Below are 67,107 nucleotides of genomic sequence, written 5' to 3'. Positions count from 1 at the left end.
AATCTGCTTTTGAGAAACTCATGTTGGCTTCCAGTAATAGCTTTGCTTCTATGCTTTTGCAAATCCATTGCTTGATTATCTTTTCCAGGATTTTCCCAGGTATTGATGCCAGGCAGATTGGTATGTAGTTTCCTGGATTCATCCCCCCCCCTGCCTTTTTTAAAGATTGGAACCATGTTAGTTTTTTTCCAGTCCTCTGGTAATTCTCCAATGCTCCATGATCTTTGTAAGATATGGGTCAGGGATTTCAAGATCATGTCTGTTGTCTCCTTTATAACTTCAGAAGTATGTGGATAATTTTTTGAGGATGAAACAGGTAGCTTAGTACAGTACATCTGGCTGAAAGAAATATTAATAATTTAACAAATACAAGGAGTCCTCACTTAACAACAATAATTGGGACCAAAATGTCCCTCACTAAGTGAGATGATTATAAAGAATGATGTCATGTGACTGCATAGCTTAGCAACAAAAATTCTGGCATGTCCAGATACATTGTTAAGTGAATATGGGTTGTAAATCACATGGACACAATTTGTGTCCTCCTACTGACTTCCCCATTGACTTTGCTTGTCTGAAGCTGGCAAGAAAGGTTGGAAATACAGTAATGATCACTTTATCATGGGATGTTGCAATGTTGTTATTGAGAGCCAGGTGCTGAGCCCCCAGTTGCAATCATGTGACTGCGGGGATGCTGTGATTGACATAAAAATGAGCACTAGTCATAACTATAATTCGTTCAGCACTATTGGAAGCTTGAAGGGTCTCTGCATGAGTCATTGTTAAGCAAAGACCATGTGTATTTTTACCAAATTTTTATTTACAAATATACAAATACAGACTAAGCAGGACATATGCTGTAACCAGAAAGATCCAGTATTCCACATCAGTTCCTGGATAAACATTCACACCTTCAAGATGCTTTCCGCTTATATTTGACTTTCCATTTCCCTCTTCTTTAGTGCCAAACTGCACTACTTTCCAAACTGCATACATACTCATTTGAACTTTTGGCTTGTGAGAAGGAGCCAAGGAGAGCTTTTCATTCACTGAAAGTGGCTCTCTTCCAATGAAATTAAAAAAAACACAACACACATTTTTTTTCCTGACTTCAGTCTGTGCGAGATTTTGACCTTTATAAAAGCAAAGGTTCTTTGGAGCCTGAAGTTTAGATATTTAAAAAATCTCAACTCCCTATTCCCTTTTGTTGAAACTTGTGAGGCTGAGAAATAAAGAGAGGAACACTTCTGTTATCCATTAACTGATTGAAGCATTATAAATGTCAATAGCCTGGTATTTACTGAAGCAACTGCTACATCTTTAGGACTTCAGGGCACAGGGGACTCTGACTTCTCATTCATGTGGGTGCTTTTATCCAGCAATATTGGCAGACCTGAAGCTTTGCTGCTCTGGACAATTTCAGGTAATAGCTCTTAAGGGCTATGTTACTAGTATTAAAGGAAATGCGGTGAATGCTCCAACACTGGAAGTTTTTAAGAAGAGACTGGACAGCCATTTGTCCGAAATGGTGTAGAGTTTCCTACCTGAACAGGGGGTTGGACTCAATAACCTCCAAGGTCCCTTCCAACTTCTTCTTCTTCTCCTCCTCCTCCTCCTCCTCCTCCTCCTCCTCCTCCTCCTCCTCCTCCTCCTCATCCTCCTCCTCCTCCTCCTCTTCTTCTTCTTCTTCTTCTTCTTCTTCTTCTTCTTCTTCTTCTTCTTCTTCTTGTTATTATTATTGATCATCGCACAGTCAGCCAGATGTTCAGACTGGATTTGGCATTTTGTCTACCTATCGAGTCCTTACCCAGGACCTGGGATAGGCAGATGTGGATGTTTGATGGTATTACAGATATCGTCGCAGGATGGAAGCAGTTCCTAATAAGGCCGCCTTTTGCAATTGACTAATAGCGAATTTGTCAATGCCAATGGTGTTCAAGTGGTGCTCCAGTTGTTTTGGGATTGCACCCAAGGAGCCTATGACTATTGGTACTACCCTTGCTTGCTTTTGCCACAGTCTTTCTATTTCTATTTGTAGGTCTTTGTATTTTGTTATCTTCTCCAGTTCTTTCTCTTCTATTCTGCTATCTCCAGGCACTGCCACGTCCACTATCCAGACTTTTTTGTCTTTCTTATCGACAATTGTTAAGTCTGGGGTGTTATGTTGCAGGTGCTTGTCTGTTTGAATTCTGAAGTCCCAGAGCAGTTTAATTTTATCATTTTCTATGACTTTCTCTATTTTATGATCCCACCAGTTTTTGCTTACAGGCAAATGATATTTTTTGCAGATCTTCCAATGCACCATTGTTGCTACTTTGTCATGCCGCTGCTTGTAATCAGTTTGTGCAATCTTCTTGCAGCTTACCAGTGGTCCACTGTTTCTTCAGCTTCTTTGCATAGGCGGCACTTACTGTCTGTTGCTGTCTTCTCAATTTTGACTTTGTATGCATTTGTCCTTAAGGCTTGGTCTTGTGCAGCCAGAATTAGTCCCTCGGTCTCTTTCTTCAATTTTCCTGCTCTTAGCCATTGCCAGGTTTTATTATTATCTGCTTTCCCAGCTATTTTTTTCATGTATTGGCCATGTAGTGCTTTGTCTTCCCATGCCTCTATTCTGTTCTTCATTTGGTCTTTCTTGTAGGCCAGTTTGGTCTCTCCAGTAGTTAGTAAGCCTTCCTGATATACTAATTTCAGTGCATCTTCATCATTGTTCTTCAGATATTCTTCCAAAGCCATTTTTTCTTCTTCAACCATCTGATGTACTTGTAGCATTCCACGCCCACCTATTTGCCTTGGTAGATAAAGTCTATCAATGTCACTGCGTGGATGAAGGGCATGATTCATTGTCATTATTTTTCTGGTCTGCCTATCCATTGCTTTTAGTTCTGCTTGAGTCCAGTCCACTATTCCAGCTGTGTACCTAATGACTGGGATTGCCCAGGTGTTGATTGCCTTTATGGTATTTCCTCCATTGAGTTTGGATTTTAAGATCTTCTTCACTCTCTTGATGTATTCACCTCTAATCTTTTTCTTGACTTCAGTGTGCTTGATGTTGTCAGCTTGAAGGATACCCAAGTATTTGTAGTAATCTTCCTCATCCAGACTCTTAATGTTATTTTCGTGGGGCATCTTGATTCCTTCAGTTTTCACTATTTTTCCTTGTTTGATAGCAAGTGTGGCACATTTGTCCAAGCCAAACTCCATTACAATATCTGGGCTATATATACGGACAGTGTTGAGCAGCGATTCTATTTCAGATGATGTTTCTCCATACAGCTTCAGATCATCCATGTAGAGGAGATGGGATAGTCTGGCAGATGTTTTTGATGTTTGATAGCCATGTCCTGAGTTATTCAGTATTGTTGTTGTTGTTGTTATTATGTGACCCCCAAGCAGGTCAAGACAAAAAAAATAAACAATTTAATTTTAATTACACTGCAATTTGATTAAAATCAAATGTAATTTAAATGACTACTTTCCAGTCTTAACTTTAATAATTGTATTTTAGTATTGTTTTTGCTAACAACTTTTGGAAGTCTACTGAGACTTTCAATACTGGCCTCTCCTAAGGCTGGAAGTATCTTTGGGCCTCAGTTTATATATGCCTACTTTATGGTTTGAAATACTTTACAAAACCCAACCAATTCCAAAAACCAGTGTTAAACTGATTATTTGTTAACACAATTGGGAATTCAGTAAGAAGCAGAGAAAAGGAAAGACTGTCTCATGATGGCCTTAGTCATTGTCATTTCACAGTGCAAATTGGAGACCTTCTTAGTAAAAAATTCTATCCCATCTCCCTTTTGGCAGCATTATTATGTATAAGGGCAGGTTTCCCATAGTCTGCCCAGAGAAAGGGGATGTGTCATGTTCGTGTTTCACTTTGAGAATGGGCAACTAAATTTCATTTTTGATGTGTGCCATCGTGCCCACAGTATAAAAATGACAATAAAGATTATCTTATCTTATCTTATCTTATCTTATCTTATCTTATCTTATCTTATCTTACCTTATCTTACCTTATTATTATTATTATTATTATTATTATTATTATTATTATTTACTTTCTTGTTTCTCCATTTGAAATCTTTTTCCAAGAGTGGTTCTAAATGTTTTTATTGTGTACTGTATTATACAAAGAGGGGAAAAGTTCTCCTGTATGATTGGCTATTAGATTTATCAATATTTTATTGGTAAAGCCAATCACTTAGAAAATATTAAACATCTGAACCTATGGATTTATAGCATTCTTCAAAGCTATTGTTTGCTGAAACATAGTTTCTTGTGTGTACCACAACTGTGTTCAATAATATTCTATAGTGAATCAGTAAACCATGCAAACATGGTGTTTTTTTAAAAACTCAACTACAATTTATCTTTATAACTTGGTTGGTCTAGTCTTTAAAGGAAATGCTGCCAGAAACAATTCAGACAGAATTCAATATATGGTATGTTTTTTATTGTATTTCTTGAATGTCACTAGAGGGCACTCTGGTGTTTTTTTTCTTCTTTATTCATTCTTAAGTAATTAAAAAATGTTGGAATTGCTCCTTAGAGCACTGCTGGAGGTCACAAGGGTTCTTTCAAATTTGCTTTTCTATGGAGCATAAAAAAGATGGCAAAGGCAATACAAGATTAAAATACAGAAGCAGGTGAGTAGGAAACATCAAAGTGTGGTTGAGTGGAAAAGCAAATATAAAACAGCATAATTCTTATCTCTTCAGATGTAAAGTGAGTTACAATTTTGTTCTTCATTAAAAAGTTATTCAAGAAAGGGGAAAACATTTTGTCCCTGCAGAAATGCTCAACATAGATAGTATTTCTCTCTGGCTTTCCAACTAGGATTTTAAATAATCTTAGCATACTATCAGATTTTAAAGAACTTTGCATGCATCATCTACTTTAGTTTCCTACAATAATCCTGCAAGGTATGAAATTGTCCCTGTGTGCTAAATTATATTGTACTTTTGATTAATAGGTTGTATGAATTCAGACTGAAAATCAAATTGTGGTCAAAGAGCTTAGTTAACCATAGCTTAGTAAATGTAAACTTAGCTTACTTTGGTTTGACATGGTGTACAAACCTGAACTACTGGCTAAGTTATGATTAAACAAAAATTAACCATGAAAATAAGGAAATCTGCTTTGGTGTGTGTGTGTATGTGTCAGTAGTGGGATTCAGCTGATTTGCACCACTTCGGCAGAACGGGTAGCTAATTTTTTGTTGCTCAAGCCTAGAATGGACTTCTGGAAGCGGCATCCACACAGAAAACCAGTTGTTCACATATTTGAATCCCACCATTGGGGTGTGTGTGTGTGTGTGTGTGTGTATACTTACCTACCAATACCTATTAATTTGTGTGCTGGCCCTTTAGCCTTCCTTCTCCCACATGTGGAAACTCCAATGATGGCCAGCTCAGGCTTTTTTATTAATAGCATTTCCAAATAAATAGAAAGTCAACAGAATGGTTAAACTAATTGTATAATAGTCAACAGCAGGTTAATTCTTATCAGATCATGCAACAGTCAGCATTATGATACTACATATTAGAAATGAGTGATTATTTGTGAGTCTGTGTCTGTCACAAAAATAGAAGCCATGATGGATATCTTTATACTTAAAGTACATTTGTGTCAATATTAAGCTTTAATTTCTTTATGTTTTACTAAATCAATCACATATGGTTGGGTCTACATATCTCTCTAAGCCTCCTTTTGTCAAGGAGGACTCTCAGCCATATTACTCTGGATCTATTTCCTTCCTTCTTCCTTGTGTACCTGGGACTACTAACTAAAAAAGATCTGAGTTTGGATGTGTTTTCTTCAACGCTGTAAAATGATACATACATTATAATAATAATAGTAGTAAAGTTGGAAGGGACCTTGAAGGTAATCTAGTCCAACCCCCCGCTCAGGCAGGAAACCCTACACCATTTCGGACAAGTGGCTGTCCAGTCTCTTCTTAAAAACTTCCAGCGTTGGAGCATTCATCACTTCTGGAGGCAGGTTGTTCCACTGCTTAATTGTTCTAACTGTCAGGAAGTTTCTCCTTAGTTCTAGGTTGCTTCTCTCCTTGATTAGTTTCCACCCGTTGCTTCTTGTCCTGCCTTCAGGTGCTTTGGAAAATAGCTTAATTCCCTCTTCTTTATGGCAGCCCCTGAGATATTGGAATACTGCTATCATGTCCCCCCTTGTCCTTCTCTTCGTTAAACTAGACATACCCAATTCTAGCAACCGTTCCTTATATGTTTTAGCCTCCAGTCCCCTAATCATCTTTGTTGCTCTTGTCTGTACTCTTTCTAGAGTACATTGATGACACACAGATTTTCTTTTCTTTCTTTTTTATTGAAGTTTTATTAATAATACAAAATTAAAAACATATTGGACATAGATATGACGTCACTGGTTCCATACATCTTCCATCACTTTACAGTAACATTAGTACTCATATAGACATATAGTTCTTCTTTTAAATATACATTTGTCTATAATCTATATTTTATTCTAACACTATATATTTGTCTTGGTTGCCCTCTTGTTATCTATCCAATCATAAAATTGTTCCCAGATTTTATAGAACTTAGTTTCACTTTTATCTTGAGTTCCAATGTGAGTCTATCCATTTCTGAGGATTTTCAATAATATTTCCTCTTCGGTTGGAATATCTTTCTCTTTCCATTTCTGAGCGAAGGCTATTCGTGCCGCCATTACTATATGCAGTAATAAATAATTTATATCTTTCTTGTATTTTCTTTCTATAATTCCTAGTAGGAAAAATTCCAGTTTGGCCTCTATATCTATTAGCAGGATTTCTTCCAGCCATTTCTTTAATAAATTCCAAAATTTTTGTGCCTGTGGATGACACACAGATTTTCAAGGCAAGAAAAATAGTTGTGCATGATTTGTTTTTAAAGTGCCTAAAACTGAGTAAGTAGTATATATAAACTAAAAACAACAAAAGAAAAACAGTCCATGCCTGTAGAATTTAGATCTAAAAAAGAGTACATTTAAAAAAAAAACAGGGAAGAAGGAAAAAGAAAAAAGAAACAGAAAAAAAAGAATTTCCTAGAAAGAACCCCCCCAAAAAATCGAAAAAGAAAATGAGTCCTTTTAGGGAATCCCAATTGGAAGCTAAAATAATGATTTTAGCTTTCTTTTGTGATTTTGCAATAGTTAGGATTTTTGCTTTTACAATATTTTTTCAACATTTTAGTATGGTCAATATGGTTTTGATTTCATGACCCTAGTTGTTTTAGTTGTGGCTTAGGTGTGCAAACTTGGATAAAGTATATCTAAATAAATCATAATTTAATACAGTTTTCACAGAAAATTATAGGACTTGAAAAATTATAGGGCTTGAAAAATAAAAGGAAAATTTCTAAACAAATTATACAAGTTGAAATAAACTAAACTGAAACTCATTGTAAATGCTGGTATAAATGTTAAAATACTAAAAAAAATACTAAAAAAACCGTTAAAATACTTGAAAGCATATGATTATTGCTACATTATTGGGTATATAAAAAGTAAAAACCTAAATTATTGACTAAGAAGCTAAAATGCTGAATAAATAATCTACTAAGATAGTATATTATTAGAATATTTGACGTATCTAATGTATTCAATACATTAGAATGTATTAAAATGTTATTGAGCTGTCAATGATTTTTTAGGATCATAAGCCAATGTCAAATATTTACTTTTCATACAGCATAAAATCCAGAATGGTATTTTTTTATATTAGAATCTATGCTACTACTGTAACACTTTATTCCACAAGCAACATCTCAGTACTTGCCATAACATTTTTGCATCTTTTCCTGCAAATAATGTATATTAAAATTCATGCAAACATAAGATATTTTTTAGTGTTAGGACAGTTATTAATATTCTGTAGATACCCCATAGAGGAGCCATGGGGTAGTGTTTCTAGCTCATCATCTCCATGTTGATGTACTCTATATGTCATTCTTAATCATTGTTGAATTATTTTTAATAGAAAAGCAGAGTATAAATGTCAGCTTCTTATTTGTTTTTACATTTATGCTTTTATGTTAGGGGATTGTAACCTACCTTGTGAACTTTGAGACCCAGAGGAAATATAATACAGTAACCTAATGGAATCGTGCTGGCACCTGAAAGCCCCATTGTGCTGGACGCTCAACAGGAATAGACCCAATGCGCCTTCCCCAAAAGCCTGCAGATGTTGAGGAGGGACAACAGATGGAAGGAACAAAGGGATGGAGGGACTGTGAGGTAGCAGCAAGGCAATGCTTATTAGTCTGAGTAAGCTGCTTTCCTACATGCCAGCTGTCCAACTACAATCACTAATTGATCCTGGTGTTTAGTGAATTGGTTCTTCAATGTCATCAAGAAATCTAATGGTTAACTTCACAGGGACTTTAAAAACATCTTTGGATTTCATTCCTGTAGAAGACATCCCAATATATTTTATGGAATGTTGCTTGATTGTGAGATGGGTGGCATATAAATTTAATAAATATATTTTTTTAAAAAATAAAGTTGTTATGTATTGCATGATAGTGTGAGTCTTCTTTCTTCATTTCATATCCTACCATTTCTGTTCTATGAATAAGCTTTGTTAGATACACATCTAAAAACACTTCTAATAATTGTCTAATCAACTTGTTCTTGAACAACGTTATAAATATCCATTCCCACCATGCCAGAAGGTAGAGGGTTTTTTTCTTCTTTCATTGAAGTATAAATGAAATACCACCAAGGAAATCATGTTGGAAATCACCTCTTCTTTCTTGCAATTTTATTTGGTCCATGTCAAAATTCATATCCTTCATCAATTGGTGCTGAGATCTATGCTATTCCTCTTCCTTTGTTATCATATCCACTAGTGATGGGGTCATTGGGCATTCTGTTCCTAAAACTACTACCAATAATGGTTATCTGATTTATTAAAATATAAACACGATATCATATTACAATCCTTTTATTGTAAATGAACAGGAATCCGATCAATTTCTCAAGCAGCCTGCCTCTAGCAGAAGATTCTGCCTCTAGGGAATCCCAAAATTCTCTGATGGTTCCATAACTTCTGGGAGAAGCCTCTTTTCTAAACATTTTTAAAAATATTTTTCTTCTTCTTGATAGCCTGGTGTCAGTAGGAAAAAGTTGCTATTTTACAAACACAAATGGTGGCTGCAAGAGAAGCCTTTGTTGCTGTCTTCCCTCTTTTCTTCTAGAGATTTATGGCAATTTTTCCTTTGGGTTTTTAGTTCTTCTTAACCCCAAATAAGAACTATACAGCCAGAAAATCTGCCGGAAAGATTACAGGATTTTCATAGGAGGATATATAACATTGCAGTAATTCAGGTATTTTGGCCAATTCATAGTTTGAGTATTAGAGGAATCCTGTAGGTTTGGTGACTTTCATTGCATAAATGATTTTTTTTTTGTCTTTTTTTTGGGGGGGGGGGGTCATCTGACTTGGTTACTGAATTCCTTCTGTCAACGAGAACAGATGTTCTGGCTATGTGTAGGACCAGAAAAGATTGCTGATTTCTCTTTTTGAGTCAAAATGTATCTTATCCCATTTAATTTTCACAGCAAGCCATATTTTGTAACCATGCAGGAGAGAATCCAGAACTAATGAGAAATGATGGGAAGGAATGGGGTACAGTGAAATTAAATGAAAAGATAAGCACCCAAAAACTGAAGTTGCATGCTGGCTGAGGGATTCTGGGAATTGAAGTTCACACACCTTAAAGTTGCCAAGTTTGCAAAACACTGTTTTAGGGTATTGTTCTGTTCTGTGCATTGGCAAGGCATTGAGACGAGGCAGGAGTAATAACAGTTGTTACTTTATTAAGCTTCAACAGAACCTCAACAGAACCACAACAAAATGGCGCGGATCTCTTTTATACCCTTTTGCAGGGACAGCACCAGCCAATAAATGCAACGTATTTTTCCCGCTTTGCATGTGCGCAATAGGCTGGAGACAGCCTGTCTGGCCCAGGGAGACACGTGGTTTGCCCGGGTCTCTCTGCAGCTTCCTGCACAGGCCCAGGACATAACAGGTATGATGAACTGAGAAAATGTATTCCATCGGAGTAAATGCTCTGATTAGATAAAGTCTTTCATAATGTTACATCTTTCAGAGAGAATCTTTGAGGAATAATGATTTGAATGGGACAATAGACAATACAGTACAGCACAGTATTGTGTATTAATATTTCCTCATTTACTCACTTTAAACAAAGGGTATGCTCAAAACATACCTAACTTCACATCCCAGATTGACTTCCCTATAATTCAGTCTTATCCTATACTAATACTGTAGTACCCACAGACAGTTAATTTCTCTTAAACAAGTACTCCTAGGAATCATGTTTGATCAGATCATCTAAGGCTTGAATCTCTCTCCTTAGAAAACATTCTTACCACCCAAAGAAAACCTCTTAAATAGTGAGATTCCATTGTGTTCAGGATGTTGACAGAGAGGACAGAACCTACTGTGGATTTCTAGGAAATAACTCTGAAATATAAAAAAAGATCAGCTCCTAAGACATTTAGCTGGCTAAGATGTGTTTAGTAAAATACTAAATACTTAAAATACTGATTGCAACAGTCATGCTCTGGGGTCTGCCAGGAATCAATAGCACTTAGACTTATACAGTATACTACTTCACAGTGCTTTATAGCACTCTCTGAATTGTTTAGAAATGTCAGCATATTTCTCCCAACAATCTGGGTTCTCATTTTACTGACTTCAGAAGGACGGAAGGCTGAGTCAGCTTTGAGCCAGTCAGGATTGAACTCTTGGCTGAGGGCAGAGTTAACCTGCAATACTGCAATCTAACCGCTGCACTACTCTGACTCGGCCTTCCATCTTCCCGGGTTTGGTAAAATGTGGACCCAGATTGTTGGGGGCAATATGCTGACTTTGTAAACCACTCAGAGAGTGCTGTAAAGCACTATGAAGCGGTATATAAGCACTATTGCTATTGGTCACTCTGATCATTGAATTTAATTGGACCATAATGTGGAAGTGCACTCCATTTGGTCCTTCTACAGTACTTGGCAATGTTCAGTACCAAATCAAATAATTTTTATTTTTGTGATCAAAGATCAGCAACGACACTTTTAGAGCATAAAACTCCAATTATGGAATGAATTAAATAATTTCATAGAAAACATATGTGCATAGTAAAGGATACTAAAGTGAATGCACAGTTGACTTAGATTGCAATGTTCAAGAGGAGAGACTTAGATTCCCTATGGCTAAAGCTCCAATGTGATATGAATTCTAGACTATACTAACTGTTGAAGGATTGTTGTTTCTCAGAGACCCTGGGACAAAACCATTGAAGTGGAGGTGAGCATGGATTCCAGAGAAGACCTACTGAAGGAAGAACGGGGACTAAAGAGACAGTTCCACGGATCATAAATGGCTTTCATGAAAATTTGGAGAAAGGAGAGTTCATATCCATCCAAAGAGAATATTAACTCCTTTTTAAAAAAATCTTAGTAGGAATCTAGTAATACAATGCACACATTAATACATTTGAATACACACAAACCCATAAGAATAGTAGTTGTTTTAAAAATGCTGGACCAAATGCTAATCAAATTGACAAATTGATCAAATAAATTGATTTTATATAGGTTATATTATTTTATTAGATGTAAACTGCCCAGAGTTGTTTTAAGATGGATGGCTATAGAAATATTTTAAATAAATAAAATAAGTTCTGCTACTCATCAGAAGAAATGTGTGCGAGTGAGTGAAAGGAATTAGTTGCTAAAGAGCTAATTAGTTTCTTTTTAGCTGTTGTAATTAAATGATGCTTTATATACCTGCAAATAAAACTAGTTACCACCATTATAGTGCTAATAAAAGAAAAAAAATCACAAGTTGTGTGTGAGAATTGGAGCAGATCCTATTATCCCACAAAGCCCTGGTGACACTGGCTGTATGGAATGTCATTGCACAAGACAGTATAAATTAACAATTAAATATTTGTTTATATAAGGCTAAATGTACAACACTTGATTATAAGGTTTATCAGTGTATTTATCTTAGGTGTTCTCTCTCACAAGACATTGTTCATAGATATGTTAAACCATTTATTTAATCATAGGTTATTCACTAACCAATAATAGGCTTGATAAGCACAACTTGCTAAGTTGTCAAGTAGGATGGATAGCTTCTATCCTTTGGATTTAACTAGTCAAGAAATATACCAGAGATTAGCACTTGCTAAGATAGCAATAAAAGTCTTGGAAAAAATATATGTCTATACCTATAAAGATCAATATCATGCTGCCAGTGATCTTCCCTGTGACACTCTATGGAAGTGAAAATTGGACTTTGAAGAAGTAGGCTAAAAGGAGTGTTGGAATTAGTTTGGAAAAGAACTCTATGGATAAATAAAACAAACTAAGGGAACAAATCAATCCAGAGTTATCCTTAAGACATAAATGTTCAGGTTTCAATTAACATATTTTGAACATATTATGTAAAGATTCCGCTCCCTCAAGAAGTCAGTATGGTAATGTTGGGAAAGATGGAAGGAAAAAGAAGAAGAGAACAGCTTCAGAAGGTGGACAGACTTAATTACGGTGGTGATGGATGTACTCTTGGAAGACCTCAAGGGCCAATCTGGGGATACATCATCCTAGAGAAGGTCTGTGTGTATGTGGTCAACACTGACTTGATGGCACTTACTGTACTAAATAATTCACAATGGTTGGTACATACAATACTTTAAGCAAAAAAACCAAACAAACTACATCATGTCTTTTTATTATGTATGAACACATCCACTAACAATTTAGCAGCCTTCTGTTAAGTTTCAATAAAATTTTCTTAATGATAAAAATATTTACTCTGAAGACAGATGATGGATCGTTGAGGTTTCATTAGGCAAAAGGGAATTTTGCTCAGAGCTGGAACAGCTGGCAGAATTTAATTATTCAATTGTACATTTGTCAAGGAAAACAACACCTTCATGCAAATACCTTATTACCTTGTCTAGCAGAAAAAAATAGAAAAAAAAATCCGATATGAACAAGGCAATAAATTATAACAGATGATCCTTTTCAAGAAATGGAGATCTCTCAGTTCAAGAATCTAATGGGAAAGGTTAATTATGGAAGCTAGTTCCTGTCTTATTATGGCTCCGCTAGACACAAATCAATGATTCAAAAGCAGTTATTTGTTTTAAAAAGAAAGGAATGGATTTTCCTAATTTGAGGAAAGCTCTGTCTTAGAAAGTATGCTTACAGCTGCCAAGTGATATAGAAAGTTTTAAATAAACAGGTAAACAAAAACCTGAATAAGAAATATTTAGAGCTGTTAACTAGAAGCCTAAATGGAAGAAATAGGAGATAAAGAGGTAAAATATGGTGAAACTGAGCATTACTGTTCATCATTCTCTGATTTTTCAGAAATGAGAGACACAAAAAGACAGCTCATCAGTTATCTCTTTATTCGTAGCAGAAAAACTCAGTAAAATACCATCGTAGGTGTGTTTTTAATCCATAAACTGAATAATAAGATTACCACTAAACATAATATAATCTACTTCTGGCTATCAGTTTACATCTCTGCAGAACAAGTTTAGAAGGAAAACATTTGTTACATCAATTTTAGTAGAGGTAGCAGTCAGTGATGGCATTTTTCCTATTTTTTAAAATAATATAATTTATATTATGTTTCATTATAAAATAAAATATAAAAAACAAAAGTTAGAAATATAGAAAAAAGGGAAAAGTGCAAAGAGAAAAAAGATAATGACTTTCAATTTTCTTCAGTGTATATATATTTTAAAAATACATCACAAAACTTTTGCTTTACATTTCACAAGATTTCAAGATATTTCTATAATTACATCATTCTAATCATTATAACCTAAAATTGAAGGCATCATTTTTTTCACTTTTGGGCAATAACTCTAGAAGTGGATTCCAAATAGAAACAAAGTTAATTAAATTCTTTTCTTTAATTAAAACAGTAAATTTTGTCACCTTTCATCCATTCTTCTATTATGGGAATTAATGTATTTTTCCATCTTTGTGTAAAAGGAACATTTCTTTAAGGACATGCGAATCCTTAATTTAACTTAATTATATTTAATATTTTATTGTTTCAATATAATCTGTTGTGTATTTTCAGTGATATTGATGGAGATGCACTAAATATTACTGTTACTTAATTAAAATGTGTAGAGGTGTGTGCCTGCACATAGACGCATACATGCACAATTATTTTCAACAATTGCAGGGCTTCTGCCATCCTTCTTCTACAATTGTTATGTTAAAGCTGATGTTTTGACACAAGTATGCTAGAATCAGAGACAACATGGTGGTGCAGGGCAATGTCACCATCATCACGTGTTAAGCAACAACTGTAGAGAAGCAATTCTGAGTACACAAATCCTGATTGTGGGATTCTTTTCTAGAATGGTAGTACTAAACCATGGAAGCTGTTGCCCCAGTTCAAGATGTATTAGTTCAGCCAGGTTTTTGGTTAAAATTATCTGATTGATCTTCTGTTTTATTATTGATATTCTAATGTTAAATCTTGCTATGATTTTGTAGCTAGTTTTCTTAATGCTAAGCTATGCTTTTTTAAGTGTTGTAAAGTCATTGGTTTCCCCTCCCCCCCTTCCTTTTAATCATGTCCAATATTCAGAGACTGTCTGGGAAAGTTTCTGCAGTTTTCAAGTAAGGTTTTTCAGAAATGGTTTGCCACTGCCTCCTTCTTAGGGCTGAGAGAAGGTGACTAACCCAAGGTCACCCAGTTGGCTTTGGACTGGAACTCATGGTTTTCTGGTTTCTAACCTGATGGCTTAACCATTATATGTACCATCTACGTGAAGGCAAAGAGTCCCAAAATTCCTTGGCTGATTGGATCTGCAGTAATCCCTGTAGAGATGGGGGCCAGTAGAGGTCGTGAGCAGCAAACTGCCCTCCAAAGCCTGCATGCCTCTTCTCTCTAGATGATTTCATCCATTCACATCACCATGGCAATGTAGGGAAATACCCCAGGCTGGTACATGATATCACCTGGTTCACATGATATCAGCCTGATTACATCAACAGGATGTGGTAGAAACTGCTCCCTGGCTGGGGCCTCATAAGGATTGGCAAGGGGTTTCACCAATAGAACTGCTGTTGCTATGCTGATGCCATCTTACTTTATGCTATTTGAATACCTGTATATAAGGCAATAAACACTGCGAAAGCAGTCAGCTATATTTGCACCCTGCAATGACTGAGCACTGATTCCTACAGATCCCCTTCTGACAGAACAAGTGGAGTGGGCCAATCACATTTGGTCAAGACAATTACTTAGATATCCTGGATCCATACCATAAAGGTAATCACCAACTTCTTGAATTGGACTCAGAATCAGATCAGCTGCCTTTGCAGCTTGCTTAGCAGTGGTGTTTCATGTGCCACTCTCTGGGTCTCCAAAATTGCCTGCACTGCTGCATTTTGGATGACTTGTAGCTTCCAAATAGTCTTCAAGGATAACCCCATGTAGATTATATTGCAATAATCCAAACAAAAGATGACCAGGACATGAATGTCTGAATACAGGGCCTCATGATCCAGAAAAGGGCACAGTTGGTGCACGACATGAATTTGTACAAAGACTTTCCTAGCCACTACTGCTACCTGCCTTTGAGCAGGAGCTGTGACTCTAAGAGACAACCCCCCCCCCAATATGCTATGCACTGGATCTGTCTGGGATAGTGCCACTCCATCCAGAACTAAAAATAATAAAACTCTGGATTCTGAGAGTCTACATACAGTCTTACCAGGGTTTGGTTGAAGCTGTGGTCCCCCATCCAGGCCCCCAGAGCCTCCAGGCATTGTGAAAGGGCGGCCACAGCATCCCTTGGATCACCAGGGATGGGAATGTAAAGCTGGGTATCATGAGCATATTGATGATATTTCATCCCATGGGGATGGATGATCTCAGCCAAGGGTTTCATGTAGATGTTAAAAAGGAATGAAGAGAGGAGTGTTGAGCCATTGATACCCCAGAAGAATGCCCGTGGGCTGGACCTCTCACAACCTTTCAACACTGATTGGAACTAGTCGTGGAGAAAGGAAATGAACCAAAACAACACTGCTCTGCCCAGTCCCAAATCCAACAGCCAGTCCAAAAGGATTTCATGGTCAATGGTATTGAAAGCCACAGAGGTAAAGGAGGGTGAGGATGGATGCAGTGGCCCCATCACACTCTTGCCAGAGATTATTGACAAGTGTGACCAATGCTTCGGTTTCTACAGTTTTCTGTTTTCTGTAGTAGAGAGTTCTTTTTTTAATCACACCTATTTAATTATAATTGGTTTTGTACCACAAAGGTTATGATATCTATATATCTATTCATAAGGAGAATATATAAAAGTGCTATTACAACTTGAGCTCTCTTGGTGAAGTAGTGTTTCCACAGGACTTGCAGAGTTCATTCAGTCCCCTTTGGGCACTGCAGCTCATCCCTCCTTAAATACCACCATCAGAGTTACAGAAGGAGATACTCGTGGGCGTGAGTGCTTTTCGTTTCTTTTTCGCTCTATTGCTAATCCCCAAATCTTATTCCTCTTTCTCAGAGAGGAGAAATTGGGAAACAACTAACATTCCATGCTCAAAACTAATCATGGGAGGAGCAATCCAGATAGAAACCACCATGTACATGGAGCCCAATCTTCCCTGGTTTGGCAAGTTATTACAGCAATACATTTCCATTGATTTCTGAATGAAAGAAGATCCTATTGTAGCCTAGCCAAATTGGATTTTCAACTGATGGGCTTGATAAGGTTTAAGAAGAAAGGGTTCCCTGATGGAGTTTGCAAGGTTACCTAGGCTAGTTCTTTCCTCTGATCATTTCTTGTAGTAAAACCTCTGATAGCAACTCACAATCAAGAAAGCAAGATTCTCAAATGTTCAGGGAAGATAAATGCACTGCAATAACAAGGATTAGGTTGCACATATTTGGAAACTCGGTATATGGTATATATACCTTGAATCTCATTTACTTGTTATTAATTGTATTTTTCTTGTTTTCATCAATTATCCAGCAAGCCAAACCAAGCAACCTCCGAGTGACTATGTTAAAGAAGAGCCTCCTTGTTTTCTTGATTATCATTCTAATAGAGTCTTGGTTTGATGGGGAAGATGTTAATTGCTTATTGTGTACCACAAATTAGTTCACTTCTTCTTCTCGTAGAAAAGGGCTCCCCATCCCTGGTCCGTGGTCCCCTACTGTTCTGTGGCCCGTTGGGAATGCAAGCAGCGGGCAAGCACTCAAAGTTCCATTTGTGCATGCACGGGATTAGGTTGTGCACGTGAAACCCTTCGTCCCTTCTGCCACCGCCACCTGTCACTGCTGCCGGTTGGCAGAGCTGGAAAGGTTGGGTACCACTGTTGTAAAATATTTGGAAATTATTTTCATTCCCCAGTTCAGAGAGGTTTTTTTTATCACATTTGCTGTTCCCACACTCAGCATAAATAATCCTGGTAAGATGAACAAATTAATTTCTTAGAGGGGGAAATAGTCAATTTCATTTTTGCTTATAGTCAGTTTCAAAATTCTGTTAGTGGTCCCTGCTTATATATATAAAACGGTCACCTTCCTTCTAATGTATCCCGGAGAAGTACAAAAGAGGAACAAAAAAGCAACAGAAAAGCAAAAAAGATATCTCTTGAGGGAAAATATCAATAGCAGAACATTTTGGAGCATGTATCAATTCCATTAGGGCTCTGTAGATGCTGCTTCAGAACTACTGGTAGGAAGACCAAAACTGAAAGCACCAATATGTTTATAAATTTATTAGGTGACTAGTAGTCATCATTTGTTAATCTAATCTACCTCTCAAGGTTATTGTGAGGATCAAAAGGCTGGGAAGACAACCACATAGGCTGCTTTGAATACCTGGATGAAAAACAGAACATAAAAGCAATAGAGAAGCTCAGCAGGCTTGTATGAATGGAAATGTTCAAATTGTACTCAATCTTTTCTGATGTGGAGGAAGAAAATCAATATTATCCATTTACTATTACATAACTGTGAATAAACACATAAAAAACAGACATATCTTGCTGCTACATTTCTGAGTATTTCCTTTAAATCCATAATGTGTTTTAAGTGGCCTTCATAACAATGGATGGTCCTATGCCAGTTCTCAACAGACAGCCAATTGAACAAGCAATACTGGTTTTCACACAGTGTCTCCTGCTGTTTTGTTGTTTTTGTCTTTGGCCAAACTACAATGTCCACCCCCCCCCCTCCACCACTTAGAAGGGGAAAAAAGGCATTTTTTTCAATATGGTACAACCTTTCCCAGATTCAAGCTTATCACTGACATTTAAAGCCCATCTAAGCCTGCTCTGTTGCAATAAAAATTGGAGAATGGAACAAAGGATTATATAGTGTGCTTTACTTTAATCAGGTACCTCATAGGTAATTGGAATACTTTGGCTGAGGGCTACTGAATGGGCACATTATGTATCTCAAGGTGAGTATTTTCAAGAACACAACCAAACATTCAAGGTACACACTTCTTTCCAAGATATTTGCACTATAACATCTTACATTCATGCATGTTGGATTGTTGATGGTGGGTGGGTGGTGGGTGAGAACAGTGCTACTTACATTTCTAAGAATCCCATGATCTTAGTTTCATCTTTAAAGAGGACAAGAGGAAGGGAAAGGCTTGCATGTCAACTTATGGGAGCACATATATGCATGCTGCAAAAGTGCTTTTAGAACAGTCTGACATATTTTTGTTTAACCACTTGGTTCTTTTCCCCAAGACTGTAGTGCCAAATTTATGAAAAAGAACAGAGGACCCAAGGGAGGTGGGAAAGACAATGCCTGTAAAATTCAGCTTTATCTTCAATGAAGCTGAACATGAGAAGCCAGGGCGGCGCAGAGGTGGAGGGACTGAGTACGATAAATTTCCTCTGCTGGAGATATTTGTCTATTGGGATACAACAAAGGAAAAAGAAGAGAGAGAAACAGGGCTACTACATTATCTTTCCCGAGTAGCTATTCTAATCAGATGCTTCCTTTTTATCAATTATCACAGGCAACAATGGTCACACTGCCTGAAAATTTGTGATTGCATTCCCAAGACATCTCAAGGGCACCAAGTGGGAGAAAGCTGGTGTATAGCCCGAGTAGTTACTACAATGTGAGGACCGGTGTTTCTTAGTTTCCCCATTGGTTTCTTTAACTGATTAGTCTAAAACCCATGATCTTTGTGGGTGGACTTTCCTGAAACAGTTTCCTGTTGCCATCTAACACAGGATATCACCCTTGTATTATCTACCAAATTTCTTGGAGAACAGCCAAGAACAAAAGACTCAGACTACACCTTAGTTTAGAAATCTTTTTTTAAAATTTACTTTTAAACATGTGCACGCTGAGGAATCTTTCAGGAGGCTGCTGGTGGACGCAGCAAAAATTACTTTGTTTACATAAGGTTGAGCAAAAGCAGTTTTAAAACAATTTCACAAGACACAGATAAGGAAATCATGTTTGTATTTTTCCACAGAAAAATCAGTCAGGAAAAAGGAACTGTTGGAACATATTTTTCCCTTCATAGCCAAGTGACTTTTATTTTTAGCATTCACCTCAATTATCAGCACCACCCCAATCCAAGCCTGCATAGTCTATGATTCACAAGGCTGAATGCAGGCAGCCATTATGTGTATGATTTCTGATTTCTTCATTCCAAGACAAGCAGTTGAAGTAAAAGAGTTACTGAGCTTTGCATGAGCTGACTAGCATTTGAAACATTGCTTCAGAAAGTATGTATGCATGGTCTTAGAAAGCTACCTGAAAATGTGCCACTATTTTGAATTATGCAAACATCTTGTTCTTGAGGCCAAATGGTCTGCACATTGTTCTAGTCATAGTTGTGCTATCTGTGATTTGTTAACTAAAGCACAATTGATTATATAATCTCAACTGAAATAACTGGCATCCAACATCAGAAGTATGCTATTTGTGGCTAATTGTGAGTTTGTTTGAATTTGTGGTGAACCCAGTTATTGTCATATGTGAACATATGTGAATATTGCTTAATATGTGAAACATCTAATTAAAGCTTAATTCAATACAGTATGACAATCTTAATAAATGTAAAGTATAGCATGTAGAACAAAGAGACTGAAGGTAATAAGTGCATATATCTCAATGACAAGAATTCAGAAGTTTGAAACTTCATTTTAAAAAGCTACAAGAACAGTTAAATGGTACCAAACTACAGTGGTACTCATTGTTAACTGGTTTTGGAGGCATGATGAGTACCAAAAACAATGAGTACCAAACACATTTTTCCCATAAGGAATAATGTAGTGAGTCATACGGCAGACAACACTGACAAGTTTTGGCTTGTGTGTTGAGTACCAAAAAAACCCCAATAAGTACAGGGACCCGATTTTCACATCAAAATGCGTTAAGCAGCAAACTGAATGAATTTGAAAGCAGTTGAGTACCAAGGTACCCCTGTGATAGCATTGCATGCAGTTGCTATCTTACTAAACATGTTTTATGAACACAACCTAGCAACTAAGCCCACTTCACAACTTCCAGTTAAGGATTTCCAGGAATCTTTGTAAGAATCTGAAGATCATCAACAAACAATTCCTAAGTTTATCCAGAAATAAGTTTATTTTCAAGACCCAGCTATGTATTTTAAATAATATCTAACACTTTTAGTATTTGAGACAGACAATCTAGGACTGTTGATAGATCTACTTTATATAAGGAAGATCTCAGACTATCTCGTCAATACTTTTGGTATAATTCATATGAAGGATCTCAGCTAACAGCACCTAGGAGGTGCCACAAATCAGAATAGACAATTCAAGTCCAATTCTACACTTTACAACTTTACATGTTCTTGTTATACAAGAAACCAGACTTGTGATACATAGCAATCACTGATCCTTAACAGTATGTCTATGTTTGCTAGTGGTATATCCAAGAAATTTTGTTCGTTGTTTCTCACTATAGTATTATAGCATCCCTTCAGAAAAGACAGAAATTGTCCTGAGATAGCCACAAGTAGGACACAACTAAATGGCTCCATCACCTCCACTTGGCTGATCTTGAAATCTTAATCAGAGTAAGACCTGGTTAATACTTAGACAGGAGACCACAAGGAAATCTCATCAGAGTAGGCTAGATGAACATGTCATAAAAACATTCTGGAAGAGGAAATTAGAGATAAACGAGTAAATCCAGCTTTGTACAACTGGACTTACTCCAGCTGTGTGACCAAAGAGAACCAGAAGATAGGTTCAAGATCCCGATGGACCTCAACAGAATTGAACACTGGGCTCTGTCTAACAAAATGAAATTCAATGAAGAGAAAAGTAAGGTTTTACATTTGGCCAAGAAAAAAACAAATATATAGGTACAGATTAGGTGAGACCTGGCTCAATACCAGTAACTGCGAGAGGGATCTTGCAGATCCTAATGGACAATCACTTAAATATGAGCCCGCAGTGTGCTGCAGCCAATGCAATCCTAGGTTGCATTAAAAGAGGGATAGAATCAAGATCACATGAAGTGTTAGTACTGCTTTATAATGCCCTGGTAAGACCACACTTGGAATATTGCATCAAGTTTTGGTCACCACAATATAAAAATATGTAGAGACTCTGGAAAGAGTACAGAGAAGAACAACAAAGATGATTGGGGGGCTGGAGGCTAAACATATGAAGAATGGTTGCAGGAATTGGATATGTCTAGTCTAGTGAAAACAACTAGGAGTGTCATGATTGCAATGTTTCAATATTTGAGGGGCTCCACAAAGAAGAGGGGGTCAATCTATTTTCCAAAACACCAGAAGGCAGGACAGGAAGCAATGGATGGAAACCAATCAAGGAGAGACGCAACTTAGAACTAAGGAGAAATTTCCTTACAGTGAGAACGATTTATTGGTGGAATGAATTGCCTTCAGAAGTTGTGAGTGCAACTTCTTCCATCACTGGAAGCGTTTAAAAAGTGACTGGACAGCCATTTCTCTGAAATGATATAGGACAGTGATGGCGAACCTATGGCACGGGCACGCACGCCGTCGCCCCAGTCCTAGGCCTTCAGCTGGGTTTTATAAAACCTTTTCGCTTTAGGCCTCCACCATGTACAAAAAAAAAAAAAAAAGTTCAATCAATCAATTTCAACTTCTCGAGGAAAAAAAAGATCTTGCAAAGTTGGAATTGATTAATTGAACTTTTTAGTCCCACCCAGTCTGTTATCACCGTACCAACACCCACCCAACGGGCCACACCCACCCGGCACCCAACGATGCATAAGTGGATTTTGAGTTGCAGTTTGGGCACTCAGTCTCTAAAACAATGGTTCTCAACCTGTGGGTCGGGACCCTATTTGGGGTCGAACGACCATTTCACAGGGGTCGCCAAACAACGCAATCCGCCATTTTTTCCCCCTTTTCCTTAGCTGTGCTATTCCCTTTTATTCTATTGGCTTTTGAAAGCCAATAGAATAGACTATCTTGAATAGAGTCTAATTCTATTGGCTTTCAAAAGCCAATAGGAATTGTCCAGGCTGTCTCTGCCCTGCTGAGCCTGCCAAAAGTCCCATTCTGCAAACTCAACTTACGACCGGTTGGGGGTCGCGGCATTAAAAAGGTTGAGAACCACTGCTCTAAAAGGTTCACCATCACTGATATAGGATCTCCTGCTTAAGCAAGGGGTTGGCCTAGAAAACGTCCAAGTTCCCTTTTAAATCTGTTATTCTGTTTCCCAAAATGTATTTTGAAAATCTTTCTCAGTTTAATCAGAGCTATGAGATTCGGGCTTCAAAAATCAGAATTAGCTAACAACAACAAAATCAGAAAATGAACACTTTGATGCCATTTAGTCGTATTTTGGCGGATTTGATAGTTCGTTAAAATCTCAGCCTTTTAGCTGCTGAATAGAAAGCTGCGGAGTGGAGGTGGTCAGGGGTATGGAAATAGATAAGCTCGGTGTTATTATTTTGCTATAAAAGATCAGATCCTTTTCGCACAACGCACTGACCCACGAACATCTAAACGATATTTGCTAAATTTACCCAATCGCTTGGATTTCGCCCAGTCCTTATAAACGGGATGCACTTATCAGGAACGAGTAGGAAGTTATAACAAATCTAAAGCATTTGGGGCGTGGGAGCCACGAATATGCTGACGGGAATTCCGGTGGCTTGCTTGTTTCAATCCACTTGGCAAAGGGAAGGATTGGATACGTGACGAGAAAGCGGCTGGTTTGTTTTTCCCGAGGGCTTCCAGGTTGCGCAACTAGCGAATCTGCCGAAAGGTTTCTTCCCTACGTTCCATCGCGGCTTTCATCCCTCCCTGATCTTCCTGTTGCCCGGATGGTCACGGCCAGCGGGAGCGTTTTCCTAGGAACTACGGCAAGAAGCGAGGACCAAGTCCTTCCGGCTTCTTCTCAAGCCACTTTTCCAGTGCCCTCGCCCAGTCCCTTCCATCCTGCTCCCAAGCACCGGAGGGGGGGCGAGGGGGCGGGGACGGATGAGAATTGGGGCCGAGTTGAGAGAGGCGGCCTGCTTTGGGGAGGGGGGGGCTGGGTGTAGCTTTGACCACCGGGATGATTTTGCCGCACCACCTTCGCAGTGGCGACCGTCGCAACTGAAAGCCAGGACTTCATCTTCCTCTTCCTCCTCCTCAGCCGTTGCCAGGCGAAGTGAGAGGGCGGGTCCGAAGGGGAGGGATCAGCCGATGGACCAGCCGGGCCTGGAGCGGAGCCTGGAAGAGCTGCTTTTCGGAAAGGCCTCGCAAAATGTGGGCGTAGCGGGGAGGCGAAGCAGCCCCTAGCCTTGCCGGGCCCAGGGCCCGTCGGAAGGTGTTGAGAGGGGAACGCCTGGATAGGCTGATGTCTCTGCCGCCGCTGCCCGGAGCCTGAGGCGGCGGCTCTTTCCTCCTCCTCCTCCTCCTCTTCTTCGCCTTCCCTCTCCGCCTCGCTCGGCCTCTCCCTCCTGCCTTGACCGACCAGTCGCTCAGCTCGCTTGCCTCACCCGCCGCCACCATGTCGGCCAAGGTGCGGCTGAAGAAGCTGGAGCAGCTGCTCTTGGATGGGCCCCGGCGCAACGAAAACGTCCTGAGCGTCGAGGGGCTGCTGGATCTCCTGGTCGGGCTCTACACCGAGTGCAGCCGCGACTCGCCGCTTCGCAGGGACAGGCTCGTCTCCGACTTCCTCGAGTGGGGTGAGGAGGAGGAGGAGGTGTGGGGGAGGGTAAGGGGACCGGATTGGGAATTTTGCCGGATCGTGGCTTGGTTTGGTTTGTGAATGGGGGGCGGGGGGGTGGGCTTCCTCTCTGGTCGAACCCGGTTGAACTCAATGCGACTTGTTTCTGAGTAGGCATGGATACGAATAAAAAGCCTGTTTGTCGTGCGAGAGAAAGAGGGAGCGCCTACTCTGCTAACAGAAGTTTGAGATTATCGGGTTGGGTAGTTCGTGGAAACCTGAGACAGAGATGTATATAAGGATGGACCTAGCTGATAGTGCTTGGGGGAGGTGAGAAGGAAGAATTGCTGGGTTAATTAACAGGAGGATGGGAAAAGGAGTGCATCCCCTGTCAAACTGGCTGAAGTAGCAGGAGGAGTGAGAATTATTATCTAATCATCCAGGATAAGTTCATTTTTATGAGACTGATATGGTAGACCTTGGAACAAAACTTAAGGAATAAAGTGGGGTAGTTCAGTGGCAACAGTGAACAAAGAGAAAACAATTTCTCTCCTAAAAGCTTTTACAGGACATGGACATTTTTGGTGAGAAATATCTCTTATGAGACTTTGGGAGTGGTAACAGTGAGGATGAAGGAAATTCACTCAGTGATGACTGATGTACATTGAGAGCATTGAATTACAAAGAAGGGAGAACCAAAATATTATCCAAACTAGGAGAGTATTTCTTTTTTGATAACATTCATAATGATCTACAATTGCAGAAACAGAAGTTGCATGAATTCAATGGTAGCTGGATGATTTGGAGATGGTAAAGCCAAAAGATATGGTATAAATTCAGTTTGAATTAAGGATTTTGCTAGTCTGTGTAACTTATAAGAAGAGGGGAAAGTTAAAATAGTATTGTATTGGTTAAAGGTGAATTGAGGAGAACAGAATGTGAATGAAAGATACTGCTTCTGCAAAATCAGAGCAGACACTATTTTAGGACAGGAATTGTCAACATATGGAATAGCTCCAGACCCTGCTGATCAGAAAAGGAAAAATGGAGAACTAAGTCCACAAGTACTATGCATTAGAAAAGAAATTGCAGATTTTGTGAAGAAATTGCCTACTTGTCAATTTAAGACAATGGGACTAATCAACACATCCCAGGCAGCTCTTTCAAAAATAAATAAATTGTATTTATCTGAAATGAGAAGTGAAGAAAAGTCAGAAGACACTTTTATATTCAAAGCTGTCGGAAGGAAGTGTTCATATCCTGAAGGTGACAGTTCAGACTGTCATCCTGACTAATGGGGGGTGGGGGTAGGGGTGGATTAGATTCCATTAATAGCACAGCCAGATGGACTATTAGGAGAGATGTGGGATGAATTCAAAGCTAGATTTAGTTGAAATGAAGAATTTGGAATCAATGTTACTTTTAGTAACTGAGGAATACAATGTACCTTCTTGATGTGCTGTAATACTGGAGGTTCCAAGAAATCCAGTGCAACAGGGTAATGAGGTGGAAGGGAAGGAAGATAAATGCTTGTTACCTCTCCATTCCTTTCTGGACTTAAAAAAAAAAATCCTTCCATTACAAACATATAAATCAAGAAAGGAAAAGAAAGCTCTGAATCCCCAGTGTGACTTTTGGAAGCTTAGACAGATTCCATCCCACTAGTTTTAGTGTTCAGTAACCTTCTTGCCTAATTTTATTTTCTAGATTAGAAAATGGATGGAAAATTAGCATGCTGCAAAACAAAGCACCAGGCTCAATCAGAACTTGATTTTCCAACAAAACCTTTGAGTAATGGGTCCTTGGTGCTCTCTGAGTTTGGTTATTATTTTTTGTAGACATTACCCAAACTAGGTAACATTAGTGCTAGTAAGGAGTGGAGTCTGCCCTCAATTTGTATTCCAGTGACTTGTCCTGTCAGGGTTGGTGGGAGTGGTTTTGATGATTTTTTTTTGTTGGGCTGCTTACTGTTAGCTTGTTTGACATTTCCTAGATTAGGGTATTGTTTACTTCTTGGTTGTTGGTCTCATGTTAACCTTGGTGTTAAACTGTGCTCATCTGTGTATTGATTGCCAATGGGGAGTTGTTTTGGTCTTTTTGCTCTCTTTTTGGCTTGTTAATTGTCTCTTTTGCACAGTATATAGATGTTGTTTATGTCTAAGTGTCTGTTGATGGCCATTTGTCAAAGTGCCAGGCTTCCAGGAATTTTCTAGTGTTTTTGAACTTGGCATGGTCTAGGATGGTCACCATTTCCCAGTTGAAATTATGGTTAAATCCATGTTGTAAAATTAAAGAGTTTTCATCATGTCTTCTGACATCTAATTGGTGTTCATGGATGTGCTCTGCTAGTCTCCTTTTTGTCCTACATAGTGGCTATTGCAGTCTTTACACTGTAATGTTGTAGATGACTCCTGTTTTTTCTTCTGGATCAGCTGGGTTTTTTGGTTTACTCAGGATGTTTTGGAGTGCTTTAGTTGGTTTGTGTGCTGTGTTGATTCTATGTGGTTGTCGGTTGGTGGTTTCTCAGATGTTTTTGATGTATGAGAGTGTTATCCTTTTTAGGGCTTGTGTTGGTTTTGCTATATTGGGTTGAGTGGTCAAGCAGTTTTTGATGAAATTGCGTGGATATCCATTTTGTTGGAAGATATTGTATGGATGTTCTGTTTCCTTTTCCCGCTGTTAAGGGTTATTGCAGTCTAAATAGAGTTCTTATATAGCTCCTGTTGTGAGAAGTTAGGGTACTCCTAACCTCAAAGTTTAGGTAAAAGTTTTGAGTTCCACATAAACTTCCTAGGTATTCTTAGCAAAGAGAGGGAGAGGGAGAGGAGAGAGAGAGAGAGAGAGAGAGAGAGAGAGATTGAGAGAGAGATTGAGAGAGAGAGAGAGAGAGAGAGAGAGAGAGAGAGAGAGAGAGAGAGAGAGAGAGAGAGAGAGAATAAGCTTAAAAAGTGTACCTGGAAAGAGGCATGAGTTTGGAATTACCGGTACTGACTAATGGAGTACTTCTGACTTTGTCTTTGTTTTGTAAATTCAATCCGCATCTTTTTCATCACTGACCAGCATAAGAAATAACGCATGGGTTTACAAAACGTAGCTGCAGATTAACAGCTATAATTTACAAATAGGCCATGCTTATTAAGGTGTATAGAAAGTAAAATAATGGAACATGAAACTATGTATTTTGGAACTCAAAACTATAAGATTGTAACATTTACTGTATTACAGTATCTAAGGTTAATTATTAATTTAACTTTAATTAAACTTGCTATATAAACCCACTTCCTCCACTGTTGGGCATGATTAGGGCTTACCCTTTTTATTACAAGAGTTTTTTTAAAGAACAATTCTCCAGGAAGAGATACATATGAATATAAGCAATGAGGAATCTTTTACATGCTCTTAATGATACTTAGTACAACACTAAAATGTGAGAACATCTGGTTCTCAATTTCTGAATGGACCAGTGCTTTTTGTTTTACATTAACCCACTAAGAGGATTCACTTCCTGTATTTATTGACATCAATAAGCCCTTTAACTGAATAATTGAACACTACCTGTCATCTATTTTGAAAGCTCCTAGAATTGATTAGTTTTGTGTCAGATATAAAGTATACTTTAATCTTGGTGGATTTTTTTTTTATATCTACAGTATATAAGCCGTTGATGTATATAAATTGCTGTGTTCCATTTTAGAGACTTAATTTGTTCTGGATGACAAAACTAATTCATTTCTAGAAACAAATAGTTTCTAATTTTGATTTAATTCCTATAAGCTCAATGCTGACATTGAACTAGTTCAATTTAATTACTGGCTTAATAAGCAGAGAGATGTATGAACTTTATTTTCAAACAGCTGAAAGAATGCTTGTACCCCTTTTTGTTAGAAAGAAATATATTTTAGATCATTTCCTTAATATTTAAACAATAATTAGTTTTAAGGGTGGCCCAGCTATTGTATAACTCTCTATTATATTACTAGCACTTATAAGACAACAACAAGGAAATGCTAAATAGTTCAGAATATTGAACTTTTTTGAATCTTGATACTATCATGGCTATTTAGCTACCACCACCACTATTTCTTTCCATTAAAAATACACATACTATTTTTTTTATTTTTGTCATGTATTATTTAATTTGAGTTGTATTATAGAAGAATTAGGAAATAGTTGAACATTAATTCATATGTTGATGCCAATATTTGTTGCAGTAATTTTTGCCAAGGTACGTACAATGGGAAAGTTTGATTGCTCAGTAGAAGAGTATATGCCTTGGATTTAGAAGATTCCAAACATCCTAAGCAAAATGATTTAATAGGCTAATTCAGTACAAATCAGTTTTCGTGTACTGTAGGATAGCTGAAATATAAACTAAATAACCATTTTTAGTAGAGAAGCAGAATTAGAAATAAAAGTACTTTTGTAGTAAATGGTGGGTATAGATATCATGTTTGAAAAAAAGATGAAAATATTAGTACGCTCAAGTTTAGAAAACTGTAACCATTCACATGACTAATACCTCGTCATTAGTATGAGTTCCTTTGCTAAGAATTAAGACATTAGAATACACAATTGTACAGAAGTGCAATATTTAGTATCTGAAGTGTGTTGTATTGTTTTATTGTTTCTGCTTTTATCACTGTTATCTGCCCAGAGTTTTATCCTACAAGATGGTAGCTATATAAATTGTTTAAATAAATAAAAAAATAGTTCAGAAATGTGAAAAATAAAATAAATAAAATAGACAGAAAACTAGGGTTCTCAACAAATCCAGATATGTAATGATGAGGGTGAGCCTGGCTAGGAGGGAGGAATCCAACATATGAGAACATAAACAGTATAGACAACTATAGATAAAAAGCTTGATCAAAGCAAGGGCATTATTTTTTTAAACTATTATAAATTAGGATTATAGGAAAAGACACAGATCCAGAGTTATGCACAAAAGAACATGTCTCAGAATTGCACAATAGTTAAAATTTCTAGCCAAGGTAGTGCTGTAAGCTTTGGAAAGAGGGCTATTCATTTATCCTCACACTCAAACAGCATCCTTTCATAACTATGGTAGAAATCAGATTCATTTGGCAGGTCTCTCTTTTTTTAAATTGACCATTCCCTCCATATCTACTAAGACAAAGTTGAGAAGATTTAATCCATCTTCTATTAACCTTTTGAATTTCCAGAACTAGTTTTAAAAGTTATTGATTATGCACCATCAAGTAGATATTGACTCATCTTATAACTTTATTATTTGCGAAAGCAGTAATGTAAGGCTTTACTTACGTACCTTGTACAATTGGTTAATATTTCGCAGTGACTATTTTATTATAGTAACAATAGTAATAAGTATTTTTATATATATTTAAATTAGCATAGTGAACAACTGTATAACAGACACATATAGGAAAAATTATGTAGATGTTAACACCTTGATATTTGAAAGCTTTAGTTAGTGAGACAAAACAGAAATGGCCCAGGTCTTAGGGCCTTTTCTAGACAAGCCCAAATCTTGAAGCATCCATTGAAAGAAGTATTCTAGAAAGGTCTTACAGAGAATTAAAAATATAAAAAAGGATTAATTTAATTATATCTTTAATTTAACAATAGCTATCTTCTTGCAAGTAAAATATTTATTATTAAATCTTGGTGTTTAGTATTAAATATAACTGATTGTGCGGATGATCAATAGTATTAAAGTCTGCTAATGTATGCAAAATAACATAATACCAGAGTAGAAATTATGCAAAATCACTGGTAGGCTTGAATGTGGTAATTTCCCATATGGTAAAGCATTATATTCAGGGCTGTTAAACCTATTTCCAACAATGCATTTAAACTGAAGTAAACATCAAACTCTATTAGTAAAGCATTATATAGCAATGAGTGATAGAATACAAGATGTAAAATTCTAGAACCCTAAGAAGGTTAAATGTGAAAGTGACAAGTTAAAAAAAAAAACTGTTAAGAGGAATTGTATTACACATGTTAAGAATATGCCCTCCTTTTGGACTTAGTAGGAAATTTGAATGTTAAATATGCATGTTGTCTATTTCACCTTTGTCTTTTTTCTGTCTTGAGATGCAGCTGATGTAAGTAGTTTTAGTACTACATTTTTAAATGTGATAGTAATATTGTATAAATCTATAACAATAATGGTATGACTAACAAGAGTTCCTTAGTCCAAGAATGGTGCTTTGAACATAGAAGTTGGTTTTGCCTGAAAATTATGTAAGTACAGTGTGAATAACAATGCTTGTTTTCTAATTGCAGTTTTCAGTGTGCAAATAGGTTTTCATATTTCACAGAATTAAACTTACCTTAGAAAACCACTGAATAAGTAATTGCATCTGATTTGGTTGAAATACTTTAATGATCTTTACTTTACAATCTTTTCTTCAAACTGTTTACATTGGATCATATTTGATTTTCTGTCCATATAAATGGACTTAAAGAGCTATTTTTGAGAAGAGCATGAAAGGTACATCAGCAAGCCCTAACGGAATTATTATTACATTTATACAATGTATTCCTTCAGATCTTAATAGGGATTTTAACTTTGCCTTTTTTTAGACAACTGAACAAAGATGTGCTGTATAAAGATATGTATTTCGATCTGAATTGGAGAAGGATGCCTTGGAGGTAGCATTGATACTCTCGCTAGGCTGTTTTAAGATGTTATCTGATATTATAGCAAGGTTGTTCACGTGGCTCTGAAGCACTGTTGCTTGCTTTTGATTCAAGTAATGCACATTTTACAATTGTGTATTGCAATGAATAACTTATTAGTCATACTAATAAGAGTTTTATAAATGAATGTAAAGTATTGTGCGATATTTTACTTTCATTTGATACTGTTTAATAGACTAGGAATTAACTTGTTGCTTTATTAACACATGTAACTAATAAAAACTAAATAACAGGAAGAAATAGACAAAATAAGAATCTATTTAAGTCCTTAATAATAACCATAGGTTTCACATCAACTGTTTGTCTCAATAAAGATTTTCTAATAGCCCTTATGAAATCAAAACAAGGGGACCCTGCCATTCTCTCAGAAAAGAGTATTCCAGTCTTCAGTTACTATCAAGAAGATCCAGTCTTCTTCAATATTATTTTTATTGTTTTATAAGGGTAGGGGAGGGTTAGGGATAGGATCAATATAGATATTGGGGTTCAGGGTAGGGTTTGGGGATGGGGTTAGTATAAGGATTGGGATAGGGATAGGGATAGGTACAACAATGGGGTTGCCCCCATAACATTTCCACGCTTTAGAAAGCAGACTATTGTCCGGATACAAATATTCAATAACAATAATTAATATGATAAATAGCTATGGTCAATAAGAATAACAGTGATCATAGAAATATCAATCAATAAATATCATTCATCTTGTTAAATTCACTATCATTTCTCGCTAGTTCATTTTGTTAACCATTGGTAAACATTTTCCCATGTTTTAAAATAGACTGAAGATCCAGTCTTCTATGTACATCCCTTTCAGTTCTATTCTTAAAGCTTGGGCATGTTCATACAGATGAAGGGAGTGTATAAAGGGACATTGGTTTTGGCCCACTTCCATTTTTAAAATGAATAAATGAGTTTTGTAATGGATAAATAACTGATTCAGCTGAAACACAATGTGCTCTGATTATTGAAAGCACTGTCAAGGTTTCTGATGGTTGCATTTTGTTCATTTGTTCCAGAACTATCTTTAAAAGCAATCCCAAGTAAAGAACTTTACAGTAGCCTATTCTGTGCATGAATAGAACAAGTATAATAGAGACTACGTCTGATTTTTGTAGTAAGGCCGCAATGCATAGAGTGATACAGCGGCTTTTAGAAGCTATAACTGCTTGCATATCAAGTATGATGCTAGATCCAGGGGGTTCCTACCCTATTAATTTGATCACCGAATAAGTGAAATCCCTTTCAAAACAATCTGCAGCCAAATTAATAAACAGAATTTTGTCTAAAGGAAAGGAGGGCTTGGGAGGCAAATGCTTTAGGACAGTGGTGGCGAACCTATGGCATGGGTGCCAGAGGCGGCATTCAAAGCCCTCTTTGTGAGCATGTAGGCCTTCAGCTGGGTTTTATAAAACTTTTTCGCTTTAGGCCTCCGCCGCGGTGTGCAAAAAAAAAGGTTCAATCAGTCAATTTCAACTTCTCGCGGGAAAAAAAAGATCTTGCAAAGTTGGAATTGATTGATTGAACTTTTTAGTCCCACCCAGTCTGCTGTTACCACTGCAGCCACGCCCACCCAATGGGCCACACCCACCAATGGGCCACATCAACCCGGCACGATGCATAAGTGGGTTTTGAGTTGCAGTTTGGGCACTCAGTCTCTAAAAGGTTCGCCATCACTGCTTTAGGATGACATTTTCCAAGTATGTACATAATAGTGTTGGGTTGTCCAAAGCTGTTTCATTTCTCAAGGGCCTCAAGGAAAATGAAAATTAACATACAAACTCATATACTTCAATATTTTACAAAGTAAATCTGTATAATTATTTTCACCAAGGTATTGAAACATCTCCAAAATATTATGTTTGCCTTTTCAGAAATATTATAGATAACATATTTAAATATTCCAATAAAAATAAACATAGAAATGTTTTATTATGTAACTGAAACTTTTAAAAAATCAATTCCTTTGAAGGAATTAATATTCAGGGTTGTTAAAATTTTATTATTATAGCATACAGTGAACAAAATTCACATTGTAGGTACCTGTTTGAATTGTTATTTCAAATGGTTTCATATCTGCCTGAAACATCAGTACTTTTGCCAGGTCTGAAAGAGAAAATCGATTTACAATTCATGGATAAATCTGTATTATTTTTCTCTGCTAGGAATGTTCTTAAATGCTTACACACGTAAAATTAAACAGTAATAGAATTGTCAACGACAGTTTAGTTGTTTCTAGGTAAACTTTGATAGTAGCCAACTGCATAGCAAAATAGTTGTGATAGATAGTTGGTGGGCATCATCAGCAGTAGCCAGAGGGTCACATTTCAAGGAACCTGACCGGCTCACACTTATGATGGACGCCAGTCTGTTCAGTTGGGGAGCGCATCTGCAGTCTCAGTGGGCACAGGGACAATGGTCCCAGGCAGATCTGGAACACAACATCAATTGGTTGGAGTTAAGGGCCATACACTTGGCCCTTCGCCACTTCCACAACAGGGTAGCGAGACAACACGTCCTAGTCCTCACAGACAACATGTCAGCAAAGGCACATGTGAACCAGCAGGGGGGCACCCAGTCCAGATCCCTCATGACGGAGGCCCAAGCCTTGGGATCCTGGGCGGAGGCAAACCTCGCCTCAATCAGGGCCGAACACATTTCTGGGGAAGTGAACAGACAAGCAGGTCAACTGTGCACCACTCCGAATGGCATCTGCATCCAGACCTATTCGCAGAAATAGGGAGGAAGTTTGGACAGCCAGTAGTAGATCTATTCGCGTCCCGAGCGAACGCCCAACTACCGAGGTTCTTCTCAAGGTTCCCATCGCTGGGAGCGAAGGGAGCAGACTCCCTGCGTTGCCCACGGCCAGGGGGTCTGCTTTACGCGTTCCCTCCCCTTCCATTGATCCCGGCAATCATCCGCAAGATACTACAGGAATGGGCAGAGGTCATACTCGTGATCCCACATTGGCCATGAAGACCGTGGTTCACAGACCTGGTGAATCTCTCCAGTTCTCTCCCATGGAGGATTCCCCCGGACCAAATATCACTCAGCCAGGGAGCTCTGCAACATTAGTTAGCCGCCTGGCACTTGAACGCCGGATCTTGAGTGGGGAATCATACCCACCAAGAATAATTTCCATGATTCAGGCATCCCGCCGACCGGCGACAAACCACATCTATGACTCCACATGGAGGAACTTCTGAGGTTGGTGCCTAAGGAGACTACTTGATGCTTTGAACCTGACAGACACAAACATCCTAGAATATTTGCTTGATGGCCTGGACAAGGGACTTACTCCCAATACTATCCGCAGACAGGTCGCGGCGCTATCTACTTTACTTACATGTGCCAATTCAGTTCCCGTGGCATAACACCCTAGGACCTGCACTTTCCTTAAGGAAGCCACCAACACAAAACCACCTGTAGTCCACAGGTACCCCATCTGGGAATTACCACGAGTCCTCTGGACCCTCACCAAGGCACCATTTGAGCCCATCAAGTCTTGTACTCTGAGGGACTTGTCCCTCAAGGTCACTTTCCTGGTCGCGGTCACCTCGGCCAGGCGCATATCTGAACTCGCAGCACTTTTGGTCAGGGAGGACCTCTGCTCCTTTCAGCAAAACTGTGTGGTCCTTCATTTGGACCCAACTTTCATTCCCAAGGTCAACTCCACGTTCCATAGGGCCCAAGAAATCATCCTACCGGACTTTTGCCCCAATCCGTCCCATGCCCTGGAACAACAGTGGCACACACTGGACGTTCGTAGGGCACTGCGATAATATATCAAGTGAACTGTGCCCTTCTGCAAGTCAGAGGCCCTCTTCATCTCGTTCCACCAGTGGGCAGAAGGTATCTGCCTCAACTATAGGCAGGTGGATCAGGGCTTATATTGCGGAAGCGTATCAATCTCTGTCCCGACCAGCACCAGGGCAGATCACAGCACATTCCACACGCAGTGCTGCAACCTCGGCGGCATGGACCACACAGGCCTCTATCGAGGTTTGCAGGGTGGCGACATGGTCTTCGCCCTCTCCATTCATCTGACACTACAAGATAGACCGCTTTGCATCCGAAGACACCTCCTTTGGAAGGAGGGTTCTCCAACAGGTAATCACTGGGGACGCGGCAGCGGTCTCTCCGTTCCCCCCCCCCCATTGGGACAGTGAGGCTTTGGTATGTCCCATTGGTGGATTCTCCATCTCTGGTGCTGGAGAAGGGACGTTGTCTTACCTGAACGCCTTTTCTCAGCACAGAGATGGAGAATCCACTCCCACCCTTAAGAATAACTAGTTCATATCAGGAAAACCGAGAGCCAACACGTCGAATTGTAGTCAACCGCTTCGCCCTCATCAAGAATGGGGAGTGGTTACCCAAGGACAGGCATGGCAAATTTCTCTGACTTGGTCTAATGGGCAGGAAGGCAGAGTTAACCCATAGGTGGATTCTCCATCTCCGTGCTGAGAAAAGGTGTTCAGGTAAGACAACGCCCCTTCCCTATTGACTTTGCCTGTTGGAAACTGACTGGGAAAATTGCAAATGAAACACTGCAACCACTGTAAATACATATCAGTTGCCAAATGCTTGAATTTTAATCACATGACCAACGGGTTGCTGTGATGCAAAGTGTGAGGATTGATCATACATCACTTTTCTGCAGTGCTGTTATAACTTTGGTCACTGAAATAATAGTTTTATGTCAAGGACCACCTGTACCTTAACAGTCAGCAGCAGGTTAATATACCACTGGTAAATCTTTTTATACCAGCTTTCTCTAAATATAATATTCATAGCAGATTTAATATGTATCTTCTGTTGATATTTCCATTGTTCCATTTAAATTCTGCCCCCATTTAATCATAAAAGTCTGTAACTTGGCTTGATTTCCAAATCTATTTCAAATACTTATAAATAAGCCCAAAAAAGTTCTGAGTTTTGTACAAGTTTCTCAATTTCAGTTAAGAATTTTAAATATTCAGGCCTCCCTGTTTTTATAATTCCTTTTGAATTATATTGCTTAAAGGTCATCCCAGTCATCTTGAAAGCAGGCCTTTCTTTTTCCTGGTTTCCCACTGCTTTCACTTTCTTCTTATTATGCACCTCTCTTAATATCTATCAAATCTGTATCTTTTTGCCATTTCCCTTAATTATCTTTTGTATTTTTACCTCTGTTTTCCAATGTCTCCTCAAAGACATTATCCCTCAAATGCTAAGTGCTAAGAATTAAACAAAAAGACCAGAACTCAGCCTCTCCAGCAACGAACTTCAGATGCAAAAAATCTTATTCCTAGTATAAAATCCAGACAAATAATTAAGCAGAAAACAATACTCTGAACAAGGACCTATTGAGGAGAAAATTAACTTCCGCCAATAGTGGCAGGAAAAGCCATAGTATATAAACAGGGAGCAAACCCCACTTTCATTAATACTGATGATGTTACCTAATTGAGTAATGAAAAATCTACAAGCAAACAATCAAGCTCAGAACGTACCAAGGATTCCAAAGTACAGTTACTGTCTTGTAGCGTTAGCAGATTAATATTTGTTTGTAACCTATCATTTCTTTAAGAGCTCAGGACATACATAGTGCTGCCTTCCCTAATTTTTTACCATTTTCCATACACTATGAGGTAGGTGGAACTGAGAATAATTTATTAGTCCCAAATTACCCAGTAAGCTTCCATGGGAGACAGTGCATTTTAATCTTCCTAGTTTTACTTCAACACCTTAGCCACTATATTTGTCTTGTCTGTTGATCCCTAATGCCTCAAAATATATTCTAAAACAGTGATGGTGAACCTTTTAGAGACCGAGTGCCCAAAAACTGGTCCCACCCCTGCTCCACTCTCCTGCCCCACCCCTGCTCTGCCCCCCCATCCCCTGCCCCGCCTGCCCACAGGACCACTCACCACCTCCAGGGCCCACCGCAGATCGCCCAGGCAGCCCAGCAGCGCTATGGCGGCCACAGCCTCTGCCCACGCCCTGCAGCATCAATTGCATGATGGGGTGTGAGAGCAGAGTCTTGTCTACGCTGCCTGGCTGCCATGTGGACCATGGTCGAGGGCAACTCTCCTTCAGGGGGGCTGTTGGAGAGGAGAGGGTTGCAGGGGGAGGCAAGGCTGAGGCAACGGCACATGTGCCCTCAGAGAGGTCTCCGAGTGCCGCCTCTGGCACCCGTGCCGTAGGTTCGCCACCACTGTTCTAGAACGTAACAGATTTTGGCAGTCCATTCTACTGAGCGATGTAGTAATTTTTACATCTGTACTCCTACTGTTGGATGTAGCACTTTTTTCATGTTCTTGACCACAGGGTATAAAGCACTTAATCAAACCAATTGTTCATTTTCATGACCTCCAGGGTTCCTTTCATCTTCTTCTTCTTCTTCTTCTTCTTCTTCTTCTTCTTCTTCTTCTTCTTCTTCTTCTTCTTCTTCTTCTTCTTCTTCTTCTTCTTCTTCCTACTCCTCCTCCTCCTCCTCCTCCTCCTCCTCCTCCTCCTCCTCCTCCTCCTCCTCCTCCTCCTCCTCCTCCTCCTCCTCCCATTTCTGGCTGCTCAGCTGACTACAGTGATTTAGTTTTATATTAACCTAATGTTATGTCAATTTGAGAACAATGAAGATAATTTTTTTGTATCTTTCTAATTGTGTAGAAACTGGTTAATCAATTCCATTTTCCATTTAGCAAGTTTACTTTGCAAGATGCCAGTATTAATTCTAGAAATAAATTTTAAGAACTGTCAAATATATATTAAAATAAAGATACTGAACAAAATTAACTACAATGTTGTGCTCAGCCTATGAAATTTAAACTGGGTGACAGCTGGTTGAACTTAATTTTCTAGAAACATGAATATAAATAAAATATAACGTCTTAGGGAACAAGGTGGTAAAGGGACAGATATGCACTGATTTTTAGCAATCATGATTTTGTACACTGATCTTGCTGTTGATATTTGAGGGAAAATATATAAAAATTATCCTCTTTTCACTTAAAAGTTTCATTAGAGCAAAAAAGGTACTGGACACAATAATTGTAGAAAGGGGAATCTTTGTTGTGTACATTTCTATTAAAACATGTGCTGCCCAAAAATAATTTCCTTTGAACAAATATGAGTCTCCCATTACTTATAACGGTGAAGACAGCATTAATAAAACAAATTTGGAAATATAAAACTGTTTCATGTCCTCTTGTTACCAAGAAATTTACACAATGTGTTCATGAAGTTAGCACTTTGACTTGAAAGTATTTTATACCAGGAGTCAGATTTTCTCCATGTGAACTTTGTTTTATTACTAAGTTATGTCCAAAGACCGATACTACTAGTAAAATAAAGTTTTGGGGTTTTTTTCTAGTCTGATAACTGTTATCTCTAAGAATATAAATTGATGCAACAGTTTCATTTTTGCTGTATTTTTTTAAAATAACCCTAACAATCATTTCAGCAACAAATCTCAGAAGGTATACATTATACATTGTATTACAAATGGTTAGTTAGTAATTCCAGTAAAATATTAAGATTATTCAATTGTAATGCATCATTTACTGCTGAATCCCTAAAACCTTGCTGACTAGAAATGCATTTGTCATGAGCTCACTGAAAGAGATAATATGAAATGTCTATGTGAACATTTTTTATTAATCCATCAGTATTCTACCAGGGTTCCTTGAAACAATAAATGAATTTTGCATATAACCCCCCCCCCAATGAAACCATTGGACTTCCCCTTGATACTGGCCATAATGCCAGGTATCAGTTTAACATGAAATTGATTCCTTATCCATTCCTTGTCTGTTTTAACAAATAAATCTGGAATCTTGTCAGGAATCAGCCCCACTGTCAGTTTGTCTGATCCTATTGTCACAGTCCAATTAAATGTTGGCAGTGATTCAACTCCTTATGGTCAAGTCTGATAATCCTCTTCATAACTCACTGGTCTTGCAGCATTCATCATGGAAAAGCAATAGTGATAGCATGTAGACTTATATACTGCCCCATCAAGCTTTACAGCATTCTGGATGTTTTAAAATGTAAGCATTATTTGCATATTGCTCCCAACAATCTGGGTCCTCATTTTACCAACCTTGGAAGGATCGAAAGCTGAGCCCTATCATGATCAAAGTTTCAGTGATTTGCTGAAAATTACCTCACCTCACCATTTCCTGTGTTTCCACTGCCTCTCTTATACTTTATTCCCATTATATACTGTGTACTGTATATCTTCCTTCCCATTGCAAATGCATTCCAAAACAGGAAAAAGACATGATATTAGTGAATCCCAACAAGTGTGTTCTGTTTTATACTGTTAAATATGTGAGGAGCTTCAATTGTTAATGTGATGTTGCTATAATGCTTTGATGTGTTGTTTTTATTATGTTTTATAAGCTGCCCAGAGTTATCTGGTTAACATGAGTGGCCATATAACTATGCTAATAATTAAATAAGCAGATGAGATTTTTTGGGGAGTGGGGAGCTTAGTCGTTCCCTAATAGAGGAAGTATAGAAGCTTATAGATTGTATAGATCTTTTTGACATCACTAGTGGAGAATTAGGTGATATCTACCCTAAGTTCCAACTGTTTACTACTTCATTCTGAAATATCTGGATATGCTAAAAGTTGCTGTAATGCTTGAGAAAAAAAGTAAGATGTTTTTTAAAAATGCTTCATAGTGCATCAGGATGCTCATTGCTTTTTCTTTTGCTATACGATTCTGAAATAAAGCTTGCAACTCTATTGCTGCAGCTTTTTCCTCTTTTCATTGGATGGGTTTAGGTTTTCATTAGATGGATTTTCACTAGATGCCCTGTAATTATCTGTAGGTCTTTTTATGTGACAATTGATGGGATGTTAAAACAGAGTTTTTGTGATAGATAGATAGATAGATAGATAGATAGATAGATAGATAGATAGATAGATAGATAGATAGATAGATAGATAATGGTTTTAAGCAGTAAACAGTACCATCAAGACATATAATAAAGAATAGGTACAGTTATTATAATTGAGTGTAGAATGCTTTTACACATTTTGAAGTTTTATCTGATTCAATTTTTTCTATGAAATCTCATTTTGTTTTCTGATTATCTTTTGTAGATTCAACAGGGGACTCATGATCTGTTTTAGTTTATCAAAGACTATGGACATTGGTTTAAAAGCACTGATTTTTAAGCTAGAGTGATGGAGGAAGGGAAAAAGACAAAGAATACACCTCTTTAAAAGTCTGAACAAAAACTTTTCAAATGAAAGATTTGTCAGGGAGCAGAACCTACTTCTATGATTCAAGAACGTCATATTCCAAAATTGGCTCTTGCTCAGTATAACTTTTTTTTTCCAAATTTTCGGCAGTTAGAATATGGAAGAGGTGGATATGATAGATTGACGGATATGATAGATGGATATGATATGATAGATGGACGGATCCCAAAGGAGTGAGCAAGTGTTTGTTTGTTTAGGTATTCTAGTCGTAACCATTTTGTACATTTGTTTTCAGTAAAGTAACCTGTATCATTGGGTTTGCTTGTATGGGACTTGTACAATATCTTTCTAAATATTAATCCAGAATGCAGATTTAATCAAGGGAATAGTAAACAAAAAAGGCATTCCAGAGAATGGCTACTTCTCAGACAGAAGTTGGAGCCTGCAAAACAAACCATCTGGGAAACTTTTTTTTCTAGCATTCCTTACAAATTTAAAGTTTCACTATTGAAAATTTGTTTCATTACTGCAATTATAACAACAGGGAGTGTGATTCATGCATTTTCATGAATTTTGCCCAAGGCAAAGGTTTGACTCTCATTGGCCATCAATCAAAACCAGATCACTAAGGAAGTAAGATAGGGTGAGGACAAAATTGAGTATGACTGGTTATGTATTGCAACTCATTACAAGGAAATGGAATAAAAAGAATGGTATACCACACCTTTGTGTTTGCTAATTGCTACCCTTTGCTCTCTATCTTTAGGTGACAATATGTTCTGTACACATATTTACATTATATCCAGCAATAATAACTTCACAACGTATCCATTTTGAAGAAAAAGGAAGATTCTTTTCTTAAAAGCATTTTGAGTTTTGCTTTCATTTTGAAAGCACTGGATTTTAAAATTAAACTACCTGCTTATAAAATGTATTTATTCCTGCTCCCCCCCCTCCCTCTCCCTCTTCCTCCCTCTCTTCCTCCCTCGCCTTAATTTTATTATTAAATATGATAGAAACATGAAGAGGCATTTCTTTCTGTTTTATCAGTTACAGGTGAAAGGAATGACAGGAAAATTACAATACACATTTTATTCAAACAGTCAAAAATCCTGATCCAGAATCGACATGATCTGGATGACATTTGAACAAATATGCAGGAAATTGAGATAGAACCAGATACATAGGTATATCATAACCCTTTAAAAGTGACATGGAGAAGAAAACAAACAAACAAAAAAAAATCAAGATGGACTTTGAATCAATCTATATTAAAAGAAAGAGAATTTGTAGAATTAGCAAAAAAAGAAATGGAGTTTTTCTTCAAAGAAAACAAAAAAGAAGATAGAACAGTACAAAATGTATGGGATACAGCCAAAGCATACTTTAGAGGTATCGCTATAACATACATGGCAAAAACAAACAAACAGAAAAGACAGCAATATATACTATCAAAATAAAAATTTGAAAAACTGGAATCAGAACTGCAAATTAACCCACAAAAGAAGATTCTGAAAAGAGAAATGGAAACAATAAAATACAAATTAAATCTGTTGGATTCAGAAAAATTGGCACAACATATAAAAAGAGCAAAACATAACTTTTTTGAAAATGCAAATAAATCAGGAAGATGGTTAGCTTATAAACTTAAAAAACACAAGAAGAAAACGATAAACAATTTAGTAGATGAAAAAGATTGCCTACAATTTAAAAATGAAGAAATAAAAAAGATAATTAAAGAATATTACAAGAAACTGTATGACACAGAAGAAATTCCAAGAGAGAGAATGACCCAATATCTAGAAGAAAATAATCTTCCAAAAATTTCAGAAACCTGTAAGGTTATGTTAGAGGAAAAAATAACAGTGATGGAAATAACAGAGGCCATAAGAAGACAAAACAACAAGAAAACACCAGGGCCAGATGGACTACTATCTTTACAAGATACACTAAGTCAGGGCTTTTCAACCTTTTCACCCATTGTACCACTTTTAGGATATGGCAACATCAGAGTACCACCAGTCACATAGCAAGGTGTCAAAAACTTGATGACCAAAAAAAAAAAAAAAGGAAAAAAGTGATAAAGTACAGGTAGTCCTCGACTTACAACAGTTTGCTTAGTGACTGTGCAAGTTACAATGGCACTGAAAATAGTGCCCCCCCAAGCCACAGCCGAGCAAGATACCTGCCTGCCTACCCGGCAGCACTCTTCCTCCTGTCCGAGGTTTTAATTGTTGTGAGCATTTCTGTTGAGGATTGGCAGCAGAGGGTGTTTGGTTTTTATTCCCTCCGTCTGCTGGGTGGTTGCAGCAGGTTTTGGTCACTTCATATGACCCTGGGACACTGTGATCGTCATAAATATGAATCAGTTGCCAAGCATCTGAATGGAAATCATAAGACCCTGGAGAGGCAGCAACATTCCAGCTGATCAGCCCTTCTTCTGGGCTCAGCAGAAGTGCCAGGATCAGTGCTGCTTTCCAGCTGATTTGTATTTTTTCAGAGCTCAGCAGAAGCATCAGGATCAGCGCTGAGCTTCAGCTGGAGCCTGGTGCTGATCCTGGTGCTTCCGCTGAGCCCTGACAGCCCTGCAGCTCCAGCCATCTCTCGCTCAGACTTGTGCGGTGTTGCCAATAGTTCAGCTCATTCCCCTCCCCCGCTACTTTTCTAGGATGGTCGCGTACTACCTACCAGGTGCCAACGTACCACAGGTGGTACCCGTACCACTGGTTGAAAAGCCCTGCACTAAGTGAACCACTGAAAGATGTTTGCAATGAACTTTTGTTGGAGGCTAAACTCCCAAATACATGGATAGAAGCAAATATTACCTTAATACAAAAAAGAAGACTCAGATTTGACACAGATAAAGAATTATCTGTATGTAAGTCTCATAAATAAATAAATAAATAAATAAATTATAGACTGATATTGTTACTAAATGTGGATTATAATTTTACTTCAATAATGGCAGAGAGACTGAAAAGATTCCTAACTGAATTTATACATTCAGACCAAAATGTTTTTTTTTTCCCAAAGAGACAAATTAAAAATAATTTAAGAGTGATAATGGATGTACTGGAATATTATGAATTACATCCAGGGAAACAACTGGCACTAATATTCCTAGTTGCTCAAAAGGCATTTTGATAATGTTTCCTGGCAATTTATGATTCAGCAATTAAAAAATAATGGACTTTGGACAGAACTTTATAAACATGATAAAAACAATATACAATAAACAACGAAAGTGATTGTGAATGGAGACTATATTGAGAATTTTGAGATAAGAAAAGGCACAAGGCAAGGATGTCCATTATCTCCATTGCTATTTATTTTCACTTTGGAAGTTCTAAATAGAAATATTAGATAAGATATAGAAATTAAAGGACTAGAAATAAAAGGCAAAACATATTAATTACAAGCATATGCTGGTATTTATTCTAGTACACTGATGGCGAACCTTTTAGAGACCAAGTTCCCAAAAACTGGCCCCGCCCCTGCTCTGCCCCCCATCCCCCACCCCAGCTGCCCAAAGGACCACTCACTGCCTCCAGGGCCCACTGCAGATCGCCCAGGCAGCCCAGCAGCGCTATGGCAGCCACACCCTCTGCCCGCGCCCTGCAGCATCAACTGCATGATGGGTTGTGAGGGCAGAGTCTTGTCTACGCTGCCTGGGTGCCATGTCCTTGGCTGCACTGCTCCATGTGGGCCACGCTTGGGGGCGACTCTCCTTCAGGGGGGCTGCTGGAGAGGAGGGGGTTGCGGGGGGAGGCAAGGCTGGGGCAACGGCATATGTGCCTACAGAGAGGGCTGCGAGTGCTAGAGGAAAGAATAAAGGATTAGGAATTAAGTATGTATTAGTGAATGTAAACTCAGAGCACGTTTGTTGAAAAATTATTAATATATGGGAAAAAAAAACCAATAAAAACTTTTACAAAAAAGAAACATGAAGAGGCATTTCATTCTGTTTCATCAGTTAAGGGTGAAAGGAATGACAGATTCCTTCACACTTCAAAATGTATTTTTTTAAAATAGTGCAATGAGAAAAATGTCAAAAAAGTGTCTAGCTTGCTCTTCTACAGTCATTATATTGTATAATGACTCTAATTGGGATTGGGAATGTCTGTGGTGAAGCAAAGTGGTCGTTGGGTAAAATATCACGTGACCATATGACGTACGATGACAGTATTGGTGGTCTTGCTTGTGGTACAAGGACTTCATGCTTTTCCAACCCTATGCAAACTGCCAACTCTATCTTGCTGCCTTTTTCCTGCCTGGACCCATTGATCTCTCTTCAGCAGATGAAGAGAGCTGCCCTGCTGAGCTCACATCTACAACTCTCCCTATTTGCCTATCTCCCCTCTCCTTCTCTGTCCATTTGGCCGCCCTGCACTCCACTGCCATTGTTTAGTCCTGCTTCCCTATACCTCCCCCAAGCTGACCTTTGCTGTCTTCTTTCTCCTTTATTGTGCCTAGCCATTGCAACCTTTGGGATGCCTTCATGAGGGGTGGTGGCAGACCACAGGACAGCCAAAGGGGTGAATATATTGTGGGGGATAGGCAGGTAGGATCAGTTGGAGGTGCATCATGTGGTAAATATGGATAGGCCACCAATTTTGATCACAAAACCTACCCAATGGTACCATTGTAACTTTGAAAACTTACTGAATGAATAATTGATAAGCGAGGACCACTTGTGGAAGATTTTATATGCCATAAAAGCTGTTCACACAAGTAGCTAAGACTCATTTGCATTCCACCCCATCCATTTTCCAGGTTTGTTCTTGAGAGGATAAAGTTGGGTGAGACTTCCCATTAGAAGACAAACTTTTATAATTTTTTTAGGATTATTATGTAATGAATACATAAATGAATGTTTGTGTCTGATAACATTCAAAGGTCCTTCAGGAGTATTTATAAAACATCAGGGCTATTTCTTTTGTGTACTTATCTCTCATTTTCAAACATTATGGTTGACTGAAGATAGGCATTCTGGTCGCTTGAATGTAACTATAACATACAGTATTCAGGCAGTTCTTTTTTCCCTGTAAAAGGGAGCTCAGATGAAATATAAGAAGCTTTTTGTTCTTATTTGGTTCCTAAAAACTTCCTCATAGTATACATTACCTTGCCCTCATTTCACCCTTTCCAACAGGCAGTAACATTGAAATAATCATGTATGATGTAGACTAATGAGAATTTGTGCTGAATGCAGTCATTTCAGATTATTTACAGTACCTCTCTGAGATATTAAAGTTTCTATGTGTATAATGTATTTTTGAATGTGATCAGATGTATTATTTTTCTCTTTTCTCCCTTCTCGTTCTCACTCTTGTTCATGAGCCTGAGATTTGTTCATGTTTGTAAACCACCTCAAGGACATCTAAAACCAGATGGCATAAAAATAATTACATTAATAAATTCATGTATAGACTATTTAGTTTTGCTCAGACTGGTATTAGATGGAGAAATGAACACAGTGATTTCTCCCCTTTATTAAAAAAGGACATTTAATTTTTGAAAGAATTGAGGGAGGACAGTGGGTAAATAAATTAAGATAGAGGTTTTAATCTGTAGGTTACTTGAGGTTTAGTTTTTTTTCCAAAATGAACCTGAAATTAGTTCTTATTTTAATTTTAATTCAAATTAGTTATGATTATAGAATGACAACACTGAGAAGTAGAGAAAAGTATACATGGTGCTGTCTTTGTTTGTTTTGCCATTTAAATCATTGCCTAGCTAAATAATAGCACCTGGCTGATCTTGGCTATTGTCAAAGCTAAGCAGGATTGGACTAGGATAATTCTAGGATGGTAAATTATCAGGAAATACCAACTCTATAGGCTAACTGTGAAGTCACTTTAGAATGTAAAGGTAAACCAGTTCCATATGGTTGCCAAAAAAACTACATGGAAGTCTTAGAAGACCTTATCTTTACCTTTAATGAAACTGACAGGCAATATACTGTCATTTATTAAATAAACAATGGTGTAATTAGCAATAGAATTAGTTTTCAGTGGTGTGTTTGATAACAAATGCTTTTGAAATAGTGTGTTCCTTTAACATTTAATTTTGGGACAATATTCAGGTGGAATTTTTTCAAAGATCTTTGTGTAATTTAAAATGTTTCTCCATAAGAGTGAGATTTACAGAAGTAGGAAAATGCCTTATTATGTGATGTTAAGTGTTCAGGAGAGATTTAGACTTAGCCCATCAACAGCGGGTACCAGTTTTCCATTGCAGGCATACTTGATTCTGTTTATAAATCTTCCATTCTCATATTTTCAGTATGCTGACCAATTTGCAGGTAGGCTAATATTCTCTTCATTAGGAAGAATTAGATATGTGCAGAAAATTTTGAATACAAACTACTCTTTTTTGTGATCAAGATGTCACAATTTTGAGAGCAAGAAACAAACTTTGGACTTTGGACTTCTCAAGCAAATACAGAATCTTTTAAAGTCAAAACAGAGCTATTTTCTGGTATTTTCAATTCATGCCTGATATAGATTTTTTTTAAAAAAGACTTGCCTCTATTATTTATGGAATGGCATAGATCAGGGCTGTACAACATATGGCCTGCAGATTGCATGTAGCCTACTGAGTGACCTTGTGCAATCTCATGGTGTGTTTTTTTAAAGTAATTAATTCACTTCCTCTACCATCCCAAGCCCTGCTAGGCACCTCCAATCATCAGTTTTTCAGTGCCTTTTGCAGCATCAGGATGGGAGCTATATGGAAATATCTGGGGGAATACTATTGCAGAGGAAAGGTGCTGTGACAGAGAAACTTGATGCTCTGAGACGTGACATTATTTAATTGACTGATACTTTGTGCTACAAATTGTTGGTCTATTGTTTTATTTTTGAAAGTTGTAAAATATTTTAAACTTTAAAAATGAAATTGTTATTTCATCTTTCCCTACAATCTTCTGAGGAAATTTACTAAACTTATGTGAATCACCACTGACAGAGTTCCAACCTTGTGTTAAGCTATTATACATCACTCACTAGGTTTTGGCTAAATTTGATATATTAACCAGCCACTAATTGGGAAAGCATGGTTCATGCCATTGTGTTGTGTGTGAACTATTAGCAACCTATTGTAATACCTCAGGTGATTAAGTAAATCATGACTTTCATACTTACCCTCCCCATCACTATGTGTCTGCTTTTTCCTCCCTTCTCCTTTCTGCTATTCTGCTTCAAATGACAATCTTTCAGTTTAGCCAAGTCAGTTCTTCTCTTACAAACAATGTCTTAAATGTACCTATGAGATGCAGGTGAAACTGCTGCCACAGAATCTGTTCTTGGTGGAACACAAATATTCATCCTTTCTTCTTCTTCCCACTTTCCCTCAACTATTAGATGGAAAATAGAATCAGTCCCCAGTAAGATTTTGGCTTTCTTTTTTGAAAAATAAACAATGACATGATGTAATATGTTGTTCATTTGAGATTGTATTTACCTAATTTTAAGAACTGCTGAGGATCAGATGATTTTTACTATGTCCTGATATGCAAAACCATAGAATTCATAGAGAGTGTACTTTCTTTTTTATATGACTGTATAAAGGTTATTCAACATGCTAAAAGCATTTGTCATATTCAACAACTATTGGCTGTTGTTACGAAGGAATTGTCATTACCACAATCTGCTTTTCTTTTTCCTCTCAATTTTTTGTTTACTATTTCAGCTATTCCCTGCTTCTAATTATGGGTAGGGTTATATTCTTGTCTCAATATTCCATACATCCGATATAGACCACCAAAGTTTATTTAATAATAAATGTCTTTGTATTTAAGATGCTATAACTCTTTCTTATAAAATGGAACATTAAGACCAGTCAGTGATTTCATAATTTGTTGAGTTATTAATGGATCAGAATTGTCTGTTTCATTTCAATGACTTGTTTTAAGTAGATTGGCTGCTAATTTCAAAAGAGGATTAGAATAAATAGAATGCCAGGGTTCCCTGGTCTCAGAAGATGAAGAGGTGGAACTAGCACCTTCTCTCAATTTGAAAAGAGGTGGGCTGATCAAAGGCACTCAGGAAGACTATTGGCCAGAATGAACCCCTTCCCCCATGGAACAAATCCGGATCATGCTACCTTTATGTAAGAGAAGCTGTGTGCCTGACAGGTCCATTGGCAACAATTCTCCATTTACCTCACCGTTGTATTCCTGAATTCCTTAAGCCTACCCTCTCAAGCAGTAACCCTGAACCCTTATACTATATTGTTTTTTTTTTTTTGACCCTCTAGTACCTTGTTTACAATTTAAAGTCTTTCTTATTTCTAATTTAAGTTGGTTGAGTTTTTGTGGGCTGGGTATTTTGGGTGTGAGAAATAATGATTGTTCAATCTTTTTTGCCATTAAAGTTCTGTTTGGAAATTTTTTTAGTAAAAATATAAAACTTACTAGTGTGTCTGATTTCCATGGCCAGGACAGGTTATTTAAGAATTGTTCTTATCTTACTTGGAAACTTCTTATAGCTGCTTGTGGGTGCATGCATTTCTAGAATGTGAATATTGAAAATGTGGTAAACTTGGAATAAGAATAAGTTCACTTTTGGAGTTGTGGGGTCATGTGTTATACAAATACATATTAAAATGCACTAAACATGCCTTCAATTTTGTTTTTTTGTGATTATTCATGCATTATGCTAAACTCTAATGTGGTTTTGGATTTGTATATTTGTGACTCAAACCATTGTCATTTATAAACCATGTTTATTCCTTATTTAGTGGTTTAATTAATGGCTGTTGTAAGTTGTAGAACTGATAATTAAGATAAAAAGAAGTGTAAGCTTCTGCCTTTTATGATCAAACATCAACAGTAAAGGAACAAGCTGTTAAGAAATATGCTGTAGACTGGTATTCACGAAAGCCTTGAAAAAGACATTCAGATGTTTATATGATATGTTTATATAATAGTATAAGCAATGGTATTCTCTGCAATATAGAAAGAGAAATTGGATTTTGAAAAAGCAGAATGGAAAGACTATTGGAACTTTTGAAGTTTTGTGTTGAGGAAGACTCTGATATACAGTATACTGTGGACAGCCAAGGGTGTGTATGTGTGGAACAAATGGATCATTGAACAAATGAACTCAAGAGTTCTCAGTCAAATCACAAATGATCACACTCAAATTATCCTACTCCAGACACATGATGTGAAATTCTAGCTCTCTAGAGAAGATTCTAATTCTTGAGAAAGATGGAAGGAAAGGGAAGAAGAATGGGAGTAAAGTGGCTAGACTCAATTACAGTAGTGTTGGATGTTCCATTGGAAGACCTGAAAGACCAGCCTAGAGACAGATTGCCATGGAGAAAATTGATGTATGTGGTCATTCAGAGTCAACACTAAGTTGATGGCACATAATGAAATCTCTAGGACTTGGCTCGATAAGCAGTTAGTTTTATTTGAAATGACTGAAGACAGTACATAAGAATTATCTCTCCATGCACTCAGTGAACTATCGGTAAATTGTACTTCTAGATCTACTGTGGGTATTACTTCAAGATTACATAAGGTTAGTAATTGAACGTGGGATCAGTTGGTGTCCTTCAGAAAACCAAGTTTGTTCCTAATACTTCCATTTGAAGATCCTGTGAAGATATCTGGGAAAGGAAACTTATAGACAAAGTTGTTTATTGAATGTGGCATTGGCAACATTGTGTCAACAGCTATAGGAGAATTCTCTCAGGAATATATTTAAGTGCCCAATTACATTAAAGCAAAACTTTATTGACAAATTTTGGTACTGGAGACAGAATAAAGAAGCCTGAGAGGTATGGAGCACAAAACTTCTTTATTGATATATGCAAATCATCTTTAACTGATTGATTGCAGTAATAAACATTTGATTAGATATAAACAACACCAAAACTAATTAATTTTGTGATCAATAAGGTTAGAATTATTCATTGCATTAATATATATGCACATTAAAATATTTAATAGGACACATTAAGTATGAGATAATAAGACAGTGGTAATATAGAACTTTATACAATGATTCTTTTAGATTCAAAGGCCAAATAATTCTTGATCTGAAGCGTTACTTTTACCTTAGAGCAGGGGTGTCAAACTGCTGGCCTGCGGGCCAATTGCATCATGCTGAAGCCATGCCCATCCCAGCTCCGGCAATGCAAAAAAAGTTGCAATACGTCACAACACGTCACATGACGTGGCAAGTTTGACACCTGTGCCTTAGAGCTTTCTGAAAGCCTCGTCTTCCCAAGGCTAATTGTTAATTTCTTGCAGCTAGGCTTGAGGCTTTTCTTTAAGGTTAGCACTTTTGCTTATTTTATTAATACTTGTTACATTCTGTATCTCTGAGAATTTTTACTATCTACTGGCTTCCTAGCTCAGCTAGCATTTTTATTTGGACTGAAAAAATGCAGATGTGTTGGAAGCTTTTTTTTTGGACACCTATTTTTTTAAATCCATTGACTAGTTGTGCCAGGAAGACTAGATAAGATTCTTTGTTGTTAGAAAAAAAAAAGAATTGATTTCTTCTTGACCATATAGTATGTGATAGAGGTAGCAATTTTTGATGACTTATTATCAAATCTAACTAATATACCGATTGATACCAATCCAAAAGCTTATATCAATATACAATAGACAAATTTTAACTTGAGATTACCTCTTATTTTCAAACAGCCAAGCCATTTACACAGTTGGTGAAGGAAATGCAACTTCATCGAGATGACTTTGAAATCATAAAAGTCATTGGCAGAGGCGCATTTGGTGAGGTAAGATACCTTTAAAGCTCTCAGATGACTAAGGAAACATATTGTTGACTGACTGATGAATAAAGATTCTCCCAGTGGAGGAATTCTTTGTTTTGAACCTACCTCTCTTCTACAATGGAAGCTAGATAAATAAAGATTATCTGTATGGTATTATTTATAGTGTTATGAATTCATAACAACCATCCCCAGTGTATAAGTTAAAAACAAATACTACAAAACAAAAAGAAAGCAGGAGATTAATATATACAACACATTAACAAAATTCTCACAAAGGCACATATTTCCTAACTAAGAGCTTATGGAAACAGCCAGATCTTCCAAGACCTATTTAAAGAATGTCAAGATCAAGATAACTCAGACCTCTAGAGATTACTATTGCACAATGCAGGCACTGTGACAGAAAAAGCATACCCCTGAGATCCCATCAGATGATATCTTTTAAATACAGAATCTGGAACGTGCCCACTCTGTCAGATCTTACTGAATGGGCAGAAAAAATAGGAAAAAGATGGTCCTTCAGATAGCCAGGCCCAGCCTAGTCCATGAAGAGCTTTAGAAGTCTTAAATAACACTCTGAATTGCAACCAGAGGCTAACTGTTAACCAGTGCAGTTTGCATTCAAAGATGTTACACAAACATTTCAAGGTGTGTCAATAACTTCATCTGTTGATGTGCTCTAAATCAATTGTAGTTTTGGCATGGTTTTCAAGGGTCAGGAACCCCTTGCCATAATCATTCATAATTTATTATCTTTTTGTGTGGATTATTGCAACATGCAACAGTGAAGATACCTCCTGTCTATAGGTGGATCTACTCTTCAAGCAGGAGTTATGAGTCCAGATTACACACTAGTTTTCTCCTGGGGAGTACTACCCCATTTCAGAACAGAACAGAATAACAGTTGGAAGGGACCTTCGAGGTCTTCTAGTCCAACCCCCTGCTTAGGCAGGAAACCTATACCATTTCAGATGAATGGTTGTCCAATCTCTTCTTTAAAACTTCAGTGTTGGAGCATTCATAACTTCTGGAAGCAAGTTGTTCCACTGATTAATTGTTCTAACTGTCAGGAAATTACTTCTTAATTCTAGATTGCTTCTTGATTAGTTTCCATCAATTGCTTCTCATCCTGCCTTCAGGTGCTTTGGAGAATAGCTTGACTCTCTCTTCTTTGTGGCAACCCCTGAGATACTGGAACTATCATGTCACCCCTCGTCCTTCTCTTCATTAAACTAGACATACCCAATTCCAGCAACCATTCTTAATATGTTTTAGCCTTCATTCCCCTAATCATTTTTGTTGCTCTTCTCGGCACTCTTTCTAGAGTCTCAATATCATGGTGACCAAAACTGGATGCAGTATTCCAAGTGTGGCCTTACCAAGGCATTGTAAAGTGGTATTAACACTTCACGTGATCTTGATTCTATCCCTCTGTTAATGCAGCCTAGAGCCACATTGGCTTTTTTGGCAGCTGCAGTACAATGCTGGCCCATGTTTAAATTATTATCCACTAGGACTCCAAGATTCCTCTCACAGTTACTATTATTGAGCTTGGTACCACCTATACTGTACCTGTGTGTTCGGTTTTTCTTGCCTAAATGTAGAACCTTACTTCCTTAATTGCATTTCATTTAGTAGATAGCACCCAATGTTCAAGTCTGTCAAGATCCTTCTATATCTTAAGCCTATTTTCTGGACTGTTGGTTATTCCTGCCAGCTTGGTATCATCTGCAAATTTGATGAGTTCCCCATCTATCCCCTCATCCAAATCATGGAAGAATGCACGGTGTCAGACAAAAATTCCCAGCCAGTTAGTCTTATCAAGACTGAGTTTAAGTTTCTTCCCATCCAACCCCAGTAGCTTGAGATTTTCAATTTGGTATCAACAGCGTATTGATGATACATGAGTCTCTGTTGATGAATGACATCACCCAGTGTAAATGTTAAACAGGATGGGTGAAAACATCCAAACTAGTGCCATCCTGTACCCACTTTTCAATATCTTTAATACCAATAGAATTGACTGCAGAGAAAGAACCAGTGCAATACTGTGCCTCCACTCTTATTCCTGCAGTCCATCCAGAAGGTTACCACGGTCAATGGTATCAAAAGCCACTGAGAGATCTGAACAATTGCACCACTGCTGTCCTGACTTCGTGAAACGTTACTGACAAATGTGTTCAGTTCCATCTTTATACTATGCCCCAGGGCAAAGCTAAAAGTCCAGGACAAAAGTCCCCTGAAGTCCAATGAAAGTATAAATAGTTGTGCTTAAAAGATATTCTAGTCTCAGGACAAAGCTAACCTAATTATTCTCTCTGCTATTATTAGGACCAGTCTCTATTTTTAAATCATCTATCAAGTTGCAGTGTTCTTACTAAAGATGCCAGTATGTTATTCAGTTAATTTTGATTGTCCCCCAAATATATTTACATAATAGAAGCCATATACATTCAATTTCATTTAGGATAATTTTTTTTCCTTCAGTTAAAATAGTCATAGCTATTTTTCTGTGGCTATGTCTTATTAAAGAATAGACTATTTGATTTCTTTGTGTGGCCTGGTATCACTTGCATGATTCTCCAAAGCTTTTAGGCAATGAGGATTTCCCCTCCATTACTTGCTATCTGTTGTTTTTAATTTGGATAGATGTGAGTAGATTACCCCCCCCCCCCATCAATAAAGGCTAGAATGAAGAAGAATACTTCAGATAGTCTTCAACATATAGCCATTTGTTTAGTGACCATCCGAAGTTATAACGGCACTGAAAAAGTCATAAAATGAGACAAATATCACTTAACAACTGTCATTCTTAGCAATAGAAATTTTAATTGGGGTCATAGGTCAACACCTACCTGTAGTAAAATTAACTTTGCTGTTCAAGCCAAAACCTAAGTAAGAGGGTTCATGGAAACTTTCCCCTATGTCAACTGTAATAAAAATGAGGGAACACAATTCTCATGTCAGCCACTCCCTGTAGGGAACAAATTATGTCATTATGGAAAGTAGCCAAGATTCTTAATGATGGATACAAGTAGTGTTCACTTACAACCCCAATTTGGCACAGAATCTGGATTGTTAAGTGAAGGGTCATTAAGTGAGATACCAATTCACTGCTTCACTCCCATCCAGTTTTGCAGTGAGCTGTTGTAAGTTTTGCCGTTTGTTTCTTTGGGTGTTGTCTCTGATTGATGTCTTTTTCCCTTCATATACCTTGTTTTCTTTTAAGTTTTTATCTGTAACATGCCAAAAGTCAAGTGGCTTCAAAACTGAAATAAATAAATAATACTAGAATGTCTTGGAGTTATTTTTACTTTTTAAATTGTAGGTCGCAGTTGTAAAACTGAAGTGCACAGAGCGCATTTATGCAATGAAAATCCTAAATAAATGGGAAATGCTTAAAAGGGCAGAGGTAAGTCTGATATTTTCAATTCAGATTTCTTTATAAATAGCATTAAAGAAGATAACAGTGAAGTTTTGCCAGCAATAAACAGTTATTACCTAAGCACATAGGAATTTTATTTTTTTCCTGAAGATTTTTTTATCTCAAATATCATAATTTTGTGGAATTTATCGCTATCTGCATTATATTTACCAGTCCGTCTGCCCCAGTTTTTTTTCATATAGCATGATTTTTATTTACTATGAAAATCAAGTTAATTACTAGATGGAAGCTTGGACTTTGGTTACATTGAAAGTCAGGATTTCAAAGAAGGCTCATGTTTGGTTTCATTTTTATAAAGAAGTAGATTTTGCATAAATAAATCAATTAAGCATTGTTGATTATTAAATATATTTTACATATTTTATTTATTATAATATATATTTAATCTAATATGCATTATATCATATATAAAGGAAGAATTCATTAGCCAATATGTTTAAATATGAAGATTTATACAGCCTTATTTTCCTGTTCAAGCGTGCTTGATTCTCAGAGACTGCCTTGATCAGTCCCTGAAGTTTTCTTGGTAAGTTTTTTTTAGAAGTTGTTTGCCATTGCTTCCCAGTGCTAGGGCTGAGAGAAAGTGAGTAACCCAAAGTCACCCGGCTTGTTTTGTGCCTAAGTCGCCAGGTTTCTAGTCTGATACCTTAACAGGTTCACGAAAATGATGTATAAAAATATAGCTAAATTCAATAAGAATTAAAGAGTTTTTGGTAAACATATACAAAATATTTCAAATCCAATTGATTTGAATTTAAAATGCCTTAATTTGAATTCATAATATCCCCTCCAAATGTGAAACAGCTGTTATAAACTCAAAATGGGCAATTTCAACCATTTTGGAAATGGGTAAGTTTGAAAAGGTCTCAAAAGGCTTGAAACAGCCCGTTTCGTATTCAAAACAGTTGTTTCTCAAACTAGGACATTTCAAACTCTCATTTGCTTTTTCCATACCACATTTGTATAGATACAGGCTTATATACATTAGGGATCCTAAATCTCTTTAAATATTTTGAAGAAGTTGCTGAATCAGTGCAGATTAGTTCCCACTATGTTTACGTAGAAAAGTCCTGCTGTTCAGCACTTTATATTGTGTAAAGCTTTTCACATATTTTAAGGGAAGTTCCACTTATGATGAATTGCTGGATATATTCCCAAATTATAAAACATAGGTAAATGCTTCTGACCCAGACTTTAAACAAATACTATAATCTTTTCCACCCAAATAATATTTGCTGAAAAGTTATAATCTTGTACATTATGTCATAAGGAGGTTGATCTTTGTAGTGCTAATTTATAGCAGATTTAGAAATTTCCATCATGCTACCTAGGATAGTTCTAATTATTACAATTAGTCATTCATAATTATGTAATTATACTTATTCTGGGATATGCCACAATGAAAGAACTAGTGGTTAATAAAACTATTAGGCAAAAATAAGGAACTGGGTAGTTCATGCATGAAAATAAGGAAAAAGTAAATTGACCATGTGTTTCTGCACTAGTTGAATTTAGTGAAGCATATTTTTGAGTGATGCATAGAAATGTTCTGTGTTATGACCCTGAAATAATGATAACAGAAGCCAACGGACGATTGTTTAAGAATCTTCCACTTTTACATCATTATAGCTTCTATAAAAATGATTGCAACAGTTTATAGATAATGCTGATTCAGCTTCATAATTATTTGATATGTTTTGCAAGATATTTTTTCATATTGAAATAATATAATCTGGCCACTTAATGTTATAAAACAAAAATAGATTGTTATTCTCCAGGCCCTTAACAAACTTTATGGATTTATTCTTTGAATAGTGCAAAGGCGAGGTATTATTTTATACTAAAATAAATAGTGTAAAATAAGAAAGAAATGCTGCTACAGTAAACAGTGAATAATAGTTTCAGAGATGGAATAGAATAAATACCAGTTAACCTCCAAAGAGAGGCAGTTTAAAAATTTAATGTAAGGTAAATGATTCCTGGGCCTATCTGATACTATCCTTAGTATTGCCTGATTTAAATGAGTTTGAATTTGTTATTTTTTGTGGAAACCTGGAGAGTAGTCACATATTCATACAGTTTGAATGAAAAAAAAAAAACCACCGCAGTTTGAACAAATTAGAAGCTTTTGAAGAAAGATGCAGTTAGAAAACACCTTGCCACATCAGAGACTATTGTGTGGCAGTTCTTATGACTTATCTAATTCTGAAATTTAATGTTTAAATTTCTAATAGTGGCTGGAGTTTGGAAGTAGGGTTAATAGTTGTTTAAATAGACTTGGAATTTTGTGGTTCAGGCTAAGTCGGAGGTAGAAGTAAGAGACCCATGCTCTGGATCTAAGAATTCAAATAGGAAATTAGATGGAATATGTTTTATGATCTATGCTTAAAAATCCTAATTTTAAGCTTTGTTCCTAAAAACTAGATACTAGTATGGGTTTTACATCCTTTGTAACATAAAGCCTTCAGCCAGGACATTCATTAAAACAGAAGAAAGTACTTCTTCTGAACTCATAATTATCTTCCCCCTTTTGTTTCTCTTGGAAGTAATCATGACCCTTAAATACTTAAAGCATATAAGATTAGTGGGGTTGATTGAGGGAGAAATAGGCTCAGAGATATGTGACTTATATAATATACAGTATATGAGGAATTGGGCTCCCATTTCCAGGAATCATTAATGGATAAATTGAGCAGGATTGTACTGCCCATTCTCTAGTCTATTTTTGTTTTGTTTTGTTTTGTTTTAAGCAAACGTTTTGTAAGTTTCGTATTCTCTTGAAGGCTATCAGTATGTTCATCTTTAAGAGGTTAGACATTGCAGTAGGTATTTTTAAAATATTCAGATTACTATAAAATTAAAATGTTACTTCAAGAATCCAATGCTACCATGCTTTTTAAATTTGATTTTAAAATCATTTTTGGTTCACTATGAAAAGTTTTGTTCTTTGGTATAGATACTGAATTATTGCAGAGGTTTATTTACGAATGTTACAATTTCATATTACATAAACAATATAATTTTTGCATCCTTGTCTGTCAAAGTCAAGAGATTAATTAAACAACTTTTCTCTCACTTTTTTACTTTCTTATTTCTAGACTGCTTGTTTCCGAGAAGAGAGAGATGTTTTGGTGAATGGAGACTGTCAGTGGATTACAACATTGCACTATGCTTTTCAAGATGAAAACTATTTGGTGTGTGTGTACAACAAGCCTATAAAGAAGTAGTTCATAATCTGGTTTCCCAGTTCAAAATATTTTGAATTCAGAGCATTATCAACTGTATTTATCCAAAAGGAAGATTTCTCCTTCCCCCTTCCAGTTAGGCCATCTGTGAGGGGAAGGAGACTTTCATAGAATCACAGGGCTGGAAGAGACCATAGAGGCCTTCTAGTCCAACTTCCTGTCCAAGTCAGGAATCCTTGTACCTTCCGGTCAAATGATTGTCCAGTCTTTTCTTGAAAACCTCAGTGATGGAGCACCTACAACTTTGGGAGGCAAGCTGTTCTATTGGTTAATCATTCTCACTGTCAGGAAATTCCTCCTTATTTCCAGATTGGATCTTTCTCTGATGAGCTTACATTCATTGCTTCTTATCCTAGAATAAATCAATAACCTTTCCCCTGTGATAGCCCTTCAATTATTGGAAGATTGCTTTTATATTTTCTCTGAGCCTTCTCTTTGTTAGGCTAAACGTACCCGTATCTTTAGCTGTTCATTGTACGATTTAGCCTCCAGACCCCTTAACATCTTTGTTGCTGTTCTCTGCACTCTTCTTAGGGCCTCAGCATCTTTTTTGCATTGTGACCAGAACTGGATGCAGTATTCTAAATGTAGCCTCACTAGTGCAGTGTAGAATGGTACTATCACTTCCTGTGGTCTTGATGCTATCTCTCTATTGATGCAGCCTAGGAGTGTGTTGCTTTTTTGGCAGCTGCAGCACACTGCTTAAGCAGTGATTCACCAGGACACCTAGATCCCTCTCACAGGGACCACTGTTGAGCCAGGTACTGCCTATCCTATATCTGTACCTTGGTTTTTCCTGCCTAAGTGCAAGACCTTACTTTTCTCACCACTGAACTGCATCTTTTTGGACAGGGTCCAATCTCAATTCTGTCAAGATCATTCTGAATCATGAGTCTATCTTCCAAAGTATTAGTAATTGCCCCCAGCTTGGTGCCATTTTGATTTGCATTTGTTGAGAATACTGGAACAGAAAAAATAAGAGGTACAAATATTTAAACAAACCACTGAAAAGGAAGGAATTATTGTAGTGGAAATAGGAGAAACCACTGTTATAGCCTACCATCATCTTCTAATGAAGAGAAGACAAGAATATTTATTAGCACTCTCTGTATGCAATTGGTAATTGTTTGCAATGGAGAGATCTTGAGGATTCAAGAAAATCATCATTGATCAATGGATAGAGAAGCTCTTTATTGCAGTTCCTTAGTCTTCATGCATGAAGGATGATGAGATAAAAATGGGACTACGAAATTGAACGAACAGAACTAAAGTCCTAAGCATTCTTTCTTAGAAGTAATGGATACAGAATTTAATGGCATTTAGCCTCAGTTGTGAATGTGATTGCAGCCCAGTATGGAGACCTCCAGTTTTCTTCTTGCAGCTCAGAAACCAAGAATTTCTTCCTCACTTTACATTCCATTTACATGGAATAAGCTTGGCTAAGCAGAACTTCCACAGCATAGCACACATTGCAAATAAACATGCAGAAATTTATGGTAGCTGAGCCCACATTTCTGCAATCTCTCACTGCAGTGAGGGTATGCAAACTTGTGTATAATATCTATAGGACTGGTTTGTGTGTCTCTTTGTATATGCAAATTGGTGCTTAATTAAATGTACAGATGAGATACCTTATTTTACAGACAATTTGCAGTCATTAATTTAACTGAACAACAAACATTTGTCTTGGTTGTGTTCTTTCTTGGAAGGGCCTCTGATTCTGTTTTTTTTTTCCTGAAATATAGTAAGGAGTAAATATTTTTATAAAATAATTTGAAATAGAAATTGGCAATCACAACTGAAAAGTAGTTTAATCTTCTAAAATCTAGAATCATCTCCCTTTGGGGTGAATATGTAACTGTTTATTTTCTTATTTTGAAAGAAAAAAATCCAAAACAAACCATTTACACATTACTTTATTTTCCATCTCTAGTTTGCTATTAAGTACAATGAGCTAGAGTTAACTTAATTAGATAAATAAGTTGTTCAATTGAACATTTATCATCTAGCTACTTATCTTGGCACAGTGCTATTAATGTGTCATTTTATACACAAAATCTCAAAACTGCTGTTAAAATCTAGAAGTGGCCAAACCAGTTTGTGGGCCAACTGTGGCTTCTGTAATGTTCATTTTCAGCTCTGAAGCACTTGCGGACAATAAAAACTGGAATAGTATTGAAAAGAAACCACCTTTACAGTACAATCCTATGCATGTTTACTCAGAAATAAATCTTGGTGATTTCAATGAGTTACTACCAGGTAAGTGTGCATAGGATTATATCCCTGGTATAAATGTTTGGAGGTTCCTAAATGGTTTGCATCCAATCAGAAGTAAATAGCCATCTTGTCAAAAAAAACTGAGATGGAAAAAATACAAATAGTTACTTGGGATATTCTGATTGCTTTAGTCTTTGAGAAGAGTTGTTAAGGAAAGGAGTGCCAGAGGAAGAATTTCAAGTGTCTGAAATAGAGGCAGTTTTTAAGAACCTTGACAAAAGTACAGATGACTAAGAGCTAGCTCCCTCCTTTGTTCATATCATATTAATTCACCCATTTATTATCACAATGTTACTTTGCAGTCTGATTAGGCAGAAGCCTTAATTTATAATTTGTCAAAATTACACATAATATTGTTTAATATTCTTTAACAAGTTCCGTAGAGCACATTTAAGTCATAAAGCATATTTCACCCATGGTTTCCCTGTTGATGTATGAGACCATTTTCGATAATGTTGTCATTTTTATATTTGTTTAAGATGTGGACAGGAATTAAAATATTTTATTATGATCAGCCTAAGGCTAGAAAAAAATAAGAAAATAGTATATTTAAATGAAAATTTCTAATTAACAAGCAATTATTATGTATAGCTTGGCTAATCTATATATTCCAGCAATTTACTCTTCTGATTTAACTTTCTGCCAGAAATACTGACACTGAACTACTGAATTGTTGTTATTTAGATTTAATATAGCTGTCCACTCAAATGGAATGGAATAGAATAGAATATCTAAGAAACTTTTATCAAAGTAAAATTTACCCATGCAAAATCTACTTTGTTGACTATAACTGCAGTGAATCCCATTTTTATGATAATCTAATTGAAAGGAATTTATGCACATGAACTTTTTCATACAACAATTGAGGCAGTGCATTTTGGTTTTGCAAGTAATCTTTTACACAGATAATGACAGCCTCATCATAATTCTTAGCCTCAGCATAGTTACTGCATTATGTACCCACTGGGACCATATTTTAGCATCCTAAACCATACATTTCATTGATTTTTATATAGGACTTTTGAATTATTTTTTCCCCAACAAAGGAAAAAGAAAGAACGCTCTTGAACATTATGATCAGAATTCTTTTCATTCATTTTCCTACTAAATTATTCCTGTGACAGTTACTAAGTTTGAAGTGATATTTCTTTAATTATATTATATCTATTGAGGCTTCTCTTTTGTAAATTAGTATATGTATATGAAATAGTAGGGGAAGGAAGAATGTGTATAGTATGTGAAATAGCTTAAGTTAATTTAAATTCCCATGTTTATTTTAATTGAATAATTTATTTATTAGTTAAGAGGGAGCAGTTAAAGTCAGTGTGTCCAGTTAAAACACTCACTTTGATTCCAGTTTTCACAAGCATATATTAAAGCTGTATTCAAATGAACATTTCATTTAATCAGTTATGATATAATTCTGCAGTGATTTTTACCAGTAAGTGTTCTTGTTTTTTAGTATTTAGTAATGGACTACTATGTGGGTGGTGATTTGTTGACATTACTTAGCAAGTTTGAAGACAAGCTTCCGGAAGATATGGCCAGGTTCTACATTGGTGAAATGGTTCTTGCTATTCATTCCATTCATCAGCTGCATTATGTGCACAGGTAAGGTGTCTTATTGTGGCATATAAATACAGGTAGTCCTTGCCTTATGACCACAATTGAGCTCAAAATTTCCATTGCTAGGTGAGACAGTTGTTAAGAGAGTTTTGCCCAATGTTATGTTCTTCCTTTCCACAATTGTTAAGTGAACTACTGCAATTGTTAAGTTAGCAATGTGGTTGTTAAGTGAATCTGGTTTCCCCATTGACTTTACTTGTCAGAAGGTCGCAAAAGGTGATCATAGGACCCTGGCATACTGCAACCATCATAAATATGAATCATTTGCCAAGCATCCAAATTTTGATCGTGTGACTATGGGGATCTGCAACAGTCATAAGTGTGAAAAACAGTCATAAGTTCTTTTTTTCAGTGCCATTGTAACTTTGAGTGGTCACTAAATGAATGGTTTTAAGTCATGGACTACCTGTATTAAGCTAATTAAATATAAAATAAATAAAGCTATAGATTTGAAAAATACAGAAACAAATGGAATGTAAACAGTAAGATGTTGTTATGAAGTATATTTTTTCTCTTAAAATAATGCTCCTATTTATAATTCCAGATTGTGGCCATGCCCACCTTCAAATATTATAAGCTACTGGGGGCTCAAGCAGACCAATTTACCTTTCCCTTCCCTTCTCTTCCCTTGACAAGAGCATACAGTCAATATGCTCATTTCTTCCTTCTATAATCAAATAGTCTTTTAAATTTACAGAATGTATATTTCCACCTCTTCAATTTTTGGTTGGTTCAATTTAAATTACAGATTGAAGGGCATTATACAAAAATAGGGTTTAAGGCAAATGTTGCAGGAAATGTTTAATTGTAAACAGACCACATGGGTTTGGTGTGTGTTTAGAGGTGGAGAGGAACAGCAATACATTTACTCTAATCAAGCCAAAAAAGTGTAGTCCAGATGTAGTTATTTTATTGTAACTTTTAAAACAATTGTAATATGACTTTTGTTGTAAAATATTTTTAAATGCAGTAGTCATAATTATGACAAAAGTTTTTCAACCTCATTTTTAAAAAATCCATGAATCTACTCAAAAATTGAAAACCTGTGCCAGTGAAGGAAAACTTTTAATATCCTAATTGTCAGGCAATAAATTGTTGCACAAATAAGTCCTGTTACAGTTTTTCAAACTAATGTTCTGAACCTCAACCAAAGAACACTGGATATATCCTATAAGAATAAACAAAAATTTTGTCCATGTCTTTCACACAACAGTTTTATGTGTGCTTTTGAGCACTCTAAATAAATAGGTGCATTTCTTATTCATAAGTACCAGCATGGGCAGTTTTCATGCTAAAGTAACTATACTGTAAAAGACCACAGTTGCAACAAATTCAGTATGTAAGTGTAAAATCTACATGAAGGAAACTTCCTCATTTGCTTATGAGATTATATCTAGAATGTGATGTTGTATTTATGAAGAATAAAGAAAATACGTTCCTGAATTTAAGAATACTTATTTCACCTTTTTACTGTTGTAATCGTGAACAAAGTCTGTATATGTTTATAAACATTAAGACAGCACCAAAAATAAACTTGTCTCACATAGATTTTTTTTTTTAATGTAAGGTGACATTAGTTACAGGATTAGGAAGCTCAATCACTCCACACTCTCTTTTCTTTTAGGTATTGTCAAATATGTAGCCCAGGGTGTTGCGCTTTCTGTGAAGTAGCCCCACTTGTTTGGAGCCATTTACTAACTCCACCCTATTGTATTTTAGGAGAGCTGTTAAAACTTGTTTTTTAAAGAAGCACTGGGTGGGGATCTTGTATAAGTTGTACTTGGATGTTACTTGTTTGCAATGACATTAATTTCTTTTTAATAACTTACTATTTTGTACTGTAGTTTATTAATTTAGTATACAGTTTAGAACAGTATGCTTTGGTGGTTAAGGTACTGAACTAGAAACCTGGAGCCTGGGAGTTCTAGGCCTCTCATCTTTCATATGCCACCCATCCTATAGCATACGAGTCCTAGTAAATAAAGCAATATATCTGCACTATTTTATTTAATAGACTGCTACAAATCCTGAAATATCCTTTTTGCAGGTAAGTCAGTTCCAGATCTCGCAAAGGAATTAAACAATAATAATATTGAGTTGCTGTGGGAACTTCTCAAGCTAATTAGTCTGTGCTGGCATGTATTAAATATGCAGTCATCTGCATCATGGCATTAAAGATAAACTGAAGGAATAATTAAGTCAGAAGCAAGCTGGATTGCCAAAGATTTGTTTTCATATACATAATGTTACAAGTTCAGAATATCAAAAGGAGAATATTCATTTCTGAGATAGTTGAAACAGCTGGAAGTTGGGGGGTGGGTGGCGTTGAGTTAGTGGATGACACATAAAATATATCTTTGAAGAATTGGGTTGTGGATTTTAGTGCAGAACAGCATCTTATCACAAATGAAATCCACTATTCTGTTGTTACTCCTATTTTGTGTTCTTCACACAGCACAATGTAATGCTACAATCTATATAAAACCATCACAGACAATGTTGATTGTATAGAGCAGTGTGATTAAAGAGTTTGTTAATATTTCAGCAGGCTAATAGTTTTCCATTAAAGTAACTTTTATCTTGCTAAATATAAAATGGCTTTTGATAACCTTTTAATATTACTATATTACCTCAGAAAATCATTTGAAGACTTATTGCTTTGATCAGAGCTAGCTAGCAAAATAGAATTAACCTTTTAGAATATATATATATATATATATATATATATATATATATATATATATATATATATATATATATATATAGGTCTTTGGTTGTTCGGGTTTTCTCCCACGTAAAATTGGAAGTGTCTTGGCGACGTTTCGACGAAGTCCCATTCGTCATCTTCAGGCTGGTGCTTTCAGCTTCGTGCCTCGAGCAGCAGTGTGTGGTCTTGGCTGTTTCTTCCTTTTAACTGCCAGTGGAGGTATGAACTGATTGGGTGGGAGCTTGGCTGTGTTCTGATTGGGTGGAGGTGTGTTCTGATTGGTTAGGGGCTTGGCTGTGCTCTGATTGGCTGGGGGGTTGGCTGTGCTCTGATTGGCTGGGGGGTTGGCTGTGCTCTGATTGGCTGGGGGAGTGTTCTGTTTGGTTGTGCTCAGGTTAGTCTGAGTTGCAGAGGGATTCAAGATTTTGGGCTGCCCTGCCATTCCTTGGCTTCGCGTTCGTGGTCGTGCTTCCTCTTCATGGAGGGTGTCAGTTTGCTTCATGTATGGATTGGGGGGGTTTAAAGTGGCTAATGATGCAGCTGTGGTCTGGCTTCTGGTTTGTGGTCGTGCCTCATAGTCAGTGTGGCTTTGGGTGTGTTTTTTGCGTGGATGTTTGGTAGTGACATCCTGTGTGGTTTTTGTGAGTGTGGGTCTGGTATCATTTTTTGTGTTAGGGAGTCGTTTGTCAATAAGGGCGGGTTTCCAAATGGCTGGTAGGCGGGAGGTATCATCTCGCTTGTTCATGCTGTGTGGGCGTTTTTCTATCTCGATGGCTTCTCTGATTATTCTGTTATTAAAATGTTCACTTTTGGCAATGGTTCTGGTATTTTTAAAGTCAATTTCATGTCCTGTGGCTTTAAGGTGTTGGACCAGGGAAGATGTTGGTTCCTCTTTTTTGACTGAGTTCTTATGTTCTTCAATGCGTGCACTTATTCTTCTGTTGGTTTGTCCGATGTATGTGGTGGGACAAGTGGTGCATGGGATTTCGTATACTCCTTGATTTTCTAATTCAATTTTATCTTTGGGGTTTCTAAGGATGGTGGATATTTTTCTGTTTGTGCAGAATGCTGTTTTGATGTTGTGTTTATGGAGGATCTTACTGATTCTGTCTGTGGTGCCTTTTATGTATGGGAGGAGGGCTTTGCCGTTTTCTTGTTCTTTGTCTTGGATTTTAGTGGGGGTTTCTTTTTGGATTAGGTTTGTAATCTTATTTCTATGGAATCCATTGGATGTTAGTACATTGGTGAGAGTGTGTAGTTCGGGTTTTAGGTGTTGTTCGTCAGCTAAGCGTTTTGTTCTGGAGATGAGTGTCTTGGCTACAGAGTTGATCTGTGCTGGGTGGTGGTGTGAGAGAGCGTGCAGATAGCGGTTTGTGTGTGTTTTCTTCTGGTAGATGGTGTGTCCTAGGGAGCCATTGGATTTCTTGTAGACTAAGACATCCAGGAAGGGAAGTTGGTTGTTAGTTTCTGTTTCCATGGTGAACTGTATTTTGGGGTGTAGGCTGTTGAGGTGTGTGAGGAAGTTGTCCAGTTTTTCTTTCCCATGTGGCCAGATTATGAAGGTGTCGTCTACATATCTGAGCCAGAGTTTGGGTTTGTGATCCGATTTTTCTAGAGCTTGGGTTTCAAAGTGTTCCATGTAGAGGTTGGCAATGACAGGTGAGAGGGGTGATCCCATGGGTGCTCCTTCTGTTTGTTTGTATTTTTGTCCATTATAGATGAAGTATGTGTTGGATAGGCAGTGGTTGGTCAGATCTAAGATGTGTTTGGGGGGGTTATATTTGTTTTGGATAGCTGTCAAGGCTTCTTTGATAGGCACTTGGGTGAAGAGGGATATGACATCGAAGCTCACTAGTAGGTCGCTGGGCTGTAAGTTTTGTTTCTTTATGATCTCTATAAACTGGAATGAGTTTTTTACGTGTGAGGTGATGGATTCTGCATAGGGCTGTAGTTGTTTGGCGAGAAATTTGGCTAGGTTTTGTAGAGGTGAGCCTATGGAGCTGACTATAGGTCTGAGTGGGGTTCCTTCCTTGTGTATCTTGGGGAGACCATAGAGTTTGGGGCATCTGGATGATTTCTCTCTGGGAATGATTTTTGCTGGATCTATTCGCTAATGGGGGAGGCTTTTATTTTGGATCTGGTGGTTTTTTCCAGTAATAGTGCACGCATTGAAGAACATAAGAACTCAGTCAAAAAAGAGGAACCAACATCTTCCCTGGTCCAACACCTTAAAGCTACAGGACATGAAATTGACTTTAAAAATACCAGAACCATTGCCAAAAGTGAACATTTTAATAACAGAATAATCAGAGAAGCCATCGAGATAGAAAAACGCCCACACAGCATGAACAAGCGAGATGATACCTCCCGCCTACCAGCCATTTGGAAACCCGCCCTTATTGACAAACGACTCCCTAACACAAAAAATGATACCAGACCCACACTCACAAAAACCACACAGGATGTCACCACCACACATCCACGCAAAAAACAAACCCAAAGCCACACCGATGATGAGGCACGACCACAAACCAGAAGCCAGACCACAGCTGCATCATTAGCCACTTTAAACCCCTCCAATCCATACATGAAGCAAACTGACACCCTCCATGAAGAGGAGGCACGACCACGAACGCGAAGCCAAAAAATAGCAAGGCAGCCCAAAATCTTGAATCCCTCTGCAACTCAGACTAACCTGAGCACAACCAAACAGAACACTCCCCCAGCCATCAGAGCACAGCCAAGCCCCTAACCATTCATAACACACCTCCACCCAATCAGAACACAGCCAAGCTCCCACCCAATCAGTTCATACCCCCACTGGCAGTTAAAAGGAAGAAACAGCTAAGACCACACATTGCTGCTCGAAGCATGAAGCTGAAAACACCAGCCTGAAGATTACGAATGGGACTTCATCGAAACATCACCAAGACACTTCCAATTTGACGCGGGAGAAAACCCGAACAACCAA

General features: G+C 37.3%; 1 protein-coding gene across 1 annotated transcript; it reads left to right on the top strand.

The window, feature by feature from the left end:
* Positions 1-22,614: 22,614 nt before the first annotated feature.
* On the top strand, positions 22,615-61,511 carry LOC120317957 (serine/threonine-protein kinase MRCK beta-like). Its single transcript, XM_039365061.1, has 5 exons — positions 22,615-24,223; positions 50,748-50,839; positions 54,165-54,248; positions 57,380-57,475; positions 61,266-61,511. The coding sequence occupies exons 1-5, from the start codon at positions 24,046-24,048 to the stop codon at positions 61,416-61,418; spliced, it is 603 nt and encodes a 200-aa protein (XP_039220995.1). The 5' UTR covers positions 22,615-24,045; the 3' UTR covers positions 61,419-61,511.
* Positions 61,512-67,107: the final 5,596 nt, after the last annotated feature.

This window comes from Crotalus tigris, unplaced genomic scaffold (genome assembly GCF_016545835.1).
Source record: "Crotalus tigris isolate CLP2741 ecotype Arizona unplaced genomic scaffold, ASM1654583v1 scf7180000019951.354573, whole genome shotgun sequence".
Classification (NCBI taxonomy): Eukaryota; Metazoa; Chordata; class Lepidosauria; order Squamata; family Viperidae; genus Crotalus; species Crotalus tigris.
Note: the sequence above shows the minus strand (reverse complement) of the source record. Positions and strands in the feature narration are given on the sequence as shown.

Excerpts from the sequence above, each read along its gene's own strand:
- LOC120317957 (XM_039365061.1), top strand. The coding sequence starts at position 24,046 with ATGTCGGCCAAGGTGCGGCTGAAGAAGCTGGAGCAGCTGCTCTTGGAT. Across the intron at positions 24,224-50,747 it reads CTCCGACTTCCTCGAGTGGG|CCAAGCCATTTACACAGTTG; the intron begins GTGAGGAGGAGG and ends ATTTTCAAACAG. Across the intron at positions 54,249-57,379 it reads AAATGCTTAAAAGGGCAGAG|ACTGCTTGTTTCCGAGAAGA; the intron begins GTAAGTCTGATA and ends TCTTATTTCTAG.